The sequence below is a fragment of the Gossypium hirsutum genome, chromosome D08 (genome assembly GCF_007990345.1).
Source record: "Gossypium hirsutum isolate 1008001.06 chromosome D08, Gossypium_hirsutum_v2.1, whole genome shotgun sequence".
In the NCBI taxonomy this organism is placed as follows: domain Eukaryota; kingdom Viridiplantae; phylum Streptophyta; class Magnoliopsida; order Malvales; family Malvaceae; genus Gossypium; species Gossypium hirsutum.
The window spans coordinates 38,299,994-38,372,082 of NC_053444.1; the positions used below are offsets into that span (position 1 = coordinate 38,299,994).

The 72,089-nt window shown below is 31.7% G+C and overlaps 3 protein-coding genes, 1 long non-coding RNA gene and 1 other non-coding gene across 11 annotated transcripts; 3 read left to right on the forward strand and 2 right to left on the reverse strand.

Annotated features, from left to right (window-relative positions):
* The first annotated feature begins 5,270 nt into the window (after positions 1 to 5,270).
* LOC107909393 (protein DOWNY MILDEW RESISTANCE 6) lies at positions 5,271 to 9,231 on the forward strand. Its single transcript, XM_016836887.2, is given in 5 exon segments — positions 5,271 to 5,687; positions 5,807 to 6,054; positions 8,297 to 8,586; positions 8,589 to 8,620; positions 8,693 to 9,231. Coding segments are annotated over 5 exon segments (1,011 nt in total). The 5' UTR covers positions 5,271 to 5,489; the 3' UTR covers positions 8,936 to 9,231.
* A 16,529-nt stretch (positions 9,232 to 25,760) lies between these two features.
* LOC121220481 (small nucleolar RNA R71) lies at positions 25,761 to 25,867 on the forward strand. The gene has a single exon (XR_005917682.1). It is a non-coding gene; the product is annotated as a small nucleolar RNA R71 (small nucleolar RNA).
* Positions 25,868 to 55,242: 29,375 nt separating this feature from the next.
* Positions 55,243 to 59,294, reverse strand: LOC107909361 (L10-interacting MYB domain-containing protein). Of its 3 annotated transcripts, XM_041099112.1 has the most exons (4): positions 58,527 to 59,294; positions 56,060 to 56,428; positions 55,848 to 55,968; positions 55,243 to 55,743 (listed from the first exon to the last, which is right to left on the reverse strand). In XM_041099112.1, the coding sequence occupies exons 2-4, from the start codon at positions 56,396 to 56,398 to the stop codon at positions 55,733 to 55,735; spliced, it is 471 nt and encodes a 156-aa protein (XP_040955046.1). In that variant the 5' UTR covers positions 56,399 to 56,428; positions 58,527 to 59,294; the 3' UTR covers positions 55,243 to 55,732. The 3 variants fall into 3 exon arrangements, with proteins under 3 accessions (XP_040955046.1, XP_016692348.1, XP_016692341.1); XM_016836859.2 differs by having other exon boundaries at positions 55,243 to 55,968; positions 56,060 to 56,398; XM_016836852.2 differs by having other exon boundaries at positions 55,243 to 55,968.
* LOC107909377 (uncharacterized) lies at positions 56,917 to 59,232 on the forward strand. 5 transcript variants are annotated; one of them, XR_001687231.2, is made up of 4 exons: positions 56,917 to 57,348; positions 57,490 to 57,653; positions 58,167 to 58,282; positions 58,453 to 59,232. It is a non-coding gene; the product is annotated as an uncharacterized lncRNA (long non-coding RNA). The 5 variants fall into 5 exon arrangements; XR_005917126.1 differs by having other exon boundaries at positions 56,953 to 57,348; positions 57,490 to 57,591; XR_001687235.2 differs by having other exon boundaries at positions 57,031 to 57,348; positions 57,523 to 57,653.
* A 6,042-nt stretch (positions 59,295 to 65,336) lies between the features above and the next one.
* LOC107909353 (caffeic acid 3-O-methyltransferase) lies at positions 65,337 to 68,057 on the reverse strand. Its single transcript, NM_001327014.1, has 4 exons — positions 67,639 to 68,057; positions 65,954 to 66,264; positions 65,769 to 65,833; positions 65,337 to 65,639 (listed from the first exon to the last, which is right to left on the reverse strand). Exons 1-4 carry the CDS (start codon positions 68,055 to 68,057, stop codon positions 65,337 to 65,339), a joined length of 1,098 nt encoding a protein of 365 aa, NP_001313943.1.
* Positions 68,058 to 72,089: the final 4,032 nt, after the last annotated feature.

The window sequence follows — 72,089 nt, forward strand, 5'->3', positions numbered from 1 at the left end:
GATTGTGTCTAAAACTCTAAAAAATACTTAAAAATTAAGATATGGTCTTTCTATAATCCAAAATCAATTAAAATCTTGAGAATTTTAAAATCTCGAATAGGATAACGGACAAGCTTTTCATAAGGGTGTCATATGGAAACTAGAAAATTTTTAGGGCAATAAAGTCATAGTAAGCCTTGTGTTCTCATGTGATGACATAATGCGATATGGTTGCAGACTTGCAGGATACCATCAGGATGGGTGGCAATGCTCCTGCCGAGCAAGGTACCCTTCTTAGAAAGGTGAGTAGCCTGAAAAGATGTTCGGTAAATAAGTCCCGTTAATTTGTTTAAATCATTATTTATAAGAAACAACTAGGATGATATTAAAAATTAAAATTTTTATACATTAATAAAATTTTATATATATATATATGAAATTATTATTATGCACTCATTCATATATAAATTATTTTATGGACCCTTCTTATCACATTATTTAATTGTTTATTTTTAACTATTTAATGACATTACAATAATTTTTTTCATGTCACACATAATTTTAGTAAATTTTTTACCCTACACCCTGAATCTAAAATCTATAGCCTCAATCTCTAAACTCAAACCCCAAACTCATAATTTAGAACCCTTAAACCCTAAATTTAAATCTTAAACCTTAAACTCAAAACTCAAAATCGAACCTTGAATCTTAAATTTTGAATCTAAACCCTAAACCTCAAGGTTCGGGAGTTCAAGGTTTAAGGTTTAAGGTTCAAGTTCAGTGTTCGGGGTTCAAGGTAAAATATGTGTCAATGACATAGAAAAAATGCACAAAATTACTATTTTTTTAAAATTGGTTGCACAAAAATAAAATAAAAATATTAACTTATAGAAAAAACTATTAAAACTTGTAAAAGAAGAAAATATGTTTGTTTATAATTTAAAAAATTAATTATTTTAAGTAATTTAATTTATTTTTTGAAAGGTAAATTCATTAATTCATTCAATGAATAAAACTATACAATTCAGAAAAAAAATAGCAAACACTCGTCGTAAATGGTGAAGGACAAGCTTCATCAACACAATAAAAGATTTAACCTCATCATCAATAAAACATTATGACACGTTGACAATTGTCACAACTCAAGCACGACATGTCTAGAGTGCTTGCAAGCACTTAATATGATAAGAAAATCAGCCCCAGATGATCCAAAGTGGCGAGCAAAAATTGACAAAAGAATTGAGCATTTACCAAACTAGAGAGGACGACAACAAAATCATCTCTAAAATCACTTGTAAAACTAAGATTACATGCATAAGCAAAACTAAAAACCGTGCTACAAGAGAATACAAAAACTTCTAAAACTAAATACTTATTAAATAATGAAAAAACAAACAAAAAGGGCATAAAACTTAAGATAACATGGGTCTAAATCGACACATGAAATCATTTATTATTCTAAAATACTCTCAAAATAGAAACAAATTAAGAAGTTGACAAAGAGTCACCCACTTTTCAAGAAAAACTATTGGTGGCTAGTGAAGTTTTAGCGAACGACAGACACTGTCCTTTGTACGTCACAACTTATGAAGACAACAAACGTACCTATAAAATAGATCTGTAAACTAAAAAAAGAGAAAATATATGTAGTGAATGACAAGAAGAAAGAAAGAAGGGGTTGATGGGAGAGAAAAAAGGCAAACAAGAGTCAGCCTCGCTGAGCAAAACAAAAGATAAGAAGCAAACTTCTTGCTTGAATAAAAAAAGAAAAAAAGTTTTTAGGGTTTTTTTTTGTCTACTTTTAAGTAATTTAATTAAAGTTAAATTAAGTTGGAGAAGATATTAGATATAGATGAGTGTATAATAATACTTTGTTATCTTTAAAATTTAATGACAACATTATTTTATTGATGCCTAAAAACTATACTTTTTAGGATTATCCTAATGTAATTTATTTCTTTCTTTATTTATAAGTCATTCAATAATTATTTATTTTATAATTAATTAATAGTGTATGAGATTTATGTATTAAAAATGTATCAAATATTAACCTTTATTAAAATAAAATACAATTGATTGAAACTAGACCTAGCATGGGCCGGGCCACACGATTTGGCCTGAAGGCCCGCCTGAAAAGTAGAAGGGTTTGGCAAAAAATATAGGCCCAAAAAATGGGCTTGGGCAAAAAAATAAGGTCCGTTTAAAAAATAGGCCGGGCCTCAGGTAAGGTATTTTTTTCTCGGGCCCGCCCCAGCTCTAATTCACAAAAGGACAAAAAAATCTGCTATTTTTTGTTGTTGTTTTCTCCCTATTTTGCTACCATTTCACTATTATATTACTATTATTTTGTTGTTATTGTTTGAATATTGTATAACATTTTTATTGTTAATTTTGTTATTATTTTAGAGGCATTTGCTTGTTAAGTTGCATCTATCTTCATGTTACCTAAGTATACATATTTTTTAAAATTTATTTTCAATTTGTTGGGAAATATTTATTTTAATACTTTAGTATTTTTGATGTATTATATATATTTAAAAATTATATAAAAAATTTATACGAGCGAGTCGGGCAGGGACAGACCAGAATTTTAATATTTTTATCTAGGCCAAGCTTGGACAAAATTTTAGGCTCATTTTCAAGTCGAATTCAAACCTAAATTTTTTATTAAACCCAGCCAAACTCGATCCATGAATACGAACTTTATTTTTGCGATCATATCTAACATGCTAAAAATATGTAACCAAGGTGTTCTAGAAGTTACTGTTGCATCAGTTGTGTTTTCTTTTAATTTTAATTTCCACTTGCAAAAAAACATGTCATTTTATTGTTCACATGCATGAAATATGCCTTAACAAGAGAAAAAGGGCCGAAGTATGAGTCACCAACTTTTTAATCTCTAATCATAAACAAAGGAGCTCCCAATTAACATCACTTACGTGTGTAAGGAGATCAAACAGAATTCGTGTGTGTGTGTGTGTATGACTTCGGTGTTTGAGTTCTTGTGTCCAAAGATCCGAGAACAAAAGTCAATGAAATTAAATTTGATTCAAAATATAGTTTTTTGATTTTCAGTTTTATAAAATTTAGTCCACATAATGAAGAACATATTTGGTGTAGTTGAATTTTAATTTGCAAATATAAAATAATAAAAAAATTTAAATAAGATAAAATTAGTGAAAATACCTCTTTAGTTCCTTTCAATTTCGATATTGAGTAAATTAATTTTTTTAAAAAAATTGGAGCAACTTAATCTTGTTAATTTCAAAAGTGAACAATTAAAGACAATTAATCACGGCGTTAATATTTCCCGTCAATTGCACATAATTTTGATTGTCATGATAACAAAATTAACCCTTGATGATTATATATTTTATGTAAATGTTGACAGAACAAGTGAATGAGGCTAATTTTGTTAAATTATAACTAAATTTACAAAATGTATAAATGTTGTGGACTAAATATGTCATATGAAGACCAAATTAATGAAATGTGTAAACTTTGAGGATTGAATTTGTTATTATGCCAGTAAAATTATGTACAATTGATGAAAAGTTGTGATTAATAGTCCTTAATTAGTTGCTCAATTTCAAAATTGACAGGAATTAAATTATTCTCTTTTTTTAGAGGGACCAATTTGTTCAATATCAAAATTGATTTATTTTTATAATATAAATTAAGCAGTTGTCTTTGATAAATTAACAAAAGATAAAGATATTGTAAAAAATTAAATTTAAAAAATTGATGAACTGAACCAATTAAATTTTGATGCTTAAATTGACTTGATGTATATAGATTCGGCGATACAGTACCCAAACTTTATTTTTGTTTTCTTTGGACTTTATACCTAAATCCGTCACTAAATAAAGGGAATATGATACAAGTAAAACTTAAAATACTTAGTATGGTCGTATTAAAAACTAATCCTATTTTTTTTCTAAAAAAGTTTATTTTCTAGCATTGCGAAAATCACCGTGCTGTAAGTTGGGAATAAAATGAAACTTAAAAAAAAGATAAAATTGGAAAAAGTGAGATGAAAGGTTCTTTTATTACTAGTGAAATTGCAAACGAGTAAATTGGTTTTTATATTTAAATAAAGATTAAATTAATTTTTTATTAAAATTTTTTTTCATTTTTGTTTAGTTTCGACATGATTAATGAAGTAACCAGACAATGTCACATGACATGACATGTCATGTGTACCTCTCATGTTGATATGAAAAACTAATTCAAATAAAATAAATTAAATTTATAATAAAAGAAATAGATGAAAGTTTTAATAAACAACGAATGGGTGGAATTTATGATGCAGAAGGATTAATACAAGCAACCAGATAATAATACGTCATCACTTAACAATAGAAATTTAATAGAATGATCGATTTGTTATTGGATCTAATGCATAATGATTAATTTGTCCTTTTCTTGTAAAGGGGACAAAATACATTCTAACACTTAGTACAAAGGTTTCATTGATACTGTTGTCTAACAAAATTTTATAATAATAATAAAATAAGTAAAAGATCCATCAATGTCAGTGCCTCATTGACATCGTTAATAAAAATTTGTGGTCATGAAAGTTCGAGTTTCACCCATACAATTATTAGTTATTATGTATCAATTTTGTCTAATTATATTCTAATTCTGCTTTAAAATAATTGGAGTCTATTATATAATTATTCGAATATATATATTTATAATTGTATTATTAAAATTGAACTTGTAAAACCTTCCATGTAAAACCATTAAATTATGGGGTTTCCTTCCCGTTGGATCACTATATCTATCTATATGTATTATACGAATTAAAATTAGAATAATTTGTTATAAAAGGAATTAGGATAATTTGGATGCTTTAATTACTATTTAGGTATGAATACTACGATTTTTAAAGAATATAATATTATTTATTTATAAAGAATAAGGGATAGAGGGTTATCCATAAATTGGTCCAACGATTGGTATGTACTAAAAAATATTTTTTATATAAAAATAATTTTACACATAATTTCTCAAATTTTTAAATAAATAAATAAAAGTTTTAAATGCTTTTCAACTCAAATATTTAGTTTGAAAACTTAAATACAAATATTTTATCATTTACATTTAATTGAATTGAAATATATATTTTTTATTTTTAGCATTAAAAATCATAAAACATCAATTCCAAAAAGAATACATTAATATTAAATTGAAATCGCAAAATAAAAGCATAAGATATATGTATCAGTATAAGCTAAGCAAAAAATAAAAAAGTTATATATATCTTCAAAATTTCCATCTAAAATTAACAAAAAAAAAATTCAGAATGAGAGAGAAGTTATCCAATCCACCACTATAAATAAAATTACAAAGATTCAAGTCGGAACATGGGTATTCATCGTTCACCTGGAAGCTAATGAACTTGGTGAACTAAGCGATACTACCCTTTTGCTATCGGACCGTGTGATTAACCCCCGTCTCCCCCATTCCCTCCAACTCTGTGAATTCATTTTTCTTTGGTGGGTGTCATGGATACAAAGGTTCTTTCTTCTGGAATCCGCTACTCTAATTTGCCCGAAAGTTATGTGAGACCTGAATCTGAGCGTCCCCGCTTGTCTGAAGTGTCGCAGTGCGACAACGTCCCAGTCATCGACTTAGGGTGTGACGACAGGAGCCATATTGTACAACAAGTTGCTCTTGCCTGCATCAACTATGGTTTCTTTCAGGTACTAGTCTAGTCCTTCGCCGCCCTGCAAATCATCCTTCCTTCCTGCTACTGAATCTTTGATAAATTTTTGCGTTGGTTTAGTGGGATTAATTAATTTGTAAAATATTATATTATGAGGTTATTAATCATGGAGTGTCGAAAGAAGCGGTGGAAAGAATGTTACAAGTGGCGCATGACTTCTTTGGGTTGCCCGTGGAGGAGAAGATGAAGCTTTACTCAGATGACCCTTCCAAAACAATGAGACTTTCCACCAGTTTTAATGTTAAAAAGGAGAAGGTTCATAACTGGAGAGATTACCTACGATTACACTGCTATCCTCTCCACAAGTATGTTCCTGAGTGGCCTTCCAACCCTCCTTCCTTCAAGTAAGCCTCTTCTCTTTTCTTCTTCCTTTTTCTAATCCCCCCCACCCCAAAGAAAAAAAAAACCCTTACGTTAGAGATGCGTAATTCGCTTAACGTCATTCTTTTTCATTCTCTGTGTCGTGCATGTTCTAAGTATCGATTATTCAGCTATTTGTCGACGACTTGCATTATTTTATTTTTCGCTCAAGTAATATATATTTATTAATCTGACAATTTGATTTACATATTAATAAAACTCTTGAGACAGACGGGACATTTTGCATGGAATCAAAAGTACATTAATAAAGCATATGTAGTGTATGTGCGTGAAATGATCTATTTTATTATCTAAAAGATCTTTTGATGAGTTATGACTATGGAATTCTTCTTTAACGTTTCCTAGAGACTATATTTAGGAAATAAGAAACATCGAAGCATGGGATTTTAGTCTTTCAGCCCCTGCTAAACAATATAAAACTTTTCTTCTTCTTGAACAAAGTCCAGAGTCCTTTGGACTCTTTTACATAATGTCCCCTAGCCATGTGCTGACGTCGTTTTTCTAGGAGATGTACACAGTCGACCGCAAATTAACTTACATGCCGTATTGTTTGGTTATAAAATCTCAAATCCCCTAGTCTCTCTGCCTCTGCTCATTAAAGCAAAGGCCATACTGGTATTCATAAACCTGACAACATAATTAAGCTCCCAACAGTTGCATTAATTACAATTTAGTAATAGGCGGTGATTGGTCAAATTACGATTTGGTTGTAAAGTTGAGCTTACATGAGTGAAGATTAAAATATAATAGTAGAACAAAACTTGTTAAGATAAATTTTAAAAAAATAATAATAAAGAAAGAAAAAGATGTAGGAGGTAAAAAAGAACAGCCGTAATTGGAAAGGAGTCTTGGAATCTTTTAGGGGGTAAATAATTATTTCCGTCCAAAAAAGGTCAAAAGATGTGGCTAAAAATTACAGACAAGGAAGGCGTGCCGATTGGGCCTTTAGGAAGAGCTACCCGTTAATTGTCTAGTAAAGCACGTGCCGCATTTCTGAGTTGTTTACGAAATACGTACAAAATTCAGACAATAGATGTCGGCTTCTGCATGACTGTATCAACATTCAAGCCTTTTTCTTTAAAAAAGGTAAACTTGTTTATAACAAGTTAATGATTAAACATTTTTATGTACCCCCATTCCATTAGTTATCGATTGTACAATCAAGTCACCCATTATATAAAAAAAAAATTCAAGTCTCCCATGTAGCATGTGATTATGTTCCAATTTTATTATAGATGTCAAAACTTGGTAAAAATAATTATATACTAAATTTATTAAAAATTAATATATAAATGGGTTGGCTGTGGGCCAGAGGTTTATGGCCTTTTCTAGGTAGAGGACAGGCAAGGAGCTTTGTCATTTGATTAATGAAGTCTTCTTCCGTCGACGTAGTCAGAAATATTTTATCCCATCCCGCTCTCACTTTATTAGTATAGCGTAATTAGCGGTGATGGCGGCAACCAAAGCTGAGATCAGAACCGTTGATCTAGTAGGTAGGATCGGTTTTTGGTTGAGTCACACCCGCGACTAGTGAGGAAAATGAGTGACATCATGGGCTAAAAGCCGTGTTGACGTAATCATATTAGATAATTTTAATCGAACATTTGGGGCCCAAAGGAGCTCTGATTACATGGAGCCGAATCATCCGCTTCTACAGTATTTGTTTTCCCTATTTTAGACAACTGTCACTACATACGATTATTGAATATTTTTAGATTGGGAGTGACGGTGCTTCAGTTCTCGTATTTTGTTTTTCAATGGTAAACCAATAATTTTGATGTTGGTGGTGAGCTGGGGACGGGACGTTTGACAATGCCATTTAGGGGTTTATTTATTTATATAAGTCCCAATGAACTTTCTCCATTTATTGGCATTACGACTTCAAGATTAAAGATTTGTTTCCCGTCTGTAAAAAGATATTGATTCGCCTGTAACATTTGACCTTACTTTTTGACAAAAGATGTTTTATTTCCGTGATAATCTTGAATGTTTTATTTCCGTGATAATCTTGGTGACTTTCAATTCGAGTTATACAGTAGCTATGGATTTCGGTTCACTCGAAGACGCAAAAAAAAAAAAATTTGACTTATATTTGTCGTATGATAAGAACACTTGGAAAGTCGCACCTCTAATCACTATAATTACTCGCAAACCAGAGATATTTGCATCCATATGTTTTTACATCCATATGTGTTGAATTGATAGGCAAATCGTAAGTGATTACTGTGTACAAGTTCGAGAGCTTGGTTACAGATTACAAGAGCTAATATCAGAGAGCTTAGGCCTGGAAAAAGATTACATAAAGAAGGTTCTAGGGGAGCAAGGGCAGCATATGGCCGTGAACTATTACCCGCCATGCCCGGAACCAGAGCTGACATACGGATTGCCTGGACATACAGACCCCAATGCTCTTACGATTTTACTTCAAGACCTCCAAGTGGCGGGTCTTCAAGTTCTCAAAGATGGCAAGTGGCTTGCTGTTAATCCCCAACCAAATGCTTTGTCATTAACATTGGCGATCAATTACAGGTATGCGTTTCTTTTTCCTTGGGTGGAAGGAAATTGTGCAAGTTATTGAGGATGAAACTCCTAATGTTGCAGGCATTAAGTAATGGGACGTACAAGAGCGTGTGGCATCGGGCAATCGTAAATACCGATAAGCCAAGGATGTCTGTTGCTTCCTTCCTCTGCCCTTACGACCATGCCCTGATCAGCCCTGCAAAACCTCTCACCCAACATGGATGTGGAGCCGTATACAGGGATTTTACTTATGCTGAGTATTACAGTAAGTTCTGGGGCAGGAACCTGGACCAAGAACATTGTTTGGAACTTTTCAAGAACTAATCGCTTGGTCCTTGCCTACTTCTCAAGAACTTGCCAGTTATTTCCTCTTAGCTGCCCCTTTACTTGTCCTGGTGCAGAAAGATGGTTTTTTCTTTACCAAAAATGCAAAAACCGAAATTTCACCAAACACCCCTTAATAATAAGGTAATGATGCATATTGCTATATTGCTGGCTGGCGATGGCTACCCACTGTAACTTATCCTTTTGTAGAAACTTCCCTACTACTGCTGCTTGTGGTTTGATTCTTGGCCCACATGTCATTATTGTGTAATGAAAATAATATTGCACTTCCTTTATTATTGCATTCTACATGGAGGAAAAATGATAGATTATATGTTATAAAATTGTTCTACGCATTACAATGCTATCTGTCGATGAAACGATTTAAACTTTTACACAAAACAGCGACAGTTATTGCCAACTGTCTTTTGCAAACATATTGGGCCTCATGGGTTAGATAGTTATTGCATTTGGTCTTTTAGTCTGATGGTAAAGTATCTTGGCGAGCACCGGGAGATTATTTGAATGAAAAGTGTTAATAAATTTTTAACTAAATTGAATTAATTATTTTTAAAAAAAAGCTTATTTAAAATCAACCCTAAAATCTCATGGTGGATTTCTTGTCTGGTCCCATGACCACAATCCCACCATCAATTGCTTTTCGACCATTTAAGTAGATTTTTGTTTACTAGTTCTCATGTTTAAAACGTTGCCCGTCTCTCTCTACCTCTCTCTGTATTCTTGTATCACCGCAATTCTTGCTTTATGTTGTTATCTTAGCTTTAATTCCTTTGTCTTCGAAATTTGAGAGCCATCAAAAGTAATGCATTCAGAACTCAGAATCCGCCCAAGGAAATGAGTAGAATCTTACTACTTAAATATCAACTATGAATTACTAATTGAAAAAAAAAAGAAAATAAAAGAGAAACAATTATCAAAATATGAACTAATAATTAGCAAATTTAATATCTAAGAGGACTTAAATTATGGATAAATAAAGTAATTGTAAATACCAGAATTTTTGTCACAAGTGAAAAATGTGTATTTAAAGAATGTATAAAAATACATTAATAGCAAACTTTGGTTGAGTGACAAATTTAATATTTTTTTAATGCATTTGGGTTCAAATTTCACCATAAAGATGTTTTTATTGTTTGCTTTAAAACAAAAAAAGTATTGTTGAATTTAAATACAAAAGAATATTTTAGTAATTTCTTTAATCGAGTTGGTGCCCAATTAACTTATGACACTAATTTAATGAGGGATTTAAATAATAGTAAGTAAAGATATACAATTGATGGATGTAATAAAATATATAAAAAATTAAAACGAGAAAAAAAATTTCAACTTGGGTTGTGGGTTATTTCGATACCATGGGTGTTTGAATTTTATTTTTTTATTTTTGGCCTACTAAGGAGTGTCATGTTTGACAAAATAGCAGTTGGTTTTTGGTTAGGACTCTTTATCTCTTTAATTAGTCATATTGAGGAGTTTAAAATGAAGACAATGTATATCCTTATCTTTATCTCTTGAGAGAGTTTTGGAATAGTTGGAAGATTGATTTATAAATCCTTTTATTTGATAAATACTCAGGATAATTAATGGGATAATTTTAGTTTTTAAATAAGAGTTTAAAGCTTATCAAAACTCTGTTGGATGGACTATTATATCAGCCTATAAATAGGTTGCTTGTAGCGTTACTTGGAGTACTATTTTTAAGTGTCTTTATCGACAGCTTTGTTGTGTTCTTGTGGTTATTTTATGACACTCTTTTAGATATTATTTGGGGAGATTTATTGATTGTATTGAGGTATTTGAGTGAGTAATTTGTGACAATTAGGGTCGGTATTAGGGATGCAATTACTTCTTCGTGTAAGGGTATATTGGGTTTAAACCAATATGTGATCTGTACCATTGTTGAATAAAACCATTTACTGGGAGAGATTTTGCGGACGTAGGACCATTGTGTCTGAACTAATTCAACAAATATCGTGTGTTAATGCTCTCCTTAGTTTGCTCCTTGTGTTATTTTGCATTTAACTTTTCTGTTCATTTCTATTCTAACGACAATTGAAATGAAACTACTTTTAAGTGTAAGCCAAGGGTTTTTTCAATTTCACTAATATAGTTGGCATGTGTTCGAATTGCATTATATGCATATATTTATTGTTTTTTAAATAAAAAGGCTAAAGTACCATCAATTAAAATAAGTCATTTTAAATACAAAAGGACATTTTAGTAAATTTTCTAATTGAATTAGTGTCGGTTAACTCGTGACACAAAATTAGTTAAGAGCTTAAACAATAGTATAGGTATAAAAGCCTATAAATTCCTAAAAGAGTAGAATATTGAAGCTAAGAAAAAGTGTTGCTATGAAATAACCTAATCTTTTAAAATTGGCTAAAGGATTTTTTGTAGCTTCTGAACTTTTTTAAATAAACCAATTAAGTTCGTATATATTTTTGCACTCACTTGATACTTTGAACGTCAAAAATTTAATTAATTAAGTCTTTTGACGGTCAACCATTAAAGAGCAACGATAACTATTATGGAAGGTTGTTTTCACCATATGGTACATCAAGATTTTATCATGTGACAAAATCTTGTATTTATATTTAAAAATTATAAAAAATTTCATAAAAACTATAGAAAATCGTAAAAGCATAGAAAAATATTTAAAAAATGATAAAAACATATAAAAGTGAAATTATAAAATTATATATATAATATAAAAGAAGGTATGATAGCATAAGGAAACTTTGAGTTTTAAGTTAGTTCTTTGAGTTCCAAAATAATTCATTTTCAATTATATTTGTCATTAATAACAACAACAATAATAATAATAATAAAACAACCTTAAACCTTAAACATCATGCATTAAATCATAATTAAATTTTAAAACTAAAATCTCTAACATAAATAATAATATAATTGCATGCACCAATAAGATATAATAACATTTTTTTTAAAAAAAATTCTTATAAAACATCTTTTAAATATAAAATAGTTTTTATACTATTTAAATTTTAATATCTTTCCTTTCAAAATTATGCATGTAATATATTTAAAATATATTATATTCTAAATAACTTATATAAATTGTAAGCTTCACATCGATGAAAAAACTAGTTTATTATAAATGTCACAAAAATATATAAATTATAAAATTTATTTTAAATAATTAAAAATTATTAAAATATTTTTTAAAAATTTATATAAATTATGAAAAACAATTTTTTTAAAAATACGAAAAATTATTTAAAAATATGAAAAATTATTAAAAATATTTTAGAAATATAGATATGTAAAAAAATATAAAATTATATGAATTAAAAAATTATTAAAAAATATTCAAAACTAATAAAAATTTGCAAAAATATAAAATTTATACAGAATTACAAAAAAAATATATAAAAAATTATCTACAATTTTATATACAATTTCGGTTGACACTTGCCATCTCAACCTATTTCTCCACATTAGTCTGCATCTCAAAACACTTATCTATCATCGACGATGGACAAAAAGGTACATGCTTTGGGGAGTTTTGTGATGGATGAGCATAATTGATAGTTTTAGGGATCAAACGATGGTTAGTATGCAAATGAAAAAAAAATGATTTTATATTTTTTTCATATATTTTTAGTTTGTTTTATATTTTTTATTCTTTTTATATTTTATAATATTTTTAAATTTTATTAAATTTTTAATATTTTTAAAAGTTCTCTATATTTTATTTTTTCATAAATTTTATAGCTTTTTATTTTTCGTAATTCATATAATTTGTCATTTTTACTTTTTTATAATTTTTTGCACTTTTCTATATTTTTGTAATATTTTAAAATATTTTTCATAAATTTTAAAATTATTTATTTATCTATAATTTTTTTTATTTTTTTTAATTTTTTTATTTAAATAATTCTGAATGCTTTTTTTTTCAATTTCTAATAGTGTTTACAATTTATTTATTTTTTCATATAAAATAAATTTTATAATTTTGTTCACGTTTTTTTAATTTCTATATATTGTTATGATTTTCTATCATTTTTATGGTTTTTTAATATGTAACAGCCCGATTTTGGGTCTAGATGGAACAGTGGTTTTTGGACGACAAATTCGACGAGAAAAAAAAATGTAATGGCCTGAATTTTCAGAGGTGTCGGAACGGTGATTCAAGATCACTAAATTCGAAAAATGAGTAGAAAATATTATTAATTTAGTGAGTATAAGTTAAATGTGAAGTTAGGAAAATTTTTGAAATAGTGAATAGTGCACTAGAAATAAATATTAAAATAATTAGAATAAAAAAATAGGGTATCGAGACCTCAGAGATTTTAAATTGAGCCATAAATATTTTTATAAATATTTATGGAGTGTTAAAAAGTTAGTATTAAAGTTTCTTTAAGAAATTTTAAAGTTCTGATAATTAATTGAACAAAAAGGACTAAATTGTAACAAATGTAAAATAATGGGAAATGATTAAATAGCTTAAATGATAAAAGGAAGAGGGCTTCAAAGGCAAATAGACCCAAAGTCTATTTGGGCTGGACGGCAAAGGCATGAAATCAGCAACAAAGTAAGGAGAATTAAGGGCAAAATTGAAATATTGCAAAATTTACTTAATAAAGTTAGGACCAAAGTGAAATTATCTAGATTTCTCTTTATTTTTCTGCATTCTCATCAGCAAAAACACCATAGAAGGGTTTCCTTAAGCTGGTTCTTCCTATTTCTACTGCAGGTAAGTTCAATTCTTAATTATTTCTTGAAATTTTGGTGTTTTTGTGACTTTTACAACTAGGCCCACTTGTTGAATTCATTAGTTTTTGATTCTATGAAAGAAGTTGAAAGTTGCTATGAATATGTGCTGGAAGTATATGATGATTTAGCATGGAATTAGAGCTTTAAATTGTTCATATGCTGATTTTATTGAAAGAATTGAATAGAAAGTGAATGTTTGGGACCTAATAGTAAAAGAGTTTGAAGATAGAGTTATATGTGAAAATTATAAATTTCAATAGTTGTGAAACAACTTATAATGTCTAGGTAAAGTATTAATTGAGAAAATTAGATTAATTGAGGGTTTATTTGAGAAAGGACTGAATTGTATAAACTGTGAAACTTGGGGCAAAATGGAAATCAACATTTTGCACTAAAGCAGTTTTGGACAGCAGCAGTAGTATAACTTTGAAAAATCACCAAAAATTTTTGGAATTGAATTAGAGGGTGAATAAAATATGAAATTAAAGCTTATTAAGTCTAGTTTCTCATAGAAGAAACGGTGTAAGCAATAGAATTGTAAATCATGAGATATAGTAAATTTTGTGAGACAATGTCAGAATGATTTGGGGTTCCCCTGTTCTGACTTTGGAAAATCATCAAAAATTGAAGAAAAATAATTATGAGTTATAATTTATATTCTTAGAATCATTAATGAGTCTATTTTCAAAGAAAATAAACGTAAACATCATCCAAATTCTTTACAATTATATAATTCATTTTTAGTGAAGAGTGGTTGGAACTATCAGACAGCGAAATAGGGGAAACTTTAAAGAATAAATTGTACTATTTGGCTGAACCGAAAAGTCTAAAAATTTTATGGTAAGAAGGTATATGAGTATAGTTTCAGGAAAAATTAATGGATCTTAATTTGGAGCTCTGTAGCTCCGGATAAAAATAATTTAGTGACTCTAACTCGGATAAATAGCTTTGAATATACATGTGAGTGAATAGTGAAATTATAGCTAATGTTGTTTAAGTGTGTTATACACATTAAGGATGTGGAATGTAGAGGAGGAGGAGGAAAGTTGGGAAATATATGAATGATTTGTGTATAATTGGTCATATGCTTGATTATAATTGATAAACGATGAAATAGAAATAGAAATGATGCTTATATTTGTGCATTATTGGTCATGGTTTAAGCTCATGTATGAAAATAAAGTTTCATAGTATGTGTGTATGGTATATTCGGTATATGATTTGGCATGAAATAATGTCATGAATGGTTTATGAATTAACACATGTTGGTAAGCCTGATTCATGAATAAATGTTGTGCTCATCCATGCTTATAATGCTTATGCTATATGTGTATTTGGCTAACATATTTGGTGTATATGCTTAGGCTTTGGCCAAGTAGTGGCTAGATTATGCCACGTTAAATTTATAAGTTATGCATTGAAATGGTTTATCGTGTGGTTAGTTCCAAAAAGAGTTATGTTTAAATACACTAACTTGCAACTATGGTTGAATGATATGCTTATATCTTGTGTGATGTGCATAGAAACAAGTGTGGAAAGATAATGAAATAGTAAGTTCATATGGCTGAAATTTAATGGTTAAATGTTAATTTCATGAATTATATAATGTATGATGAAATGTATTTAGTGTTGAAATGAGTGTAAAATAAAAATACGAAAATCGAACAAATGATCAAATTAAGCGGAACGCCAGATTTGAGTACTGCTGATCAAGAGATAAAGTGATAAGTGGTAGCTTTAGCTACACTTATCTGATCAAGTGACAAAGTGATAAGTGCTACACTTATTTGATTAAGAGACAAAGTGATAAGTGGTAGCTTTAGCTACACTTATCTGATCAAGTGACAAAGTGATAAGTGTTAGCTTTAGCTACACTTATCTGATCAAGTGACAAAGTGATAAGTGATAGCCTTAGCTACACTTATCTGATCAAGTGACAAAGTGATAAGTGGTAGCCTTAGCTACACTTATCTGATCAAGTGACAAAGTGATAAGTGGTAGCCTTAGCTACACTTATCTGATCAGGGACAAGTGATAAGTGATCATACGTAAGACCATAGTTATACTATGGCAAAGTCAAAGTGAAGTACTCAATTTTTCGTAACCGTTCCCTAATTTGATTACGGATGTTAAGTGACAAATGGGCCCAAATGAATTAAAGTAAATGGATAAGTGGTAGTGTATTTATACCAGGATGATGTTGTTATTTAAGCTAAAGTGATATTTTCATTGCAAAATTGAGAATTTCATAAATGTGTTATTGAATGGTATAATCGATAAACGTTGAGTTAAATGGTAAATACGCATTAGTGTTGAACTTAATGTCATTGGATTGTACGTGAATTAAATGAAAATTGCTAGTAAATTGATTTAAATTGTGAGCATGAGAAGTTGCGAATTGAATGAAATAGAAATGAAACATTGAATTGCATGAGTATGTATCGGGTCTCGTAGGCCCTAATTATTATGATTATAATATTTTGATGATATATTGTGAAAAGTTATAGAAGCATGTTAATTATTTTAAAAGTTTTAATTTAGATGAAATTTTATAACTCGGTTAAATACGTTTACAAGTGTATGTGTTTTGGTAATGCCTCGTACCCTATTCCGGTGTTGGATACGGGTAAGGGGTGTTCATAATAAGTTTTATTATTTATTTAATGATTTTAGATATAAAACATCATATTTCACCACGTGGCACATCAGATGGTAAAAACAACCCCCAACATAATTGTCGTTGCTCTTTAACGGCCGAAGGACTTAATTAACTGAAATTTTAACATCAAGGGCTCAATTGAGTGCAAAACATAACACCCCACATCTAACCCGATCGTTAGATCCGAATATGTGACGCCACATTATGTTGCCTAAGCAATTGATATCAATTAATTTCATTTTTCGAATTTAGCTTAATATTTGCATTCATATCAAATCAATCATCATTCATCACCACATACAAGCATCCCAGATATTGAAAATATTAAATTATCGAGTCTTGAGATTACATAGATCCAAAATTAGAGTTAGGATTTGAATCCAACTCAAAATACTAAGGTTCAACAATGTGTCTCGAGACAATAGGAGTTGGTCTCGAGACCAGCTCCTTGATTTTTATTTTTGCTTCGAAGTTGATAAGTCTCGAGACAATGGGTCACATATCTCGAGACTAGGAGTCTCGAGACTAGTTTTGAGACATACTTCTCTTATTTTCTTAATTTAGCTTTGATGTTTAGTTGTCTCGAGACAAGGGTTTATTGTCTCGAGACAATGCATTATGTGTCAAGCATGTCTTAAGACCCAAACTGGAAAAAATACGAAATGTTCATTCTTGCTCTTGATGTCTCAAGACCTATTCTACATGTCTCAAGACTTAATGATCAATTTACCTAAAATGAACAACTTATGCCAACGAAATGAGTTTAAAAACAATTCTAACATATACCATCAAAACATCATGTAACACCTAATTTTGGTAGATCTAAAGTTTTAGGCGTATAGAAGTAGACATTCTGCTTGGCATGGTGTTATTTGCCCAAATGACCATTTTGGAGTATACGGGTGGGCGTATAGTAACCACTACTTGAGTTGGTAAGAATTTGATTTCATGATATTCTGCTATATGAAGGAGACGTTCGTGTTAAGGGATAAAAATGAAATACGAGATGAGTATTTGCCAAAGATATAGTACTTCTAGTTTGTATGGAATATTGTAGTATTTAGACTTTAAGTAATCTAGTTAGAAACTAATTGTATAATTCAACTTGATAAGTTTGATGAAGGGACCTTATTTATACTTTTCTCGAAAATTGTAGGCCAATAAGAAGGAAAGTTCTAGTATGTATGACACTTGTTAAATTTCACTAAGTAAGATGAGTCATATTTATATGTGAGAATGTGTTCTGAAAAGGATTCTTCTTTCTTCTTCTTTCTCCCCCCTAAGTTGTATATATTGAAACATTCATTAAATCTGAATGCATCCTACCTCGGTGATCTAGAGGTTAAGGTTCTTTTATGATCATTAATTACTTCGCATCAGGGTAAGTATTTCAGCTCTGCATGTTAAGTTCTAAATGAGTAAATCTGCATTTGGTAATTGAATAGTGAGACTGTAAGTATAAGGTTTCTGCATGGGACTGGTAGTGATTGAAATGATAAGCAATTTGCATGTATAAGAGTAGTAATGGTGTTCCTATGTTTTGTAAGTAGTGGTTGCTGCAGTTTCATGATGGAAGTTTGAATTTGGAGTTCAAGCTACTGTACGTGGGTGTCAAGTGAGTTCTATAATGACTCCTACATGTATATTATTTATATTGTGAGTCATCTATAGAAAATTGATTGAACTATGGATCTAAAGTCTTGAAGAGTATAGTATGTGATGATTGGTGTACGAGTATTGAAACATTGAAGTATGGCCGAGTATGTATATGTTTGAAATGTATGCTATGAGATGTGTGTTCTACTTAGGTGTATGCTAGTGAAGAAAAAAGGTTGAAATTAGATTGTGTCAATGTACGAAGAGTTTGTCAAGAGAGTTTGTGTTTGTTCACTGCGGTGGTGTCTAATAGAGTCTGTCGGGATTAAAAATACGAACTCTAATATGAACTCTGAAGGAAAGCCCATGGTTATGGCACCCTCTGAAAAGAACTAAGGAATGGTGATTACCCAATAGGGTTCTTTGCATGTCCAAGGATGATGATGGGAAAACCTCACTTAATGTGAGCTTAGGCAAATCCATATCACAAACATGATAGAAAGGAATAGTCTTTGTGGCAAACTCTGAAAAGATTAGCCTTTGTAGTGAACTCTGAAAAGAATAACCTTTGTGGAAAATTCTACGTGGATCGCCCTTAGTGGTGTGTTGTATCTGATTGTCTATATGGTGTATTCTGCTAAGTCTATGTGGCGTGATTTATCAGGAATATCTGGTAAGCTATGAATCTGAATGTTTGTCTATATGGTAAGATGTGAGTAAGTTCTAGTAGATTTGTAATAAGTGTAACCAAGATAAGGTATTGATATACTCTAGAATAAGAGTTGAAATAAGTCTTAAGGGTTTTCCACGAAAAAGAGATGTGTATCTGTAAGTCAAGAAGGGTATATGTTATGATGTAAGTATGAAAAGAAATGGGTATCTTGTCTTCTTCTAACTTTATTCTGAATTTGAGTCACTGTTATTTGAATTATGAGATTCTGTTATAGCATGATACGGAGTTCATCTGGATGTTATACAAAACTAATTATCAGTATGGATATGTGAACAGAATTGGATCAGGGTATGTCTCAGTGTGAACTAATAATACAAAATTTTGTGTAAGTATCCGTGATATGTATGTATCCTCTCAAGACAATGTCAGTGAGTAATTGATTGAGGGAAGAGCATGGGTTTAAGGAATAGATTGTTGGAAGTGGTTTCTAAAGGTATATTTTGTTAAGAAAGTATTATGGAACAAGAGAATTATGAAACGATGGGGAATATTCTCCAATTATTGAGATATGAAAGAGTAAGTATAACAATGGTATGATAATTGGTGTATAAAAGAGTGATAAGGTCATATGGCGTCAGTTAAAGTAAATGACTCAGAGTAACAGTTCACTCATAGAAACTTCTACAAAATTGCATAGCCTCCATCAAGGTATGCTTAATGAGCTCATTAAGTAATCATGTACTTACATGATTTGTTGTTTCTTTTCAGGAATTAGGAAGGGACTTCACCTGGAGGGACAATGCCAGGAGTACACCAATTTTGAGGCAGAGTAGGATGTTATGCATACAGTGGATAATTGGCGTAGTCTTGGATACGCCTTTAAGTCTATCTTGAAATAGTTTCTAACTTGTAAAGATTTGTATCAAATTTGATGTAGTGAGTTATTTATCATATATTCTACTTTAACTTTACAAATGTTAAGTTTTTCTTTTGGAATTTCTAATAACAAGTTTTAAGTTAAATAAAGAAATGTAATTTGTTTTCATTAAATATTTTGTATTTTTTAGTAACATCCGATATCCAGACCTAGTGATTTTGGTCAGGTTGAAGGCGTTACACGTCAAATCATCATGTAGAAATTTAACCACTCTAGATGCAACATTTGGATTCACATCATTTCATACATTAAATACTAAAGACAAATAAACAAGCTATCATTCATGTAAAACTAACCATATTAACTTCAATATTAACTAATCAAACTTAGCTTCAAAATGCCTAAAAGTCCATTAAGTACCAAAACATACCAAATCATACTAAACAAACCAAAATGACTCTCAACATAAGACTTGAGGTACATGTCAATAACCATTTACAACTAAAAGAAACATAAGCTTGGTATGAGCTGAGCCATTGAGTTTTGGATTCCTTTTGAGATTCTTGATCTTATGAAACCTATTTAAACATGCGCACGGAAAGAAACAAATCCATATATTGAGTATTGTATACTCAGTGGTGCTAATACAATTCGAATTCAATACACAATTAATTTAAACTAATAACAAATGCACATATGTATAATATTAATTATTACTACTTTATTATTCTCTTTTTCATCTTAGAACCCACATTTATAAATACAAAGTAAGATAGAGTCATACAACTATCATGTGATTTCATACCAATATATTAAAGATCCATATCACCCTTAGGGTATTATGGTGAACATTTTCCATAATTTTCACATGTATACAATTTATATTTACATTTAAATAATTCATATAGTTCCTAATTTCTCAATCTCTATAATTCATCATTTAGTATCCATTTCAACAATTCATAATTTCATAATATAATGTATTCAATACTCAACATGTCAATTCGTTATCACTTTTTGTTACTTATTTTAGCCCTTATTAATTGATAGTAAACACTAGAACGGATACTCAAATATATGTAATGAGTAAGTCCACGACCCTTTGGGAATTTAGACTACTCAATCTTAATGCCAATATATGTCCACGAACCTATGGGAATTAGGACTGCCCATGACCCTCTAGGAATTGGGTCTGCTTACAATCCTTTGGGAATTGGAGCTAATAAATCACTGATATCGATGACCCTATGGCATGCCAACTATACTCGAATTATGTCTAACATCATTTAATAAAGAAGTATCATTGTTAAATATCATTATAAAACATTTCAATATCTATCATCATAATATCATTACTATATCATAGATTGTAACTCAAATATGTAAAACACATTACCAAGGGATTATGCTTTTAATCATAATCATATATGAGTCCAAATCATACAAGTCATCCATAACATATATTGGCAATTACCATCACAATACCATCAGTTATATGAAATCTTATATAAGCAAAACATTTGTAAAACCCTACACTTGACCCGATTGCCAGGTCCAGTTACCGAATGTCACACCCTCTTCGAAAAACTTGACATGACTTCTAGTTTGACTTTTTATGAATATTTTGGCTCTATTAAATTTCAAGATTTAGCTTCAGCTAAAATCCTCATCATTCTATCACTACAATTTTAGTAGATTAGTAGATTTGGCAGTCTTTATAATTCTGACTTAAGTCTATAACATGAATACATCTGATCAAATCCCCAAGGCTTAGCCTCTAGGAAATTTCCTCTCTATAAACGTGAACGACATCTACGTCTAGCCCTCAAACTGGCGGTGTCTAGCTTGGTCCCTCCCCTCGATTCTTGAGTTAAACCTTTATCCTGCAAATAAGCAGCATTTTCATAAGTTCACTTGAACTTAGTGAGATTCTATGAAAATAATGTACAACACTTTTTTTGTAAACTTTTAGGAAATAAAAATTTTAAAATAAGAGTTTCTAACTCTTTGTCTATTTTTAACCTTCTAAAGATCTCACCAGCATGGTCGACGCCTCGCATCTTACAAGTGTATACAGTCGTTATCAAGTAATAAGTAAGTAAAAGTGTTATCGTCTTCATAGGGATTGTGTTTAAATCAATAATTGCAAAATTACTATTCACAAGTTCTTAAAGAAACACAACAATTTGGAGTGATAGATGTTAAATTAAATTAATTAACAAAATGAAAATGATATGAAAAATGCAATGAAATGGTTTAACAACAATTTCACAAGTTTAACAACAATAACATGACTAAGCTAGAATAATTACAACACTTGACTCAATTCACTCTTCATCATGTTTAATAATGTTCCGAAAAATATTCCATTGCAACTCGATCTTTCATTAACTTGGAATATAATATAAGTTCTTTCAAAGTCTTATACTTAGAAAAACATGTATATTTCTATGTCGTTTAGCATTGATCGCAATTCTTCACATATGCAAAATGCATATTTAAACACCATATGCTAGAAAAATTTGACTTGTAAGATCTTTGCTATAGTGCAAAAACCATCAAAATGTCCCCCACTTGGAGACAAATGACAGTGGTATAAGATCTCATCAATCTCACTCCCAGCTACACACTTGTTGATTATATTATCTGCACATTGTTTAAACAAAAACAACTCCTCCCAGAAATAATACCTACTATCATAAAGGAATTTCTTCCTTTGTTGGTATGTCATTCCAAGAGGCATTACTCCACATGCTAAATAATTTGAAAAATCAGCAAACCAAAGAGTTTCATGGATTTGGTTTACCTTGAAGATATGCTCATCTGAGAAATTTTCATTGATAGGAACAAGTGAATGAGTTACTTCGTTTTGTTCCAACCTCGACAGATGATCAACTACTTGATTTTGAACTCCCTTTATGTCTTGGATCTCAAAATTGAATTCTTGGAGTAAAAATATCCATCAAATCAACCTCTATTTAGCATCTTTTTTAGTAAGTATTTGATGGTTGCATGATCAGTAAAGACTGTGACTTTTGTACCTATAAGATATGAACAGAACTTGTCAAAAGCAAAAATTATAACAAAGGGTTCTTTTTTAGTTATCGTATAGTTAAGTTGGGATCTTGTCAAAGTTCTACCTGCATGGTAGATCGGATGGAACACTTTGTTCCTTCTTTGACCCATCATAGCTCTCACAACAAAATCGCTTGCGTCATACATCAACTAAAAAAGAGAGTTCCAATTTGGTGTAAGGATTATTGGGGCTGAGATTAACTGACTTTTCAATTCTTCAGATGCTTTCAAGCATGCTTTGTTAAACTCAAAAGTTGTGTCTTTTTCTAATAAAATACACAAAAGCTTGGAAATTTTAGAAAAACCTTTGATAAACCTTCGGTAAAAATTGGCATGGCCTAAGAAACTTCTCACTCCTTTCACATTGACTGGAGGTGGTAACTTTTAAATTGCATCCTCTTGCTTTATCGACTTTGATCTCTCTTCTGGAAATTGTGTCCTAAGGCAATCCCTTCCTTAACCATAAAGTGACATTTCTCACAGTTAAGGATAAGATTTGTCTCCTCACATATCATTAGTACCTTACCCAAATTACTTAAACAAACATCATATGAATTACCAAAAATAGAAAAATCATCCATGAATACCTCAACAAAATTTTCAACCATATCAGTAAATATTGCCATCCTGACTTGTTGAAATGTTGTGGCTGCATTATATAAATCGAAAGGTATTCGCTTAAAAGAAAAGATACCGTACGAGTAAGTAAAAGTTGTTTTGTGTTGGTCTTTCAGGGCTACAACTATTTGGTTATATCCTGAATATCCATATAAGAAACAATAATATTCATTACTTGCTAGTCGGTTCAACATCTGATCTATAAAAGGTAGCGAAAAATGATCCTTTCAAGTGACCTTGTTCAATTTTCAGTAGTCTATACAGATTCTCCAACTCGTGACTGTCTTCGTCAAGATTAACTCGTTACGTTCATTCTCCACAAATGTGATTCCACCTTTCTTCAGTACACACTGTACCGAACTTACCTATGAACTATTTGATAACTTACTTTTGAACTACCTCTTTCATTATTGGACTGAGTCTCCTTTGCCCATCATTCTAGCTTACTTGCCCTCCTTTAAGATAATCTTGTGCATACAAAAGGATGGACTTATTCCTCGAATATCAGCTATGGTCCAGCCAGTCGCATTTTAAATTTCTTTAAGTCTTCGGTTAACTGCTCCTCTTGGCGATATGTTAGTTCTGCTGAAATAATCACAGGTAAAGTAGAATAGTTACCAAATAAATGTATTTCAAATGAGAAGGAAGTACCTTAAGTTCAAGTTTGGGCGGTTCCTCGATTGACAACTTAGGTTGTGTGTATTCTCGAGCTTCTAACTTTAATGGTTCAAATTGTGTTGGTTAAACATAGTCCCTTGAATTGGCTTCCATTAAAGCCATATTGTCCTTACCTTGTTCATCTTCTAATAGCTTAGACCCTAAGGTGTTTTCCAATGAGTCTTCTACAGGATTGCTTTCCCATTTAGTAGAAACTAAGGTTTCTAGCTCCTTCATTACTGAACATTCTTCCGCTAGATCAGGGAATTTCATGGATTTAAGAACATTAAATGTTACCCGATCATCTTGAAATCTCATTGTGAGTTCACCTTTCTACATGTCTATTGATGTTCTTCCCGTTGCTAGGAAATGTCTACCCAAGATGATTGACACTTCCTTATCTGCTTCAAAATCTAAGACAATAAAATTAGCAGGTAAAATAAACTTATCTACACGTACCAAAACATCCTCGATCTTTCCTTCTGGGTATGCCAAAGATCGATATGCTAGTTGGAGTGCCACAATTGTGGGTATTACTTTACCTATGCCCAACATCTGAAAAATAAACTTTGGCATCAAGTTGATGCTTACTTGTAGATGGCTTAAAGTTTTACCACAGTAAGATTCTCCAATATTATAAGGTATAGTAAAGCTTCCAGGGTCCCTTTTCAGAGGTAGCTTTAACTGTAGGAACACACTGCACTCCTCCGTTAATACTACAGTCTAGAACTCACTAAGCCTCTTCTTCTTAGACAGAATGTTCTTCATGAACTTGACATAGTTAGACATTTGTTCTAAGGCTTATACCAATGAGATATTGATGTTAAGTTGCTTTAGAACTTCCAAAAAACTTCTTGAATTGCACCTCTTACTTCTGTTGCTTGAGTTTTTATGGATACGGAGGTGATGGAACTTTGGCTTGGACTAGACAACTTTTTTGAGGAATTGTATTTGCATATGAAAAAGGTGTTAGCTTATCAGAATTCACTAGTTTAGATTTTACCTCTTTAGAGTTTGCAACATCTGGCTTTTCTGGTGTAGGAATTTCAACTATTGGTTGATTTTTCTTTTCCTTGACAGGTTCCTTTTTAACCTCAACTATCTTAGGTTCCAAAGTCTTCCCACTTCGTAAAGCAACTACTTTACAACGTTCCTTACCCAAATTCCTTGGATTTTTTTGTGTCACTTGGTAAGGCTCCTTATAGTCTATTACGAAGCTTTGTAGCTAACTGACCCATTTGGTTCTCCAAATTTTTCAATGTTGCTGCTTGGCTTTAGATTAATGTGTCATTCTTATTCATGTATGCCTTCAACAAATTCTCCAAACTGTTAGACGGTTCAGCTTGTGGTGGTTTTTGAACTTGTTGATTGAACCCTTACGGTTGATTTGATCTATACTGCATGTACGTGTTGTTCAGTCCACTTCATTGGTTACTCCAAGAAAAGTTTGGATTGTTTCACCATTAAGGGTTATAGAAGTTGGATTGTGGTCCTTGTCCACTTCTGTTATGATGTTGATTTCCTACATAATAAACAGACTTGGGATTTGATGGACAATTCTCAAACAAATGTCTGTCCTTATAATATACATAGGAAATATTATCGAATTGACTCGGTGTTTGAGCTACAACATCATTAAAACAACCATTAGTAGTAAACTGTTTCAACATTGAAGAGATAAAAATACATGAGCTGAGAGTGAAGTGAGGGCATCTACTTCATACATTCCTACTACTCATCTTCTTGAAGCTGCTCGATTTGTTAGCCATTGATAGTTATTATTGGCTATTCTCTTGATGATTTCATACGCCTCATTATAAGACTTAGAAAGGAGAGCACCATTCGTAGAAGCATCTACTACCAACCTTGTATAGAGACCATTATAAAATGTCTCTAACTGGATGCAATATGGAATCCTGTGGTGAGAGCACTTGTGAAATAACTCTTTGAATCTTTCTCATGCCTCATATAAGGATTCGTCATCCATTTGCTGGAAAGTGGTGATCTTATTCCGTAACTTAGCATTTTTGCTAGGTGGGGAATTCTTTACCAAAAAGCGTTTGGCTAGCTCTTGCGATGTAGAAATTGAGCTAGGTAGCAATGAATTAAGCCATGCTTGTGCTCTATCTTACAATGAGTATGGAAAAAACTTCAACCTCAATGCGTATTCAGTTACACCAACTATCTTGATAGAATCACTCACCTCCATGAACAATAAAAGGTGAAAATGTGGATTTTCTATGGGCATTCCATTAAATCGACCCACTATTTAAAGTATCTGGAACATAACAGGCTTCCATTCAAATTGTGGCTCCACGATCTTTGGTCTCCCAATCCCCGAATTTAAATCATTAAAAAGTGGCTTAGTGTATTGCCTTATGGTTCGATCCCTATCATCAACAATAAGGATTGGATTACAAGCACTAGCATCTCCATTCCCTTGAACTTTTTTTTGATTTTCAAGGTTCATTTCTAGGGCTTGTTGCTGGGCTAGTCTTTCTCATCTCATTTGTCTAAATGTCCGCTCGATTTTAGGGTCTACAGGGAGTAAATCGATAATTTGATCTATGCTTAGAAGCACCTAAAAAGAAAATCACAAAAAATAAGAAAAAATAATTAAATAAGAAAAAATAATACAAATTGCAAGAAATAATTTCTTAAATAGTGATTAAATTAACAGTCCCCGACAATGGTGCCAAAAACTTGGTTCACGACGAAATGTGAAAGTGTATACAATCATTATCAAGTAATAAGTAAGTAAAAAAGTTATCATCTCCACTTTGACTGTATTTGTTAATCAATAATTGTAATATTTAGAATTTACAAATTGGTTAAGGAAACGCAAGATTTTGAAGTGATGGATAAAATTAAATTAATTAATTAAATGCAAATGAATTAACCTAAATGCAATGAAATGATTTTAGCAGCAATATCTCAAGTTTTAACAACAATAAAATGAATAAGCTATAACAATTACAATAATTGACTCAATTCATTCTTCATCATGTTTAACAATGTTCCGGAAAAATTTCATGGCAATTTGATCTTTCATTAACTTGAAATCTAATATAAGTTCTTTTGAAATATTATACTTAGAAAAACATGTATATTTCTATGTCCATATTTTTACTAAGGATTCGTTAGAATTTATGTGAAGTAACAGGGATGGATTAGGTTTAAAACAATTTAATCACATAAACCTAAAGTTATGCAAGGTAATAGTGCTCTCTCGAGTTATTACGAACCTTTTATTTAATCGGATTGGGATCTAAATTAAGAATGCACATTCCAATTATCATTTCCATTAATCACCATCTGATTAGGATTGATCAACTAATTCTAATACACCCAAACATATTTTAATGTATGAATAACATAAATGATTTTAATTGAAAACATGAATAAATGAGGCACAAAACATAAAAAACATAAATAGAATGAATTTAAGTCAAATCATTACAATTATTCTAGCTAAAACAAATTTAAGTCATCATTAATGGAAAAAAATTTAAACAATTTGCAAACATGTTTGAATAACTAAGAACAAATTAAAGAATAAGGAAGAAGAAACACATGATGAATTCGATATTCCCGAAGACTAATCGCAGTGGCTTCCTCTAATTCTCATGATTGCTCCTTTACAAATTACTCTTCAGGGTGGCTGACTAAGAGAGGTTTTTCCCAAGAAAAATGCTAGCTAGAGAAATGGAGAGCTTAGGGAGAAAAGAAATATGAGAGAATGTGAGAGATGTGATAGATGAGGAATTGTTGGATGAGATGCTTGAAATGGGACATAAGGGGTGGTATTTATACTAGAGGAATGACTTGGGAGTTTGCTAAAAATAGCATTGAGATCCCTTGGATTTCTCCCTTGCTTGGCTGGCCATAAATTGTGCAGAGAGGGATGAGTGGTTGCTTGATTCACGCTTGATTTTATGCATGAATCATGCAAATGGTTGGACGGTTTTAAAATGTTTAGTTGGGGGTTAATTTCTGATTTTTTCACACATGTAAGGACCTTTAATTCAAATATTCCAAAGTTAATTTGGGTTGCTCTTCATACCTTACTCGAATTGGGATCTTCTCCCCATTGTTGGACGATTTTGACAACCCAACTAGCTAGCAAACTAGCCCTTCTCAGCAACCAAATTTCAAATGCATTTAATCAATCTTTTCTAGGTCAAAATTGTTGTCTTTTCTGCCCACATGAAGTGGATTTTAGCTCATGTTCTTTTGTGTTTTTATTGGCTACCACATTTATCAACTCAATGGTCCAACTGCAGCAAGTTGAGCGAAAATCAACATGTAACACAAAATTATGTAAAATTAATACTTAATTTCATAAAATTACACGCTTTACTAAAATTATAGCCTATATCTTAATATGAACTAAAATGACGCAATTAGCTGTCCATATACTTGAATTTTGAATAGATTATAAGTAAAAAGGTGCTAAAAAAACTTATATAATTTAGATGTATCACCTCTTTCTGTAGTTCGTCGCTAATGAATTTATTCTCTATCTTAGATGTATATGCCTCCTTTTTTATACGAGATCTCTATGAACTTGGCCTGATTCTACCTCATCCTAGATTTCTTTGTACCTTAATTAGCTTTCCTCACAAAATTGGTTACAGGTTTATTACCTACCACTAGGTGGCTTCCACTAATATTCACCTTAATTTCGGATCCTTACTCTTATAGACTAGTCCTAGGCTTTTGGTTTACCTCATTCCAATCTTCTGAATAACAAAAATCAACATCTAATTTTTAACGAATTGTAACCTGCCACTTCTCGACAGATTATCTGTCCAATGTAGCCCTTGGCGGACTCCTTTCTGTTAGCCCGTGTCACACCCCAAAATATAGGGGATAATTGAAATAAAGAAATGACCTAGACTTGATAGTTAAGTAGTTAGTGCACTCCTTAGAGGTCCTAGGTTTATCCACTCCTCTCCCAATTCTCTTCTTTAATTTTTAGCAAACTAAAGTAGAATATATACCAAAATAAATACTATTTGAACTGAAAATTTAGCAAGAAATGGGTAGCAACCTAAATGGTTAACAAACCTTATCCCCCCTTGTTGGCCTAAGTTTGAACCACCACATCTCCACCACTGGTCCCTTTATTTTTCTTTATTAATTTCAGGCAAAATAATGAGTTTATTTCCCAAACCACCCTAGGATTTCAATCCCTAGCTATTTAATCAATTCTCTTCCAATTAAACTAGGTTTTCTTTCCATTCCAATTCTAAATAGAATTTTGGTTCTCTCTCATTGTTTTTTCTCTTTTTCTTTTCCTTCCTCTCTTTTAAACTAAATTTTACATCTTTGTTGTTGATAATTATTTTGTTTCCCAAATCAAATCATCTCCCATTACCTGGTGTTTCTATCGATTTAGCGAATCACCGTCAATTGCATCTCTAACTTTGCCAAGAAATGGTAAGTGCCTTTGTTTAGACGATCAAATTTTGTATTTCACAATATCGTTGTCCCAACCTTTTGTGATTTCTTCCTAAATTCTTGTAAATCTTGAAAAATCTTGATTCAATTGTTAATCAGAGCATATTTTCTGTTGAAGGACCAAATTTAGATGAATTAGACCAAGATCGAGGATGAGAAACATCTATCAGACTCCGATAAAAGGTGTGTGCTCTTTACAAGCGATTTGGGGCAAACCAAGCCTCAAAATAGGGTCACACAGCCAGCCACATGGGTATGTGGAGCACACGTGTGGACCATACGACCCCTCACACGATCATGTTCCCCTGAAACCCTAGGATATTCGATTCTCACATGGCCTAGAACCTTCAACAATGTCTACCACACGATCGTGCCTCTCTTGTAGCTTGATTTTGCATGTTCCACACAGCCACATCCTCGCCACATGGCCATGTAACCCCTCCACACGACTTAAGGCATTGCACATGGTCATGTGCCCTTATTTTATAGTTTTCCTCTGAATTTTTTGGAAACTGTCAATTTAGTCCCTGTATGATCCTATAACTATTTTTTAGAATTTCATCTCTTTCAATTAAGTCCATGATATTAGGAATAATGTGGAATCCATGATTTGATTGATTAAATTATTACTATATGTTCATGATACGTGATTAAGTACATGCCTTCTATGACTAAATTGTTGATAAACTGTTACTATTTCTTGTATTACTGAAATACTAATTGCATGAACAACACGTTTATTATTACTGATAAACCGAATACATGACAAATATGTCTACTGCTACTGTTGATTTAAATACATGTTAAACATGTCTACATGTTAAACATGTCTACTATTATTGTATTGATCTGCATTGCATGGGGTGGGACACTTTGAAATGAGGAAATACTGGTAGTTTTATCTGCAAACACTGGTGGTTTACTGAAAGCTTTTATCTGCAAAACAATTGTCTAGTCACAAACACTGGCAGTGTATTAACCTACAATTATTAATGGTTTATCCATAATTTTTACCAGCAGCTTTTATCTGCAAACCCGTTTTGTATCCACAACTACTAACAATGTATTAACCTGCAACATTGATGGTTCATCCACAAACTGGAGTATCTGTGATATAAGTGTTTTAAGGAACTCTTACTGTGGAGTGTAGTAGTGGGGTAGGACCTATCTTTACTGATAAACTGAACTTGTATTGCATTGCATCGACACGCATAAGCATAATCGTTTGAACTACCAAAAATATTGTTATATCATATGATTATTACTATACTAAAAACTGTTATTATGTATGCTTAGTTTATTAAATTGCACTAATTTTCTTGTGATGGAACTCACATTGGGCGTCATAGCTCACCCCCCTTTTAATTTTCAGCCTTAGAGATAACCCACCGGGTTAAAACGTGGACACAACATTCGAAGGGTCTCAGCTCAATTTTTATTTATAAAAATTATTTTAAGCTCATTAATTAATTTATTATATTATTCAAAGACTGCATTATTTTATTTTGAATAGTGGGAAGGGATTTAGGATTTGAGTTTTATTTTATATAGCTTGCATGACATTTAAATTGATTTCAGGACATTGATTTATTAATAATTAAGTTATGCATGAACCCTAATTTTTATTAAAAACATACGTAATTGTCATTTTATCGCTGCTAAACTATAATTAAGATTTCGAGTAATAAATAATTAACCTAGTTTTTCCTATAAGTAAATAAATGTTTTAAAATGACTGTTTCAAAACTCTGATAATTTACTAAGCCATTTCGTTGGCTATTGTAATCTTCTAAATTCGGGTTTAACGTATAGGCCGGGTTGGGGAGGTTACATTTGGTGGTATCAGAGCTCGGTATTCTAAACTCAGACCGTAAAAATTTGGGTGAGTTTGCATACATGCAATAAAGGGGTATTTTAGGAAAAACCAAACCACAAGATTTTTGATAAAATTGATTTTCTGTAGAAAATTAAATTTGAGACTTCGATGTCGATCCTACTTTAGTTATTTTTACTTTTGGAACCTTAGATAAAATGTAAACTTTAGACTGTGAACATTTAGGAAGATAACTAATGCTTGAACTTTTGTCTGAAAATTGTAGATATATTAAGACTCTAAATTTTCATGAGATTGCTATGAACACTCAAGGTAGATGTGGTAGGGATTGGCTACGTAGGGTTGCACCTGTAGAGCCACCCATTGTTTAGGGCAAGAAGTCAATCATTGAAAAGGAGTACGTTGAGAACTCTACCATCAATGGTGGTGGAAGCTATGAGAACAATGGCAACGTAGTGGCTCATGCGATGTTGTGGGTTTTAGAAAAGGTAGTTGGAGCCCAAACTAGATCAGAGAGCTATGGATTTGTTTCAAAGAGGCTCCGATTAATGAGGTTGAAATGTTCAAAGGCATTACTGGAACAACTCCTACTACGGCTGAATACTGGATGGAGTCGGTAAAAAGGATTCTAAAGGACTTAGATTGTACTCTGGAGCAAAAGTTGAAGGACATTGTGTCTTTGCTTAGGTAAGAGGGTTATGGTGTGCCACTACTCAAAAGCTTTATATAATTCTTACAAATTTATAAATATAAAATATATGTTAGTTGTTACTAACTAAGGTTTGAATGAAAACATCAACAGTTTAAAAAAATATATACAAGTCATATGGGGTATAAGTTCAAATATAATAACCTAATTTAACATAACATATTAATTTAAAAACCAAACATCAATACTTCATAGAAATCCCATAAAAACATAGTCTTATCAAAATAGAAATTCTTTGTACAAATAATTTATAAATACACTTTTGCTCCACCCCCACAAGTTATGCATGATACAAAACAAAGCGGCCAGCTCACAATAATAGTAGCACTCTAGCGTAGTCCTTCTAACAAAACCTTCCTTAGGTCACTGAGCCGAAGAGGGAAAATGTAACAAAATAAGTTCATATGAACTTAATGAGTTCCAAAGAGAAATCATACATAATGTTACTGATAGTAAATTTGAACCTATCTGAAGGATTTATGCACATTCATATAGTACGCCTAATGATGTATACAGAACACAGATAGACTCAGTATGGCAACTTACTTATCACTTGGGCGTATATTATACACTAGCTTGACACAACTCAGACAAATTTATTCTCATGCCAACCATGTACCCAAAATTCAAAATCAAATGCATATAATTTAGTCTTATTCACATACATTCTCTCCCTTAACTCCTCATATCATTTTCCTTTTAAAAAAACATGTTTTATCATGATCTACCAATCCAATTTGCAATATAGCTGCCCTATCAGAGGCTACACCAACATATCTCCTCGTCTCCATCACCTTATATCATTTCATACGTGTCAAAAGGAAATGGTAGTGATTTAAGCATGAAGAATGATGCTTACTTTATATCACAAATAGACTGCACTTAAACTGAAGACTTTGGATAACCATTACCCACGCAACATCTTTCATCCATTACAGAGGAGGATTACTTACCTTACATGAATTATAAAATAAAGAAAATTACAACACATGGAAGTAGGAAGGAACTCACTAGAAACCCTAGCACAAGTCTACAAAGCAGGTCATTTTCCTTTATCACTAAGAGTTTTGTTAACTTCTTGAGCTAAAATAAAGATAATTTAACATATCAGATCATCAATCGATCAAATTTGATCATGCATGCAAGAATCAACAACACTTAATCTAGAAATAAGAAGTTTCCTTCCTCACATACTATTCTAACATCTATGTATGCAGAACGAGAAACAGGTAAATGACTTAGAGGGTAACCTAGGGTTCATTAGTAATTACCAGTGAATTGGTACTAACGTAGAAGTTAGTTGAATATTGCAAACCTTACTTCGAAGTGGTTTTTTGAACATAAGTTTTAAAAGAATTTTTCAGAGAAAATTAATAAAGAAGAAGAAAACATAAAAGTGTTAAAAAATACCACCGCTATCCTTATATACTTAAGCTCGGATACAAAGATTAGTAGAAAAATCATATAATTCCACTAACACTCTCAATTTCTGTGATTAAGTGCATTTAATAAAATTTAAGTCATATCATCTATAGTAGTCTAGTTCTGTTCTAACTAAATTTCAACTTAACTAACCAAATTACATTACTTCAATAATAATCCAAACAATTGTAAACTTAACGAGTTTGCCCAAAACATCTGGGTTAGGCGGATACTTAACAAAAGAGTCCACCAAATCACAAAACTCGCCAAAATTAAGAGTTCGTCAAATGGCGCAATACCCATAATTCTATACTTAGTCAAGACAAACAATTTATTTACTCATATTTATTCTTATTTTACCAACTATACGCCAAACAATAATTAGATACAGAGAGTTCGCCGAGCGGGTTGTTACAAGAGTTCTACCGTTGGTGGCAGTCTATGGTAAGGGGTATGTAGGCTGAACGTATAACCTGGAAATACTTCCAAAAAGCTTTTTAAAATAAATATGTGGGCATTAGGTATGTGGAGGCCTGCAAAATCGAGTTCATTGAGTTAAAACAATGTGATAAGATTGTGACAAAATACGAAACTGAATTTCTAAGGCTCAACCATGATGTGTAAGGAATGGTCGCCACGGTACAGGATAAATTTGTGAGGTTCGGGAATAGACTATGATTTGACCTCAAGATATAGGTTGCTCTACACTAGGAACAAGTGTTTAAGACACTAGTGGAAAAGGCCAAGATCATGGAGGAAATTAAGTTGGTGGAACGTGAGAAATAATAGAAAAGTATGGTCTAAGTTAAAAGAGACTCAGGTTCCACTGGTTCGAACTCTGGTCCTGTAACACCAGCTAGAGAGAGTAGATCGTAGCAAGGGGTTGTTATGTTTAATTTTGGAAATAGGACTCCCAACTGTTCATACTGTAATAAGCACCGTACGAGCTAGTGTTGGAGAAAATTGGGTGCTTTCCTGGGTGTGGGTCAACCGAACATTTGGTGAAAGATTTTTCCTTGTCGAGGTGGGCAAGAACAAACTCTTTGAGATTTAAGGCGTAGAGCTGTGAGGTTATTTATTTAGCGTAGTGTAATCCACTATGTTATAGTCTTCTAGCGAATTGAAATGTGGCATATACTAACCACCTTAGAGGTGAATAAAGGTTTTAGGTTATTCTTATCCTGTTATCCAAGGGTATATCAAGTGAAGTATAAGCCGGGTGAGTTACCGTCATATGCATAGTATGCCTAGTTGCTTGAGTACTGTGTTGGTTAAGTTTTGTAGTAAGATCTGGTTAGGAGTCAACTAGGTTGACTTGTCAAATATCAATTATATAGTATCCTCATTTATGTTTTTCTCAAAATCCATTAAAAATGAAAAATTCTAGATACTGTCAACACCTGTCAATTTCCAAAAAGAGAAGTTGGTTATATATATGTGGGCGAGAAGGGTTTGTGGGGAAGTTCCCGCTACTCTTTGTAGTGCACCGGTAATTACTCGTAATATATCAGAATCATCTCTATCATTTCTTCTATCAACTCTAGGGGGTGGATTTCTTACAGGGTTTATACTAGGTGTTACCGACTCAGTTTCATCTAATCTATACGACTCTTCATCACCAGTATACATTTCCTTATCAGTATCATTTATTCTTTCATCAGACATTTTTAATCTATAAAACAGAAACAAACAAATAGATCAGCATCCAAATCCCGACTCAGTTTCGACTCGACAGTGGCATGTACATCTAGACTCAATTTCTAAGCTCGATTTAGTCCGAGAATCGGCTAAACCTAATAGGTCTAATACCAACAAAATGTAACACCTCTTAACCCTAAACTATCACCGAAATAGGGTTACGAGGCATTACCTGACATATCAGACAATTTACAAATAATTCTTAAATAAATAACAAACATATTATAATATAATCATAAATTCATATAAATATTTGTTTTACTAATTGACTTCATTTTTATTATTTTCAACCAAAACTTACAAGACTCTTTAATAAGACCGAAGTACATGCCACATTTACCAAAGGAAAAATACATCACTGAAGTTATGCTATAGTCGAAATTGATCTAGATGCTAAACCGGGACCTTTGACTTCTATCGACCTGTGCACAGAAACAACCGTACGCTGAGTATGAAATACTCAGCGTATAACATCTTGAAATAGGGCCTAAATGAAAGAGTGGTTGCGAAACTACAAATCCGAAATAGAAAAGTTTATTACGATGAATTATCATGATTTACCGATTGATTGGATGCATGTGTTAGACTAACGATAAGAATTTTATAGATTGTATGTTTAATTTGTCTATTAAGGCTTATTTGCAAAAGTTGCAAAATATGTGTTGTAATTCATAAAGTACTTAACTGAAATGGGGGTTTAAAGTAGAGGTCCTTAAATAGAAATTAGATCATTAAATTTTGATGGAGAAAACTAGACATGGTTAGTAAGTAAGGTATTTTAGGGCATTTTGGTAAAATGCCTTAATTAATGAATAAAGACAAAATAACATGAAATAAGCTATCATCTCCTTCATTTCTTTTCTCCATGGCCAAATGTATTAAGGGAACACCATGGCTAGGGTTTGTTCATCTTCCAAGCTTCATAATCCCGGAAAACGAGATTTGGACCTAGAACGGGAGAAAAACTGAAAATCGGGAAAATTAATCAAATGGCCGTTTTGGTATCGAGGTAAGTTCATGTGTTTAATATGCATTTAATTAAGCATGTTTGAATGCTACATTGATATATTAGTTATAAATGCTTTAGTATTGATTTTTGAATATAATGATAATAATTAAGAAATTTTCAATAGTGATTCGACATTAAAAATGAGAATTCGAATAAGTTTACATATAAAACCATAGTTGTAATGTGGCTTTGTATAAGATCAAGAAAGTATTGAATAGCATAATTTGAGGAGAGTAAGAGAAATTGAGGATATGGTGAGATTGAGAATGTAAGTATGTAAGTTGAGTAGCATTTTATTATTATGCAATTGTTGCTATTATTATTATTAAGTTATGTGACTGACCTTGAGAATTTGAGTAAGTATGTTTCAACTATGATTTGTCAAGGCATTGATATCTCAAGGTCCATGTTTATAACATGGCAATTAAGGAAGAATTGACGGAAAAGTCCATGTCTATAACATGGCAATTAAGAAAGAATTGATGGAAAAGATCATGGTTGGACCATGGCAGTAAGTGTGCCAGTGTAAGACCATGTCTGGGACATGGCATCGGCACAGACCGAGTGCCAATGTAAGACCATGTCTGGGACATGGCATCAGCACAGACCGAGGAATGCTAGTGTAAGACCATGTCTGGGACATGGCATCAGCACGGACAGAGAAGAGTCAGTGTAAGACCATGTCTAGGACATGGCATCGGCTGGAGATGAGTGCCAGTGTAAGACCATGTCTGGGACATGGCATCGGCACCGATATGTGATCCCATGTAAGACCATATCTGGGATATGGCATTGGCGTCCTACCAAGTGTACGAAATATCCCGAACATCCCTAATATTACAAGTAGTTCAACGGGAAATTCAAGGAGTATGATCAAGATAAGTAAGAGTAGGATATGTGAGTATTATGACTAGGCACAGGTATGTGCATAAGGCTTAATAATATTGAGGTTATAAGTTGATGATATTAAAAGTATTTTAATGAGTATATTCAAGTATTAAGTAAGTGATAAGTTTTTAGTTATACTTATGACGCTTTGTGACATGATTGGCAATATGCCTATATTATGAAAGAGTATTAATGTGTTAAATGAGACGTTGCAGAGTCTTATCAAACAAGCTCGGGTTGGAGGTTGTGGAAGATCACTTCACACTATCAACTATCAAGTTACCAATTAGGTATTTTCATTGACAAATGTTTTAAGTTATGGCATGTATAGGGACTTAGTCATTTTGTGTGTGTGTTTTTATGAAATGGCTAATTAGGAGTATGTTTGATGTTATGTATGCCTAAATGATAGTTAATACAAAGAAATAATAAAAGAGTAAAAATTTGCAATGGTACAGTTTTTGGACAACAACAGTGACGTGAATTTGAAAAATCACCAAAATTAGTAAAAATGAAATTAGAGAGTGAATGAGATATAGAAATAAATCTTATTGAGTCTAATTTCATATGAAAGAAACAATGCAGGCAAAGAAATTTTATATTATGAGATATTTGAATTTTAGTGTGACAGGGCCAGAATGGTTTCTGAAGTCCCCTATTCTGAATTTAGAAAATCATTAAAATTTGTAAAAAAAAATTATGAGTTATAATTTATATGCTTAAAATATTTAATGAGTCTATTTTCAAAGGAAACAAATAGAAATATACATCTGAATTCTGTACAATGAGATAATTCATTTTTAGTGAAGAGTGGTCGGAACTGTCAGACAGCGAAACAGAGGAGAATTTAACTAAAAAATTGTACTAATTGGCCAACCCAAAAATTCTGAAAATTTTATGATAATAAGATATATGAGTCTAGTTTTAGAGAAAATTTACGGATTTAAATTTTGAGTTTTTTAACTCGAGTTATAATTAATTTAACAACGGTTACGCAGTTGGACAGTTTTATTGTGAATAGTGAAATAAATAATTTTAATTTGTTTAAGTATTTGGAAAGTTTTTCATGTTCCCGGTTTGGAACTGAACCGTTTTCATTGCATGTTTTAGGGTCTCGAAGATCCTTTTTAGGGACATATTGATTGAACGCGAGTGAATTAATTTTAAAAGTAAATTTTTATGCTCTGAATTAGTAAGTTAAATTAGGTAACGCTTCGTGCTCGATTCCGGCAACGGTCTCGGGTAAGGGGTGTTACACAGTGGTATTACCATAATTCAAATTAAAACAATAATAAACATGTAATGCATATATCATACAAACAAATTTAAACTCAAATTTGATATTTCAACAATAACAATTCTTCAATTGGTATCATATATCCACAATTAGAACTTGGACACATCATGAACCTTAGGTTCATTCCTCAATCTCATATAACATTTCAATTCACAATTCAACATTTTCATCTCATTTCAGTAGCTCGGTTTATCAACTCTTTCGGTTTATCGTTTCATTATTTACCCCTATTAAAAAACTCAGACTTTGACGGATACACGGATCCAGCCAAACACTCCAGTCTGGCACCCAGTGCCTTATCGGATAGTTCCAAGCAATAGTTGACACCCAGTGTCTCATCGGCAAAGCTGAAGAAAGTTGGTACGTAGTACTTTATCGAACCTATCCGAAGAAATATAATGACACACAGTGTCTCATCGACTCGAGGTCAAAGTATCCCTGAACTCTTCCTATCCTATGGCATGCCAACTATATCCGACTCAGCCCTATTAGTTAATAGGGTCTCCAAATTCACATTTCAATTTCACTTTTTCACTTTCAATCACAATTCAATTCAAAATTCACTTTTTCATTTTCAAGTCAATATTCATTTCAATTCCTCACATATATTCATCATTCAATTGAATTTCTTTCAATTCAAATATTAATACTTACCTTATGCTCATTTATTAAATATAAAGGTTATATAAAACATTTAATAAAAAGTAATTTGAATTATAGTAATACAAACCATAAATCTTCCGTTTTAGTCCTCGATAGCTTTCTCCTTTCCTTTCGATGTCGATGCCTCAAGTTCTTTATTAGCTACAAAAATAATAATAATTTTCACTATTAATTACAAAATTAAATTATAATAAATAATTGAATTTTATTCAATTCCTACCTATTCCCAATTTAATCCTAACTAAGTTTACTTACTTTTCTACCTTAATTCATACTTCTTTTCTATTTAATTTCTTGCCATATTTAACTCAACTATTCAATATTCATAATAAAACCCTAATTTAAAACTTCTTACAATTTAATCCCTACTATGTAAAACTTATAACCTAGTTTACAATTTAATCCTTTTATCAATTCTAACTAGAAATTCTATCAACCAAACCTCTAATTTAACAATTTGTTCAATATGAATCATGTTCAAAAATCTAAGAACTTATAAAATTTTATCTTAAATTCAACAAAACTTTGTTCTAAGACTTCTAAAACATCTAAATTAAAAGAAAAAGACTTGATTGACTTACCTTTTAAACCTTTAAAACCTTAAACCCTAGTTTTTCCTTTCTTTCTTTCTCTTTTTCTTTTTCTTTCTTTCCCCTACTCTACTTTCGTTTCTATTCTCTGTTTCTCTTTTTCAATTCCTTTTATTTTTATGCTTTATTTGTTTAATAATAATATAATAACTTAATAAATATTTATTTAATAATCAATATATTTATTACAAGTGTAATATTACTTATATTTACACATGTACTACATCATCATCATACATTTGTCAGGTTTTAATTTATTTATCACATGAAAATCTTATAATATAATTATTTAATTATTAAATATCTTTTACTTAATAATAAATAATAAATATCTATTTACTTAAAAAAAGTTTTTAAATAAATATATTACAATTGTACAAATATAATTATTACACATGTATATTTTTATTACCATACATTAATTGGCTTTAATTTATATATATGTCATTAATTTAATAAGATAATATCAATTACATAATACTTTAAACTATTATATTCTAATATTAATTAATAATAACTTAAATCATTAAAAATCTTTAGATTTTTTTCTCATTGTTTTGCCACCTCAACTATTACTTAATGGCATATTTGCCATTTTGGTCCTTTATATTTTCTTTTAATTTATAATTAAACTTTTACCCCTTATTCAATCTAGTCATTCTTCCTATTGTCTCTTAATTAGGCTAAATTCACTTAATTAAAACATAATTAAACACACTACTAGACTCATAAATATTTCTAATAATTATTTACAAACCCATTTCGTTAAGACGGAGGCCCGATAATGTACTTTTCTGATGCCCATGAATTTTGGGTCATTACATTTCTCCTCCACTTAATAAATTTCGTCCTCGAAATTTACCTGAAAAGAGATGAGGATATTGTGCTCTCATTGTCTCTTCTGGTTCCCAAGTCGTTTCTTCCACACTATGACTTCTCCATAAAACTTTTACTAAGGGAACTTGTTTATTTCTTAATTCTTTTGCTTCTCAAGCTAATATTTGAATCGACTCTTCTTTATAAGTCAAATCAGATCGAATTTCAATGTCTTCAGTGGGAATAATATGAGAAGGATCCGATCTATATCTTTGAAGCATTGAAACATGAAAAACATCGTGAATCTTTTGTAATTCCGGAGGTAGAGCTAACCGATAAGCGACCGACCCAATTCTTTCTATAACCTCGTACGGTCCAATGTAACAAGGACTCAACTTTTCTTTTCGACCAAATCTTAATACTTTCTTCCAAGGAGAGACTTTAAGAAATACTTTGTCCCCAACTAAATACTCAATGTCTCGACGCTTTAAATCGGCATAAGACTTCTATCTATCGAAAGCTGCTTTTAATCTTTCCTGAATCTTCCTAACTATTTCCTCAGTTTCTTGAATTAATTTCGGTCCAATCACTTTTCTTTCATTCAATTCTGTCCAACACACTGGCAATCTACATTTTCGACCATATAATGCTTCATACGGGGCCATCTCAATACTTGATTGGAAACTATTATTATAAAGAAATTCAACTAATGGCAAATAACGTTCCCAACCTGATTCAAAATCGACGATACAATCCCGAAGCATATCTTTTAGTATTTGAATTACCCGCTCTGACTGCCGGTCGGTTTGTGAATGAAATGCAGTACTGAAACTAAGCTGTGTACCCAACGACTCATGTAATTGCCTCTAAAATCTCAATGTAAACTGAGGATCCCGATCTAAGATTATCGATATCAAAATACCATGCAATCTCACAATCTCTTGGATATATACTTCAGCTAGTTTCTGCAATGACCAATCGGTTCTGACCGCTATGAAGTGTGCTGACTTGGTAAGTCTATCAACTATCACCCAAACGACATTCTTCTTACTTGCTGACACCGGTAATCCTGTAACAAAATCCATTGTGATATGATCCTATTTCCGCTCCGAAATACTAATAAGTTGAAGTAGACCTGTCGGTATCTGATGTTCCACTTTTACCCGCTGACATGTCAAACATTTACCAACATACTTGACTATATCCATTTTCATTCCTGGCCACTAGTATAGTTCTCGTAAATTTCGATACATTTTTGTTCCACCAAGGTGCAATGCGAAAGGGCTATCATATGCTTCTCGAAGAATCAACTCTTTTACCTCAGAAGTAGTTGGAATACAAATCCGATTTTAGAATCTCAAACAATCATAATCATCAACACTAAAATTTTCTATTGGGCCCTTCTGTACCATCTCTCTCTTTTTCAACAACCTATCATCTTCGAACTGTGCTGATCTGATCTAATCAAACATTACCAGCTTTACCCTCAACTCGGCCAAAAGGCTCCCTCATCACTGATACTAAGTCATGCAAACATTGCTCTTAATTTTATTGCAACTTTTCTACTTAGTGCATCCGCTACCTTGTTTGCCTTTCCCGGATGATAATCTATGACACAATCATAATCTTTCAGAAGCTCGATCCACCGTCTCTGTCTCAAATTCAAGTCCTTTTGCGACAGAAGGTATTTGAGACTTTTATGACCGGTATATATATAACATTTTCACCATAAGGATAATGCCTCCAAATATTTAATACAAAAATTACAGCTGCTACATCCAAATCATGAGTCAAATAGTTACGCTCATGTGGTTTCAATTGTCGAGATGCATAGGATATTACCTTCCCGTCCTGCATCAAGACACAACCTAGACGATTTAAAGAAGCATTACTATATACTACAAAATCCTTACCCGATTATGGTAATATCAGAACTGGTGCCTCGGTTAACATTTGCTTCAATGTTTCAAAACTTCTCTGGCACTGATCACCCAGATAAAAGGAACATTCGTCTGTAGTAACATGGTCATCGGTAAAGCTATCTTCGAAAATCCATTCACAAATATTTTGTAATACCCAGCTAAAATAAGAAAACTACGTACCTCAAATACATTCTTCAGTGCTTTCCACTGAACAATTACCTCAATCTTCTTCGAATCAACTCTAATTCGATCTGCCGATACCACATGTCCTAAAAATACAACTTCTAATAACTAGAACTTGCATTTGCTGAGCTTTCCATATAGCTGTTTTTCCCATAATATTTGTAGTACAATCTTGAGATGCTGATCATGTTCTGACTCTGACTTCGAATAAACTAGTATATCATCAATGAAGACTACCACAAACTGATCCAAATATGGTTGGAAAATACGGTTCATTAAGTCCATAAAAGCAGCTGGGGCGTTAGTTAACCTGTACGGCATCACCAAAAATTCATAATGACCATACCGAGTACGAAATACAGTCTTTGGCACATCACTTTCTTTTACCTTCAACTGATAATATCCGGATCTCAAGTCAATTTTCGAAAATACTGAGGCTCCTTTCAATTGATCAAACAAATCGTTGATGCGAGGTAATGGATACTTATTTTTAATTGTTTCATTGTTCAACTGCCGATAATCAATACATAATTGCATTGATCCATCTTTCTTCTTAACGAATAATACCGAAGCTCCCCACGGTGATATGCTCAGTCGAATAAAGCCACGGTCTAACAAATCTTGCAACTGTATTTTCAGCTCCTTTAACTCTGTAGGTGACATTCGATACGGAGATATAGATATATGAGTAGTGCCTGGATAAACCTCTATAGCAAACTCAACCTCCCTATCTGGTGGCAAACTCGGTAATTCTTCGGGAAATACGTCAGGAAACTCACATGCTGTCTGAATTTTACTACACTGGCTTTCAATTGAATCTAAATTAATAACATATGCCAAATATGCTGAACAACCTTGCTGCAGTAATTTATTAGCCTTTATTGCTGAAATAATACATGCCGGTCCACTAGTACAGATACCATTTACTTCAATATGCTCTCATCCTTTTGTCTAAATACTGAATTTCTTTTTCTAGCAATCCAAAATCACCCCATATTAGGATAATCAATCCATCCCCAATATGATATCGAAATCTCCAAATGGCATGATTAACAAATCAACAGGAAGGGTTTTATTTTGTATGGCCAATGGGCATCTCAAACATATTTGATTCACTAACATTGTTTGCCTTAACAGACTGGACACCTCTATAGACACTCTAGACATCTCAATTTTAAAATTTCCCAATTCAACTGATTTTCAATTTATATAAGAGAGTGAAGATCTGGGATCAATCAAAGTATAAACAGGCTCAGAATACCATAAAAATATACATGTTACTACATCGTGCGCATCGCCTTCTTCCCGAGTTCTGACCACATAAGCTCTAACGGGTACTTTAGCTTCAGACTGTTGGGTAACATCACTGCTCTTCCTAACACCTCCTTCTCTGGAAACCGAACTACCTCTACCTGACCCTCTGCCTCTAGCAGTATATATTGATCTCTGTGATGTCACGGGTGCAGCACTATCAGTTTTCGGGAAATCTCTGATGAAATGGTCTGTAGAACCACATCGAAAACAACCTCTAATTAATCTCCAGCATTCCCCTCTGTGTTTCTTTCTGCAGTGCTGATAGTCTGGAATTTCTATTTCCCAATAGGGACCTCTCACATTGTCAGTAGATACTGTCGTTTGTTTCCCCCTGCTTCTACCACCTCTGTCTGATCTAAAACTGGATCTCCAACCACCTAGAGATTCCTTTGATCTTTTTGGCTGTGGATTTGAGCTGGTAGTTCCCGTATGTTTCCCGGTTCATCTGACACTTTCAGTCTTTTTGTCGAGGCCTAACACTTGCTCTACCATTTTGGCTCACTCAATCAAATCTACGAACTCAATAATCCGGTGAGATACTAACTGTACCTTAATTTCGTCTCTCAGACCTGGTAAAAATCTCTTACAACTATCAACTTTTGTTGGAATAAACTCGGAGGCATATCTGCTGAGTCTCGAGAATTCCCTCTCATAATCTATTACTGACATATCACCCTGTTGTAACATTGAAAACTATTGTTTTTTATCTTCGATATACATCTCCCCGACATATTTCTTTTGAAATTCCTTCTGAAATAGATCTCACGTTATCTGATCTTCTGGTAGATGTTGAACCACTGATTCCCACCATAGATAGGCTTCCCCTTGTAGAAACCATAAGCACAAATTAAACACTTCTAGCGGGTACATTCCAATTGCTGTAAAATTCTTTTGGTCGACTCCATCCAATTTTTAGCTGTTGATGGATCGACTCCTTTTAGACCCATAAATTCAGTAGCACCATCTTTCCTCAATTCTTTTATCAAGGCCCGTCTTTGAGTAGGTGCTGAGGTCGTAGCAGGAGCAATTCCTGCTACTCTTTGTAGTGCATCGACAATTACTCGTAATATATCAGAATCATCTCTATCATTTCTTCTATCAACTCTAGGGGCTGGATTTCTTATAGGGTTTATACTAGGTGTTACCGACTCAGTTTCATCTAATCCATATGACTCCTCATCACCAGTATACATTTCCTCATCAGTATCATTTATTCTTTCATCAGACATCTTTAATCTATAAAACAGAAACAAACAAATAGATCAGCATCCAAATCCCGACTCAGTTTTGACTCGACAGTGGCATGTACATCTAGACTCAATTTCTGAGCTCGATTTAGTCCGAGAATCGGCTAAACCTAATAGGTCTAATACCAACAAAATGTAACACCCCTTAACCCTAAACTATCACCGGAACAGGGTTACGAGGCATTACCTGACATATCAGACAATTTACAAATAATTCTTAAATAAATAACAAACATATTATAATATAATCATAAATTCATATAAATATTTGTTTCACTAATTGACTTCATTTTTATTATTTTCAACCAAAACTTACAAGACTCTTTAATAAGACCGAAGTACATGCCACATTTACCAAAGGAAAAATCCATCACTGAAGTTATGCTGTAGTCGGAATTGATCTGGATGCTGAACCGAGACCTTTGACTTTTATCGACCTGCGCACGGAAACAACCGTACACTGAGTATTTCATACTCAGTGGTACTACCATAGTTCAAATTATAACAATAATAAACATGTAATGCATAAATCATACATACAAATTTAAACTCAAATTTGATATTTCAACAATAACAATTCTTCAATTGGTATCATATATCCACAATTTGAACTTGGACACATCGTGAACCTTAGGTTCATTCCTCAATCTCATATAACATTTCAATTTACAATTCAACATTTTCATCTCATTTCAGTAGCTCGATTTATCAAACACTTAGACTTTGATGGATACACGAATCTATCCAAACACTCCAGTATGGCACCTAGTGCCTCATCGGATAGTTCCAAGCAATAGTTGATACCCAGTGTCTCATCGGCAAAGCCGAAGAAGGTTGGTACCCAATACCTCATCGAATCTATCCAAAGAAATATAGTGACACCCAGTGTCTCATCGACTCAAGGTTGAAGTATCCCTGAACTCTTCCAATCTTATGGCATGCCAACTATATTTGACTCAGCCCGATTAGTTAATAGGGTCTCCAAATTCACATTTCAATTCAATTTCACTTTTTTACTTTCAATCACAATTCAATTCAAAATTCACTTTTCCATTTTCAAGTCAATATTTATTTCAATTCCACACATATATTCATTATTCAATTGAATTTCTTTCAATTTAAATATTAATACTTACCTTATACTCATTTCTTAAATATAAAATTTATATAAAACATTTAATAAAAAGTAATTTGAATTATAATAATACAAACCGTAAATCTCTCATTTTAGTCCTCGATTGCTTTCTCCTTTCCTTTCGATGCCGATGCCTCGAGTTCTTTGTTAGCTACGAAAATAATAATAATTTTCACTATTAATTACAAAATTAAATTATAATAAATAATTGAATTTTATTCAATCCCTACTTATTCCCAATTTAATCCTAACTAAGTTTACTTACTTTTCTACCTTAATTCATACTTCTTTTCTATTTAATTTCTTGCCATATTTAACTCAACTATTCAATATTCATAATAAAACCCTAATTTAAAACTTCTTACAATTTAATCCCTACTATGTAAAACTTATAACCTAGTTTACAATTTAATCCTTTTTATCAATTCTAACTAGAAATTCTATCAACCAAACCTCTAATTTAATAATTTGTTCAATATGAATCATGTTCAAAAATCTAAGAACTTATAAAATTTTAGCTTAAATTCAACAAAACTTTGTTCTAAGACTTCTAAAACATTAAAATTAAAAGAAAAGGACTTGATTGACTTACCTTTTAAACCTTTAAAACCTTAAACCCTAGTTTTTCCTTTCTTTCTTTGTCTTTCTCTTTCTCTCTCTTTCCCCTGCTCTATTTTCGTTTCTATTCTCTGTTTCTCTTTTTCAATTCCTTTTATTTTTATGCTTTATTTGTTTAATAATAATATAATAACTTAATAAATATTTATTTAATAATCAATATTTATTCTGTACAATGAGATAATTCTTTTTTAGTGAAGAGTGGTCAGAACTGTTAGACAGCGAAACAGAGGAGAATTTAACTAAAAAACTCTACTAATTGGCCAACCCAAAAATCCTGAAATTTTTATGATAATAAGATATATGAGTCTAGTTTTAGGGAAAATTTACGGATTTAAATTTTGAGTTTTTTAACTCGAGTTATAATTAATTTAACAACTGCTGCGCAGTTGGACAGTTTTATTGTGAACTGTGAAATAAATTATTTTAATTTGTTTAAGTATTTGGAAAGTTTTTCATGTTCCCGGTTTGGAATTGAACCGTTTTCATTGCATGTTTTAGGGTCTCGAAGATCCTTTTTAGGGACATATTGATTGAACGCGAGCGAATTAATTTTAAAAGCAAATTTTTATGCTCCGAATTAGTAAGTTAAATTAGGTAACACTTCGTGCTCGATTCCGGCAATGGTCTCGGGTAAGGGGTGTTACACAGTGGTATTACCATAATTCAAATTAAAACAATAATAAACATGTAATGCATATATCATACAAACAAATTTAAACTCAAATTTGATATTTCAACAATAACAATTCTTCAATTGGTATCATATATCCACAATTTGAACTTGGACACATCATGAACCTTAGGTTCATTCCTCAATCTCATATAACATTTCAATTCACAATTCAACATTTTCATCTCATTTCAGTAGCTCGATTTATCAACTCTTTCGGTTTATCGTTTCATTATTTACCCCTATTAAAAAAACTCAGACTTTGACGGATACACGGATCCAGCCAAACACTCCAGTCTGGCACCCAGTGCCTTATCGGATAGTTCCAAGCAATAGTTGACACCCAGTGTCTCATCGGCAAAGCTGAAGAAAGTTGGTACGTAGTACTTTATCGAATCTATCCGAAGAAATATAGTGACACACAGTGTCTCATCGACTCGAGGTCAAAGTATCCCTGAACTCTTCCTATCCTATGGCATGCCAACTATATTCGACTCAGCCCGATTAGTTAATAGGGTCTCCAAATTCACATTTCAATTTCACTTTTTCACTTTCAATCACAATTCAATTCAAAATTCACTTTTCCATTTTCAAGTCAATATTCATTTCAATTCCACACATATATTCATCATTCAATTGAATTTCTTTCAATTCAAATATTAATACTTACCTTATACTCATTTATTAAATATAAAGGTTATATAAAACATTTAATAAAAAGTAATTTGAATTATAGTAATACAAACCGTAAATCTTCCGTTTTAGTCCTCGATAGCTTTCTCCTTTCCTTTCGATGTCGATGCCTCGAGTTCTTTATTAGCTACGAAAATAATAGTAAGTTTCACTATTAATTACAAAATTAAATTATAATAAATAATTGAATTTTATTCAATTCCTACTTATTCCCAATTTAATCCTAACTAAGTTTACTTACTTTTCTACCTTAATTCATACTTCTTTTCAACTTAATTTCTTGCCATATTTAACTCAACTATTCAATATTCATAATAAAATCATAATTTAAAACTTCTTACAATTTAATCCCTACTATGCAAAACTTATAACCTAGTTTACAATTTAATCCTTTTATCAATTCTAACTAGAAATTCTATCAACCAAACCTCTAATTTAACAATTTGTTCAATATGAATCATGTTCAAAAATCTAAGAACTTATAAAATTTTAGCTTATATTCAACAAAACTTTGTTCTAAGACTTCTAAAACATTAAAATTAAAAGAAAAGGACTTGATTGACTTACCTTTTAAAGCTTTAAAACCTTAAACCCTAGTTTTTCCTTTCTTTCTTTCTCTTTCTCTTTCTCTCTCTTTCCCCTGCTCTATTTTCGTTTCTATTCTCTGTTTCTCTTTTTCAATTCCTTTTATTTTTATGCTTTATTTGTTTAATAATAATATAATAACTTAATAAATATTTATTTAATAATCAATATTTATTCTGTACAATGAGATAATTCTTTTTTAGTGAAGAGTGGTCAGAACTGTTAGACAGCGAAACAGAGGAGAATTTAACTAAAAAACTCTACTAATTGACCAACCCAAAAATCCTGAAAATTTTATGATAATAAGATATATGAGTCTAGTTTTAGGGAAAATTTACGGATTTAAATTTTGAGTTTTTTAACTCGAGTTATAATTAATTTAACAACTGCTGCGCAGTTGGACAGTTTTATTGTGAACTGTGAAATAAATTATTTTAATTTGTTTAAGTATTTGGAAAGTTTTTCATGTTCCCGGTTTGGAACTGAACCGTTTTCATTGCATGTTTTAGGGTCTCGAAGATCCTTTTTAGGGACATATTGATTGAACGCGAGCGAATTAATTTTAAAAGCAAATTTTTATGCTCCGAATTAGTAAGTTAAATTAAGTAACACTTCGTGCTCGATTCCGGCAACGGTCTCGGGTAAGGGGTGTTACACAGTGGTATTACCATAATTCAAATTAAAACAATAATAAACATGTAATGCATATATCATACAAACAAATTTAAACTCAAATTTGATATTTCAACAATAACAATTCTTCAATTGGTATCATATATCCACAATTTGAACTTGGACACATCATGAACCTTAGGTTCATTCCTCAATCTCATATAACATTTCAATTCACAATTCAACATTTTCATCTCATTTCAGTAGCTCGATTTATCAACTCTTTCGGTTTATCGTTTCATTATTTACCCCTATTAGAAAAACTCAGACTTTGACGGATACACGGATCCAGCTAAACACTCCAGTCTGGCACCCAGTGCCTTATCGGATAGTTCCAAGCAATAGTTGACACCCAGTGTCTCATCGGCAAAGCTGAAGAAAGTTGGTACGTAGTACTTTATCGAATCTATCCGAAGAAATATAGTGACATACAGTGTCTCATCGACTCGAGGTCAAAGTATCCCTGAACTCTTCCTATCCTATGGCATGCCAACTATATTTGACTCAGCCCGATTAGTTAATAGGGTCTCCAAATTCACATTTCAATTTCACTTTTTCACTTTCAATCACAATTCAATTCAAAATTCACTTTTTCATTTTCAAGTCAATATTCATTTCAATTCCACACATATATTCATCATTCAATTGAATTTCTTTCAATTCAAATATTAATACTTACCTTATACTCATTTATTAAATATAAAGGTTATATAAAACATTTAATAAAAAGTAATTTGAATTATAGTAATACAAACCGTAAATCTTCCGTTTTAGTCCTCGATAGCTTTCTCCTTTCCTTTCGATGTCGATGCCTCGAGTTCTTTATTAGCTACGAAAATAATAGTAAGTTTCACTATTAATTACAAAATTAAATTATAATAAATAATTGAATTTTATTCAATTCCTACTTATTCCCAATTTAATCCTAACTAAGTTTACTTACTTTTCTACCTTAATTCATACTTCTTTTCAACTTAATTTCTTGCCATATTTAACTCAACTATTCAATATTCATAATAAAACCATAATTTAAAACTTCTTACAATTTAATCCCTACTATGCAAAACTTATAACCTAGTTTACAATTTAATCCTTTTATCAATTCTAACTAGAAATTCTATCAACCAAACCTCTAATTTAACAATTTGTTCAATATGAATCATGTTCAAAAATCTAAGAACTTATAAAATTTTAGCTTAAATTCAACAAAACTTTGTTCTAAGACTTCTAAAACATCAAAATTAAAAGAAAAGGACTTGATTGACTTACCTTTTAAACCTTTAAAACCTTAAACCCTAGTTTTTCCTTTCTTTCTTTCTCTTTTTCTTTCTTTCCCCTGCTCTATTTTCGTTTCTGTTCTCTGTTTCTCTTTTTCAATTCCTTTTATTTTTATGCTTTATTTGTTTAATAATAATATAATAACTTAATAAATATCTATTTAAACTATTATATTCTATAATTATTTGAACTATTATTTTCATTCTATAATTATTACACATGTATATTTTTATTACCATACATTTGGCTTTAATTTATATATATTTCATTAATTTAATAAGATAATATCAATTAAATAATAATTTAAAATATTATATTCTAATATTAATTAATAATAACTTAAGTCATTAAAAATCTTGAGATTTTTTTCTCATTGTTTTGCCGCTCCAACTTTTATTTAATGGCATATTTTCCATTTTGGTCCTTTATATTTTCTTTTAATCTATAATTCAACTTTTACCCCTTATTCAATGTAGTTTTTTGTAACAGTCCAATTTTGACCCTAATCGGACAGAGTGGTTTCGGGACCATGAATCCGAGTCAAAAAAATATTTTTATAATGTTTTTAATGTCTATTGTAGTTTAAGTTATATGTGTGAAAATTTGGTGTGAAAATTTGATAGTTTGAAGGCTCAATTTGATAAAAAGGGCTTAATCGCGTAAAATAAAAGTTTAGACGTTAAAATTTTAAAAGTGCTCAAATGAGGTTGTCTTTTAAAGTGGAAGGAGTTGAATAGTAATTAGTCCATAAACTAGTTAGTGGGTGGAATATTACATTACTAACCTTAGTATATATGTTTTATAAATTAATAATAATAAGGTTAATTTGGTCAATTAACAAATTAAGGTTTATAATTAAAATAAAGTTAAAATTTGTGTCATTCATCTTCTCCAAAGCTGAAACTAAGCTAAGAAGAACTCAACCATGGCCTTTCGGGTTTCGGTAATGGCTTGGTTTAATTGAGGTATATTTTGGTCCCGGGTTTTGATGATTTTTATGTTTTTGTGATCGTTGTTTCGTGTATTATTTAGCCCATGTTTTAATTTTAGAATTTGATAGTGATTTTGAGTTTTACCATTGATGAATGCTTGAGATTTTGTTAGTTGTTGATGAAATATGAAAGATAGGTGAAAGATTAATATGTTTTGTATTTGAATTTTTGGTGAAATCGAATATTTAGAGTTAAATTGTGAAATTAAATTTTTGAGGGACTAAAATGTGAAATAAATGAAATGTGAGGACTTGTATGAACAATAGGTACATTCGACCCTTGTATGGTGTGAACAAATTTTGTGTATATTGTGTTTTATCCAATAGGGACTAAATTGTAAAATGTGTAAATATTAGGGGTAAAATGCTAATTTACCCATTTATGTGTTTTTGGATTAAATTGAATGTAATTATATTTAAACTAGCTTATTTTGAATATAATTAGATCAAGAACCGAAGAAATCGGAGTTGGACCGTGGAAAAACTAAAGTTGTCGATTAATCGTCTGGTTTCAACTTTTCACCGTCCGAGGTAAGTCTACTAGCTACTAAATGGAACTAAATTAGTATATATATGTGTGTATGAATCTATATTGAATTATTGTTGATTTATAATCAAGTATATACACACTATATTGAATTATTGTTGATTTATAATCAAGTATACTTTGGTTGAATAGACTTGAAATATTGATAGTATTTGTGTGTAAGCTATATTCGACTATAAGGATATATGTTTATATAAGTTTTGATAATAAATATAATGAAGAATAGTACATAGATATATGTACATACATTGTTTAAATATTTCAATATATATATTAATATGTTTATGACTTATTTGAAAATAGTTGGTGATATGGGGATTATAAATGCAAAATAAGTTTCAAAAATAAATATATGTACAATTATGTATAATTTTTAAGTTTGATTAAAGGTATGTATTTGTATATGCATAAGAAATTTCGAATGGGTGTTTCTATATGAATTGATGCATATATGTTTACATTCGAATAGGTATTTAATATAATTCAATGTTAAGTGTTAAGTATATATTTAAATATATACATATATGGATAGCCTCAAACGTATACTTATATATATGTTTAGTTAGGTTCGAATAAGTGTATTTAGGTATGTAAAGTTTTGTATTAAATTTAGTTAAGTAGTAATGTATATGAATATATGTGTGCGCATACAATTTACAAATGCTTGAATTGAATTGAAGATAGGATTTTATAAACTCTCTTATGTTTGAATATGATCTTTTACAATTATGTGATTACTTTAAAGAATTACTTGAGGAGTATTTCGTATATGTGAAATTGAAATTTTCAAGTTTAAAACCTAGTAGGCTTAAAGCCGGCGAAGTTATTCGGACTTTATGTCTAGCAGGCTTTGTGCCGGTGAAATAATTCGGACTTTAAGGGCCAGTTCTTCATTGCTTTTGAAAAGTGCTTTTGAGAAGTGCTGTGGAAAAGTGCTTTTCAGAAGTGCTTTTGAGAAGTGCTTTTGAAATTTTTGAGTGTTTGGCATTGCTGTTAAAAAGTGCTTTTGAAGAATAAAATGTCCATTTTAGACATGATATTATAAAGTAACAAATATGTATTTAAATAATATTCAAATTAGTTAATATTATGATATTTTAGCAAAAATATCAAAAAATTTTATTATAACTTATTATTAATATTTTAATATATAATATTAATTTTAAATATTTCTAAGTACTTAAAATTATTTATTTATTAAATTTAATTAGAATATATAAACTATATTTAAATATTTAAATATAATAATTAAATATTTGTAATTAGATATTGACACAATTGTATTATTATAAAAAAAATTTATTTTTAATTAATGCTTTTAACACATTTGTATTATTTTATTTTAAAATGTATTTGAATATATAACTCATATTATATGTAAACATAACATAGAAAACATAAAACTAACAAATTAAAATATTACATATATTTGGATTGAAGTTTTAAAAAAGGATAATATTTATATATCAAATATAAATACTAAAAATTTTACAATAGCATTTACAATTTAAAGTGAATTCATTAAACTGGAAGCTATAGCATCTCTTGTTAATTCCATTTCAAAACCACTAAAATTGTTTGATTCACCGTCATCATCACTATCATCGTCGTCGTCGTCATCATCATCACTTTCTCGACCATGCGCATTTTCTGAATCAATATTATTCTCATATGCCGAGTTAATATCTTCGTATTCCATAAAATCTGCATCATTTCGACCGACATGTTTTCGAATAAAATTGTGTATCGTCATTGTAGCAACAACGATCATCGTTTGCTTTTCAAAACTATAACTTGGCATATCCCTTAAAATGACCCATTTTTTTTCAAAACACCAAAAGTTCGTTCAATCACACTACGTAATGATGAATGTGAATGATTGAATACCTCTTCTTTACTAGATACCGGTCTACCTCTATGGAAGTCAGGTAAATGATATCGCTGACCTCTATATGGTCCAAGATAACCTTTCATTTGAGGATACCCAGAATCAACAAGATAATATTTTCCTACAAGTCATAATATAACAAACAATTAATTCAAGATTTTTTTCAAATAAAAATTATCAATTAAAGAACTTATACTTTATTATTTAAAAAATCACATATAAGTAAAATATCTAACCATTTGAAGGGTGCGGAAATTTGTATTTTGGATCTCGAATTGTATCAAGAAATATTCTACTGTCATGTGCCGATCCTTCCCATCCAGCCATGACAAATGTGAAACACATATTAAAATCACATACTGCCATAACATTTTGAGTCGGGATACCTTTTCTTCCAATATAGGGAATTTGTTCATTTGGTGGAAGAATAGACGCAATGTGTGTACCATCAATTGCACCTATGCAATCCTGAACAAATAATAATATTAATCTCGTGCATATTTTTAGTCGAACAAATATATTAAAATATAATAATATAAAATTAAATTTTAACCTTAAAATGCGGCATATATCTAGAATCATTACGTATTTGTTCGGGTATTGAGCTAAAAAAAGGATCTTCGGGTGCAATTAGATCAGTGGCCATCCTTGAAACTTTCTCAAGCACAACTGCAAAGTGTCGACTTATTGTTGATCCAGACCTTTGAAATCTTTCTCGACATTGGGAAACTTTTGCACCGGTGCCCAAGATGTATAAAAAAATTCCCAACATTTTGGTAAAAGATATGTTTCTTGAAATTTGTAAGTTGTATCTTGTCTCCAAAACTCTCAGCAAACTTGTGAATACCATTTGAGACATCCTAAAATTAATCATACAACGTGATTCGTGACCGTCAAGGATCTCTCGAATCCATGTCTCACCTGATTATTTTGAATCCATGCACGGTTGCCTCAATATATACTTCTCATAATATAATTGCACGGAAGAAGATGCAACAACAAATAATCGGTTAAAACATTCCATGCGTTGTAAAATCTCTTTCCTTTCCCTTTCACCGTCACTTTCATCACCACTATAATCTTGGGCTATACTCATCACCTGTGAATAAATTTTATATCAAAAATCACATATAAACAACTATCGATAAAACTAATTTAGTAAAAAATAAGTAGAATATAAATTCAATATCTAAAGACCAAACATAAACAACTTTTAATAAAACTAGATTACACATAAATAAGTAGAACATAATTCAATATCCAAAAACCAAACATAAATAACTGTTAATAAAACTAGTTTAGCATTGTTGTTTAGTCACATAATAGATATCTTTGAACCCTAAAAGATCAGAAAATTTTCAACTATCCTCCATTTCCGTCTTAAGCCACAAAGCTCTAATCTTGGGATTAATTGATAAAAACATAATCCGCTTGTCCTTATTGAGCAATAATCTAAGTGCGAAAAAGTATAGCAGACTAGCTTCTGGAACTTCTTCTGACATGCTGTCAAGCATTTTGACTGCTTGTGGAATACCAAATGGATCCATAATAGGAGTCAAACTAGATGTGGCTTGACTCATACTGTCAGCTGCATTGCATAATTTTTCTATTTGACTGGACAATCTTGCAGCCCCTCCAATTTGCTTTGAGGATTTCTTTCCTCCAGTTTTAAAATGTGAACTTGACATCTCAGGGTTTTTTCTTTTTTGACTGGTTCCATCAATTTGAACGTCATTTGAAATGTGAACATCACTTGAAATCTGAACATCATTTGAAATATGAACATCATTTCTCATATTTTCTTCTTCATTCTCTTTAGGTATTTCATTGTTAACATCCTCGAAAAAATCAGTAGGGAGTGTACCAGAAGAAGGTGCCCATGCTTTATCACCTGTTGCAACTATCCCCATGAACATTTGGTCCAACTTCCTTTCGAATTCAGGATCAATACCCGATGTTCTAAATTTTTTAGCTTCAGGCACAACCTACATATAAAATGATAGTTTAATAACAGTAATTATCAATAACATCATAAATAAGAAAAAAAATAAAAAAATTTTAGAATTATTAATGTACCTGGAGCCTACTCTCCCACCATTCATCCGATGCATCAACAGTTCTTTTTATAGGATTCCACCCTAAACCAGTATCTTCGCCTTTAAGTTTCTTCCAAGCTTTCCATTCTTTTTTTAGGGCATCCCACCTATTTTTAAGTTGTCTTTGTGAAAAACCCTTGCCCGTTTCTTTCTCAAAGTTTGTCATTATTTTCAACCATCCATCTCTTGTGAAATGAGTACCAGGCCTATTGCCTTTCAATATCTCTTTAATACAAATATCACAAAATATTTCTGTCAATCTCTTATCCCACATTTCTTTTACTTTTTCATCACTAACTTCAACAGCCGAAGTACTCATCTATTGCGTATACGAACAAATTCGTTTCAGCTAGTAAAACAATCAAGAAAATCAAATGTCACATAAGTATATATGTTTACATGTGTATCAAAATTTTAACTATATACATGAACAAATAACAATAATAATGATAATAATGAAGTAATAGGCAAAATTGATTAATAAAATGATATAACTTTATCATTACCATCATTAAAAAATGAAAAAAAATCACAAGAATTAAGGGCTAAAATTACTCTTGATGAACATTTATAGGCACAAGTTTTTAATTAATATTTATGTAATTAAAAATAGTTCCTTTAAGATGATTATTATAGCCATGCCTAGTCGCTCATCAAGAACATTTGTGCGAGGTTGCTATATAGTAAAATGGGGAGCTACACAGTTTCAAATTCACTAGTGCCCAATTCCAGGTGCATGGGCATTACTATGGAATGATGTAGGTGGGATTGTAGTCCCGAGCAATGTAATTCATAGTATCCTTTTTATTCCTAAAAAAAAGGGACTTCTATTGATAAGGAAGCAAAATAGAGGGCAATTTATACTAATTAATTTTTTAAAATTCAATTTGAAGTGAACTTCTCTTTTTCACTAGAATTAAGAAAAGAAAAACGTAAAACAACTAATAGATACTAAAATAATTATTCAGTCAAAAGACGTTTTAGATTCTTTTATTCTCTCACGCCTCCTCCTTTTATCAATTGCTATCTTCTTCTTTTTCATTTTTTCCCCTTCTTTTACCTAATTGCTATCTTCTTCTTTTTCTTTTTGTCCCCTTCTTTTACCTAATTGCTATCTTCTTCTTTTTCTTATTTCCCCCCTTCTTTTACCTAAATCAGATGGCTTGGGACTTAGCTTGAACAAACAAACATCCCAATTTTGAGATTTTTCTCCATTGAAACCACATCACATCAACAAAATCCCAAATCTGAATCGCTTCAATTTCACAGGTGAGTTTAAACTCCTCGTGTATATATAGACACGTATATATATGTGTACTACATACGTATGTAAACTGTAAAGTCTTTCAATACTGTATGTTCTTCTTTTATGATCTGAAATTTGTTAAATTTTGTTTGTTTTTCTTGTAGAATTGATGGTCTGCTTTTAGATTTTTGTTACAGAATGAGTTTCAACTATTATTAAGGATCTTTCCACTTTGCTGCTGAAGGTAACAACGGCGTAGAGATGAGGTTTGCCATTTCCCTTCATCTTCTCCACTGCTAACTAGCAAAAATTCTAATACTTGATAATGGTAATTTTCAGTTTTGATTATTCAATTATTATTTTTCTTATTTTTTATTTATATCTAATTTGTTTCATTATATTTCTAAATCTCTATCGATGAGTATTTTATTAGGGATTTGATTTCCTGTTAGTGGATCTGATCTGTTCTTTCTGTACGAGGCAACCATATTAGAATATCTTTTTTTTTTGTCTTAATTCAAGATTTTATTTCTGAATCGTAATTTAGAAGTTGCTGAAAGTTTTATTTGGTTGTTGAGAAAATGCTTGGGGAGCTAATGTAAGTATTAGATTATACGAATGCAATAACTTGTTGCTGAAAACAAAATCTGTTAGATATAGCTATTATGCTTTTTAAGTGTTTTTTGTGTCACATTGATTTGGACTTTGGTATATTAGAATGACTGAAGTCTAGGCTCTAATTAATTTATTGACTGGTTTTTGCCTTTTTTGCTTGAACTTGAAACTGTTTCCTTTGTGAAGGTTTGTGCTTTACCACCTTGATTGGTCTGTTGTTATATAGGAACTCAAAGATTGTATTAAGGGATTGCTGTATTTGGTGGGAGTGGTAGAATATCGAATCCGGGTTTTCAGAACTGATTGATACGGATAGAGAGAGACACAGAGCCAGAGAAACAGGTTTTCTATTTCAACTCAATGTTTTTAGTTTTTGTTAGGATGAATGCATGGATTATAACCCTCCAAATAAATAAAGCATGCCAAAACAAAGAAAGGGTTAAATTTCAGTTTGGGTTTTGATTCCAGAAACCCTATGCTAACATCATTTGTTTTGTTAATTATCTAAGCAGCCAATATCATCTATTTCATCATGCATAAAAGTTCAGGCAACAAAACTCATCCTATGAAAAAAAGATAAACTCACCGGTGGTGGAGAAGAGGAACAAAGCACCAGCAGAGGAACAAAGAACTAGCACCAGTAGAGGAACAAATAACCGGTAGGGGAACAAATAACCAGCACCAGCAGTAGCAAAAGAACAGAGAACCAGCACCAGCAAAGGATCAAAGAAGCAGCAGAGGATCAAAGAAGCAGCGATGAGAGAAGAGATGAGAGCAGTTTGTGGGTGTGGCTAAAAAAGTAAATGAGCCGCTTAGAAGCACTTTTTTGCCGGAAAAGTAGAAATTTTCTGCTTTTTCATCTTTTGGAAAGTGCTTTAAAAAAGTTACTCCACTGCTCATTGATTTTCACCCAAAAAGCACTTTTGGGTGTAAAAGTGCTTTGAAAGCACTTTTGGGTGTAAAAGTGCTTTTCAACTGGGGCAAAGAACTGGCCCTAAGTCTAAAAGTGCTTTTCAACCGGGGCAAAGAACTGGCCCTAAGTCTAGCAGGCTAATTGCTGGTGAATTGAATCAGGTTTTAAAAAAAACCTAGCAGGCTAGTTGCCGGTGAATATGTCTAAAATGTGTGAGTTGTACAGACTCAAGTATTTGAAGGAGTTTGCACTTTTATTTAACCTAAGTAGTTGACAAATTTATGTATATCTATGCACTTGTTAAATGTAATTGAAAGGTATATACATGTTAATACATGTGTTTTTGGCATAAGAAATTGAAGAAATATACTTATCCGCATATGGGAACATAAATATGTTTGGTTATTTATTTGCAAGTAATTGTTAATCAATAAAGCATTCGGTTATTTATGTTTAAGTATGAGTTAGGTTAAAATCTATGATTAATATACAAATATGCGTGATGGGTTATGAAATGTGATTAATATATTCATATTTATATTTGAGTATATATACAGGGTAAGTACACATATACCTTTAGTTATATGTTTATGATAAATACCTATTCAATCTTTATATTTGTTAAGCATATGAATATATATATGCATTTCGTATATATATAATTATTAGTTTCTATGAGTCCAGTGATTTGTAATTTGACAAGTAAAGATGTGTTCTGTTATATTAGATTGATATTTAAATGTATATGTATAAATACATATGTATATTCGATTTTAATAGTTATTGAATATTTACGTATATAAATAAGCATTCGGTTATACACAGTTGATGTGTATGTATATTTGATTCTAAGTATTACATAATAGGATATGTGAAGGTTGCAATGTATATTTATGGAATCAGGAAATTATTTAATATTGATGTAATATTTAATTATTATATTTTTGGGTATGCTATAGACTTAATTACTAAGCTATAAACGCTTACTTTATTTGTTTATGTATTTCTATTTTATAATTTTAAAAAATCAAGCTTCAAGCTCGGGGACCGTCAGCAAGTTCATCACCCTATCTGTTGTTTCGGTATTTAAAATGTTTAAATTCTAACTATGGCATGTACAGACTAGATAAATGAGTTGCGGGTCGTATTTTGTAATAGAGTAAGTGATTATAATATATATATATATGAAAATGGTTTATTTCCTTATGGATTTGCTAGTTTGTAATGTCTTTACTAGTTGGATTATAATGTCTTTGTTTATTAAAAATGGTTAGAAGAGAAGTTTAACATTTTACATATTTAATATTAGACTAAGTTTATTATATTTAAATAATATATAGAATGTATATGTATTGATTTTGAGATGGTTGTGTTTTGTTCAGTAATGCCTCATAACCCTAATTCAGCGACGGATACGGGTTAGGGGTGTTACATTTTTCTTCATGTTTTCTCTTAATTAGGCCAAATTCACTTAATTAAAACATAATTAAACACACTACTAGACTCATAAATATTTCTAATAATTATTTACAAACTCATTTCGTTAAGATGGAGGTCCGATAATGTACTTTTTCGATGCCCGTGAAGTTTGGGTCATTACATTATGAAAGATTGAAATATGAATTATTTGATATTTGTCACATTTAAGTTGTACATGTCTTATCTGGGATAGTTGGAATCTAAGATTTTCTGTAAATTTGGTATTCTTATAGTATGAATTATAGATGTTTGGATTTCTTCTTAATGACCTAAAGTGTCCCTTATCAGTGAGTATATATATCTTGGGTCGAAACAGGGTATGATCTAGTTGATAATTTGTTTTAGCAAACTCAGTATGGAAATTTTCCAAAAGTAATACCAGTAAGTAATATCTACCAAAAAAATAGTACATGTGATTAACTATTCTAGAATAACCAAAGATAGTTGTCTAAAGAAAAGAGAAAAGGTTGTATCGTCTAGTAAGATCTAGAGTCCAACATTTAGTGAGATGAAATATGACATGTAAAGAGAGTATGTGGTGTATAAACATGTGTTTATCCGACGATGTGAAGGTATCTATCAAAGACAGAAGTGGGAAATCTAAATAATTAGAATGAAGATTTTAGCAAGAAAGGTTGAAAGGTATTTTGTATTTAAACTCACTAAGTTAATGTAACTTACAAATGTTATGTTTATGTTTCAGGTATTGTTGTAAAAATAATTACGCTAGGAGGGACAACACCAAGAATACACCAAGGAATGGGCGAATTGGGTTATTATGCATATAGTGGCCAATTTGGAAAAGTGGTGTATAGTAGGATTACATCTTCTAGAGTCAGTCTTTAGTAAAATTTTGTGTTGTAATTAAATTATGATAAGTCTGATGTATTGTTTTATTTTAAATACTTTTCCTTAATAATGAAGCCTTTTATATAAAAAAAAATAAGAAATATGCTTTAAATCAAGAGTAGACGATCTCTATTTTGATCATTTGTTAAGTGTCGTGATGCCCACTACTATTCCTTCTTCAGTTATGACACTTGTTTTTTTCTTATTAACCTTGTTGCTTTGTTAATTATGGTTATAACACATGGTTTCCAATTAACCCGAGATTTAGAATGAATGTGAGATTAAATTGAAAGAACAGCAAGTTTGCAGCCTATATTTGGAGAAATGGGAAAGCTAAAAAATAGATTGAACATGGTTGAGATCCAATTCTAGTTCGATTAGAATGGAACCAACCGGTTCCTTTGTGGGAGACATAATAATTAGCAACAGACGGTTCTCATAGGATTGTAATTAGCGCGGGAAGGACTATAAATAGTTGGGAGATGGCTCCTAGGGATGATTTTCTTCCCAACCTTGTCTAATTTCTCCCATTTTTCATCTTTTTCGGTAGCTCAAAGAATGAGTAACCGTGGAATGTTTTGCATGGGTCAAACTTCATAAGGATGGAGCTAAAAATGTAGGGAAAGTAATAAACGAGTAAGGTCCTTAACCCTTCTGTGTATATAAAGGTTGAGAAATGAAGTTATGAACTTTAGAACTATTTTAAGGGTTTTGCATGTTTTCTGAAAAATGGGTTTAAGCTAAGAACGTTGAGTATAACCCATGATTTTTTGTTGTAAGCTGTTGTTTGGAGAATGAAAGCTTTGGTATTCCAGAGAAGGAATAAGCTATGGAGACGATAAAATTTAAGGTTAGTTCCAGACTCTAAACCTGTTGTTAGATTTTATGTTGTTTAAGTACACCATGTTTGCATAAAAATGATATATGATGACATAAGCATGCATTCCATGATTGTGGGTAAACCTCAAAGGGTTAGATGAAGTTAGATGGGGGATGGGGGGAGAACCTATTAGATACCGCCTTAGGCGAAGCTCCAAACCTTGCGGAGGGAACATTGTGGTGTTCGAGCATCAATGATAGGTAGTGTAAAGGAGGTAATAAGAGGAGGATTCGGGAAAAGAAATAATGGAATGGTATTTACCACAATGATGGTATCGACTGGTCTTTCAAAGTGAAACCGTGATGACGGTATATGGCATAAAATCATAGATGAAAGAGGCTATGATAGTCTAGTATAAGGTATATGGTGTAAGACAATAGATGAAAGAAGCTATAACAGTCTGGTATAAGGTATATGGCGTAAAACCATAAATGAAAGAGGCTATAATAGTCTGGTATAAAATACGTAGCGTAAGAGCATAGATGAAAGATACTGTGAGGACATGGTAAAAGGTATAAGGTATACGATGTAAAACCATAGATGAAAGATGTTATTGGGCCAGAGTGGAACGCCCTCAACCTGACCCGAATCACCGGGTCCAAATCATAGATATGAGATAGGTCACTTTATAACCTACCTCTTGACCTAGAGGGCGATTATTATACCCTTACCCTAGCTTAGACATGTGGCAACACAAGAAGCATTTTAGAAAGCACCCATGGGTGACTCTCCGTCTTATACAATCAATAGTGACCCACCCACATGCCTCACACTACCCATAAGGGGCCACCTGCTATTGGTTGTCCATGGGAACTACTAAAGGACTACTAATACATAATAACCTCATAATACCTTAGCAAAGGGAATGTTTAAAGTAAGACCGCAAAGTATTATGCTTGATGACAACTTACATGTAAAGGACCTACCAACTACCCAGCCACACAAGCAGTCAACCATCCGTATTGTTAGTGACATGTCACTTCCAGAAAAGGGGACCTTCCCTTATATATACCCCAACACATGATGTATGAAGTATCTCTCTTTCCCCACTTAAGCCATTCACCTGCTTGCTTAGCCTTCTCTTTCCTTCTCCTCTCCTATGTCCTCCTCCATTTCCTTCACCTCCTTTAGTTTTTCCGACACTCTACTTATCATAGGTGAACCAACCCCATAGTCAGAACCATTATCTCCTCTTTATTTTCTCATTGTTGAACACCAGTATCAACAAAAATGTTTTATAACTTCATGATAAGTTTCTAGAATGTTTGGGGATGTCAAGTATTGATACCTTGCCTTCGTGTATTGATACATGCAAAGTTAATAACTAAAAAGCTATAATATTAGGACCATGAATCGACACATAGAGAACCATGTACAGATACATGTCCACCTGTACTTATAAAACTATGTTTCGAAGCCCTCGAAACAACTCTGAATGAGGTATAATTGTTATAGCTTTGTAAAAGAACCTTAGGAATGATTTAAAAAGTGTTTTAAGACCAGGAAATTATTGATAAAGATTTAAACGGCAAAAATTATTTGGTTTTGGCAAAACCCTTACTATTTTATATCTAATAGCTTATGTTACAAACCTAATGAGCAACCAAATCCCCTTTTATGTTTTTAACATGCCGAAACACTTATAAAATGAATTTAATTTTGTGATGTGTCTTAAGGCTTTAAAATGTGGGATAATGTTGATTTTCAATTATTTAAATTGGTTATTTCCATGATGAACTTTATTTGAAATTTTTTTTTTGTAAATGCAAATATTATGTCAATGTGACACCATTCTTCCGTGTCAATTGTCAGTGTAGACACTTAAATTTGTTCGGGCGGTTCGATAATAAGTTTTTCGGACTTTGATTTTATTGAATAGAGGCTTATATTTGAACCCTATCGAAAAGGGAAATAAAAAGGGATATTCTTTTAAATAAGTTCAAAAAGAATTTCAACATTTTGAGCTTTTGATCGGATTTATTTAGATTCTTGAGGTTAAATCCACAATTTAATGAATTTCTAAATACTTCAATTTAGTTTTAGAATTTTGGTTAAATATGTGGATTTAAATTGAAAATAATTTGAACTTCATTTGAATTTGTGGGATTCGAATAAAATTGTAAATCTTGGACCAAATTGAGTTCCGATGGATGTATTGAAATTGTTTAAAATTTTGTTGCTTTAATTGATGAAATTTTTGTATAAAATTTTATTTTTGATTAATTTTGGTTCCATGATGGTTCTCAGTTTTCAAGCCCAAATTAATTCATTTTTCGAACCCACTTTTTAAGACCCATTGGAAGCCCATCATTTTTAGCTAACCTTTTATCCAAGCCCAAATTCACTTGAAAATTCGGCCGCCCGAATTGGTTTCCAATCAAAATCCAAGGTCGTTAGAAAGGAAAAGGGTTTGGGGCCGCACATAGGCGAGAATAAAGGAGCCTTGTTTTTCAATACAAACAGCAGTACAAGGTAAATTAGTAAAAGAGAAAATCACATTTTGGAGTACATTTGAAACCAAAAACAGATCAACAACGGATTAGATAAAACATTACTAAACAGAATAAGATGAGATCAACGGAACTGTATAAAACCTGCACGAAGGTAAATTAGAAAAACTCAGTAACTATAATCAATTTATTAAAATTTATCTTGAATCAAAATTAAGATTTCACTAATGGACTAAAGATTTCTCAATTTTTATTAAGCAAGTTTGCTTTTGGCATTTTTAATTTTAATTTTTAATTTCAAAATCTTTATTTTGTTTTGGTGAAAATTTGTTTTCCAGACTTGCGTATGCAGCTCTCCAAATTAATTAATAATATATTTACCAAATTAATTTATATTATTGTGTGGTGCTTTTGTTAATTTTTTGTTTGTTAGGTTGTGATGAGGAGTGCATTCAAACTTGAGCAGCCTTTTAAGGGTGAAGATCTTCATTGAGGAGTGCATTTAAACCCGGTTTACGATCCAGTAAGATGATTTGACAACCATTTCCCAAGTTTTGGTAAAAGAAAATGGCAGCAAACAAGAACATTTATACAATCAGCTTCTTCATGATTTTTTTTGCTCAAACTCGAGGTTTTATGACATTAATCAACATTTGCGTATTACTTTACATTGAGGCCGGGATAGAATTATGAGCATACGTATAAAACAACAGTATTTATCATACATAAGCAGCACAAAATCTCGTCCTTATTTGCAAGCCACCTTTGAGACAATCGCCCAAGTAACAGTGTGAAGCATGTAACCAAGACACGTAGATTCAAAGTTCAAACCCTTTTGACAAACTCCATGATGTATGTGCCGAACGCGCAGCATTTTACTTGGAAACCTTGAAACCCAGCACTCCTTGCCAAGGCCTCGAATTCTTTCTCAGTCCTCTCTTTCCCACCAGGATTGTGAGCCAACATGATGCAATCAATATGGACAACTAACTTTGTGGCAAGGCTAGGATCTGGGTAATCTGGGAGAATACATTCTGCAACAATTACTTTTCCGCTGTCCGGCAAAGCTTCGTAGCACTTCTTCAAAAACTTGGAGCAGTGCTCATCACTCCAATCGTGGCATATCCACTGCATCAGCGCAAATCATGGTTGATGAGGCTAGTAAAATTTTGGACACGTGTTTTCACCATGGTTAATGTACCAGCCAATTCCAAAAGTGAAGTTGTTAGTGTTTTCAGTTGATTAATTCAAACTCACCTTCATGAAGATGGCGTCTCCTTTTGGAACACTTTCAAACATGTCTCCACCAACATGCTCCACACCTACAACCAAAAACACAGTCCATTCTCATTTCAAAAAAGGAACAATGCAGTTTTGTCCATTCATGGAGGAAATCAGAAAGTACTTAAAAAAGACTTAAGGAAACATGGATAACGTCATACCAGGATAAGCAGGAGCATCCTCAATGACATGAGGCAAATCAAAGTTGATGCCCTTTATAGAAGGGTGCTTGGTGACAATCATGTTAAGCGTAGCTCCAGTACCGCCGCCAACATCGACCAGTGTTTTGAGTCCCTCAAAGCCATCATAGGTCTCAAGAATCTTCTTCATGGTAATGGTAGAGTGATCAGACATTCCCCTGTTGAAAACCTTGTTGAATCTAGGATCCGTGCCATGGTACTCGAATGCGGTCATACCATAGACTTTGTTGAAGGGAATTCCACCTTCCAGCACGGCATCTTTCAAGTAGTACCTGCAAATGGTCCAACATACACACTTCTCAATCCAATCTAAATTTGGACAACATCTCTGCACTTAACTAATGAACTTCACCACTTTGCTTGAAATGTTGAAACTTTGATCCTTCATATCAGCTCAGTTGTGTTATATCATTTCAAATATCCATTCACATACAAAATAGCTTAAACTTTCAGCACTACTTTCAAGAATTCTAAATGAAGAAGGATCAAAGAGTAATATGAAATTGTTAGCCAGAAAATTTTGATAACCTGTCCCTACCATACTGAAGGGTAATCGATAATCATATTTCTGGTTTGAATTGAAATTAAAACCGTCCCTGACTGCCAACTCATTGCCACATTAGGGTATCTCAATTTAGTGATGTTGGCATGTTAACCTGTGTGGCAGCCGACATGTATTTTTATGTTTGTATGACCAATAATTTAAAAATTATAAAAATAAAAAATTCAAAATTTAAAATTTAAATAAAGTTTATGTGGATTGTCATGCCTGCTCTACTTAAAAATTTAACATTTTAATAAATGTTTTCATTAAAAAACAACAATTCAATTTTTTTTTAAATATTGATTGTTAAATTCGATTTTTTAAAAAAAGTTAAGCTTCAAATTTAGTTAAAAAAACCAAATTAACAAAAGATATAAACATTGAAAATTAAAATTGACATTATGTAAAAAATTTTCATGTTTAAATTTAAATATTGAACTATTAAATATATATATATTTAAAAATCATATGCATTAATTAAATCAACTTTATGTCTCTTTAAAAAAATTAGATTTATCTTCATTATTTTATTTTTTATATATAAATATGAAAAATAAACGGTTTTTAGGTAATCTATGCCAAATGCCAAGAGACATTTACGTAACTTATGCTGTAGCAGTATAACATACATCCTATGTAGGATCCTGGCTTCTCTCTTTTCTTCCCAATCTTGAAAGTTGAGGATCATGTTATCAGGAAGGATCATAGTTGTATATATTCCAGTAAAACTGGGAGCCACACTTTGTTTTAAGTTCAACAACATGCTTGAAACTCACCACATATAAAGTAATACCATGATCGTTTCTTCTTCATGTAACTGATCACGTTCAATTTCAATGTCTCCTTTCGTTATTAATTTATTTAGTATGTGTATCTTGAAAGTACAATGCGATAAGCTTAAAGTCACAAACAGCAGGAGTTTAAAGAAATTTAATTGATTCATGCAATTATATTAAAAGATCTCTTCTCTCTTTCTAACAGTGGCATCTTTTATACCAAAAGCCATCCGGGTTTAAAAGTAATGAGAGATCCTTAAAGATTGTAAGGACGTAAAAAATTGAAGATAAAGGAAAGAAGTAAAATAAGTAGAGGAGGTACTGACCAGCTCTCCATAAGGACCTTGTCTTGATTCATGAGACTGAGGGCGGAAAGAGTGACGCCATCTTCATTCTTGGTCAAGAATTTGCAGACAGGGCCAAGACCATAGAGTCTCTCCACTTTGCCATCAGGAAGAGTGCGCAAGGAGCAAGTGAGGATGGAGTAGGTAGCCAGGAGGCGCAAGATGCGGTCTAGCATGACAGGTGCATCGGGGTTGCTGGTGGGGAGCTGGGAAGCCAATTCTTTTGGGGAGAGGAAAGCACCTGGGCCAGCTTTGGCCATGATCTCCAGCAGGTCAAGTTCTATGGCCGACTTGAGGACCATGGGAAGGACTGAGGCACTGGTGAGTTGCATGGCGAATAAGTTGGCTTCCTCATCCGAGACTTGGGTGGGAGTCATTTGGGTTTCACCGGTTGAACCCATTGTTTTGGGATATTGGAGTTTTAGAAAGTGTGAAACGCTGACAAAGAGTTTAAATGATAGTGGTAATGGCTGATAGGCACGAAGAGGGGTTATTTATGGTGTTTTGTCTCAACAACCACTTCGTTCATGGTCCCCATTTCCCCTGTACAGCTACTCAGTGCCCACCAGCTAAAATGATAACCCCACACCCCCACCTTTTTTTTTTTTTTTTATTACTCCACTGAGTTCACTTCCCCTCCCCGCTAGAAACGGTGGGCTTATTTAATTGTTGGGTTATATCCGTGCAACTTGATACGTTGGATTTGTTTAGACCTTCGATGTGGTCTAATGTAATTTGGATTAGCTTTTGCTCTAAATTATTATATAATAATAAATATTTTTATATAAATATAATTTTATTAGTTAATATATTAATATCATAAAATAAAAAATGAAGAAAATTAATTACAAGAGAAAAAAGACGAAAAGTAATTATTTTATTGATCATGATATTTACAATGCTTCTTTAAAATTTATATTTATAGATATAAGAAGTATAAATAAAATAAAACTTAACTCCTAATGGATAGTAGAGTTGTAAAGTATATCAAACTTCTTATCCTAATAGACATCCACTTTATAATAATAAAACATTTATAACACTCCCCTTGGATGTCCATCTTTAGATAATGTATGCCTTTAAAACCTTACTAAGACAAAAACTAAAAAAAATTCTTGAAAAAAAAGAGAGTACACAAACGATGTACTTTTTTATTTCACAATCAACCATAAAAAAATGTCATCTCTCTCTCTCTTAATACACTTGTCAACCTCCTAAACCTATTTGTGAAGTCTAAAACACCAATAGCAATGTACTAAATATTTTCTATTTAAAATATGCATAACATGTTACCTCATTAAAATCCCTACTAGGAAAACCTAGTTGGACAAAACCTCAATTAAGAGAAAAAGAGTGCAGTATGCATTTACTCCCCTCAAGACAACATCACATAATAGATTATATTCTACGTATTCAATCTTGAATACTATATTTTCAAATGACTACTTGAACTAATTTAATAAATGTTTATATCATCATTTTCTAGAAGTCATGAGCAAGGAAAAATTTTAGGAAAATATATTTTGATCTCTTCAGAAGTCCTAATAATAATCATAACAAACTTTGATCATGATCCTTCTATAATAATACATATATACAATCAATTCAATAAATAAAAACCTACTAACTTGTGACATAACTCGCTCTACTAACCCATTACAATGGTTGGCTATCTGAAAGGTCTCGACAAGCCACTTTATAACTTACCTCTCGACTGGAAGGCAATTGTTATACCTCCACCTCAGCAGGACACGTGGCAAGTTGTACAATCAGCAAATAACCCTCCATTGGGAGCAATTCGCGTACAACCCTCCATAAGGAATCATTTATATTAACCATTCGTGTAGGATGGTTCATAGATGGCCCTTTATGAATCTTATCCAAACCAGCATGGAGACAACCCGCTATGCACCCTCTGCAGGGACCACCAAAGTATAACCACCTCATACGACCCTGAGGACAAGAATATTAGAGTAGGAACACAAAATACACTCCATGGAGACAAATTGAAATGTAATGGCTCTACCATCTAGCCGACCTACACAATCATGCAGGACATTATACTGTCAGCTATGTGACACTACAAGAAAAAAGACGACCCCCTATATAAACTTGGGTGCATGAGGGACCAATGATCGACTTCTTTCCCTCAGAAAACCCTACACAACAATCCTAGCGATCCCTCTCATTCTCCTCCCTCTCTTCATTCTATCTCTCCGCCTGTCATAGGTGAACCAACCCTTTTCTCCACTACCTTTTCCTTTTTGTTGGTGACTTGTATCAACAAAATTTTTAGAATTTAATGACTTAATTGTATGTTTAACATAATATGTTTTAATTAAATAATAAATTTTAGTTTTTATACATTTAATTTTGTTAAATTTAAAATTACATTTTTAAAATTTATTAATTTTAATGTAGATTACTATAATATGAACTCTATTTTTACATATTTATTAATTTAAATTCAAGTAAAAATAATAAAATTACCTATTTAAACAGAACAATTTTGTTAGTTTTAAATTTTAAGTCATATTTTATTTTATTTTAATAATTTTAAAAAAATCAAACTTAAATAGATATACAAGTAGGGTAACATTTTCAATAACAAATTACACTTTTTTATTGATAAATCTCACATTCATGAATTTTGATTTAATGTGTAATTATATACGTAAATTTTGATTTTGTGCAATTTTATTCATGAAATTTTGATTTGATCTAATTCTCACAAATTATTAATACAATTTTTTATGTAGCAACATTTTATGTTTATATATTGCGTACAAAAATAATTATATTTATCCAATTTATGTATTTATTTTTTAAAATGTGTATGAATGAATCAAAATTAAAATTTTATGTATCCATTTGAACCACAATCAAAATTTTATGTGTATAATTTCTCCAAATTAAAAATTATATATTAAAGTAGACATATATAATTTTGAGATTTATCTTAACAATGATAATTAATGTCATCCATAAACTAATAAAAAAATGAAATTACTCCTTCAAAAAGAAAAATAAAATGAAATGAAACTATATTTACATATGTGATCTATATTGTTGACATTGACTACCGCCCATACCTTGAATAAGAACAGAGTTTGCGTTTAGATTACGGTAATTAAATAATCAAATAGGTCCCAGAGTTCCCAATAATGTTTGAAATGAATTAGAAATTAGGTATTGATTTTTTGATACGTCAACAATCAACATCAGCATATTGAAATTATTTTGACTTTTCATTTTCAAAAACAATAAATTCGAAGATTGTAAAATAGATGTTGAAATAAAATTGGTACAGAGATGTAATTAATGTTAATTATAACAAATACATTTGAAGCTACTCCGTTGGATGTTATGATTAAATTGGTGATTTAATTTGCAATAGTTGGGAAAGTTGGGAAAGGTCGTTGCATTCTTTAAAGAATGGCCACCTCACTGTGAAGGAATATTTGGCCAAAATCAAGGCCACTTGTGATTTTTTTAGTGCTTCTAGTCATGTTGTTCCTGATGAAGAACAAGTGAGCGTCATCTTTGTTGGTTTTTCGGCGAAATTTGAATTAGTCTTGACATTTGCCTAATATGCGTCCGAGTCTCTTCCGTTGGATCTTCTCACCAGCATACTTCTTGAGTGTGAGAGTCGGCAGAAACAATTTGTAGTTGAGGTTTTGATCCAGGCAAATTTGGTTCAACATCTGTTCCATTTGGGTCTTCTCCGGTAGAATAGAGTTCCTCGATCGAGTCTCGTTCGTCAGATTTTCCACACCATGGTCAAGCTTTTTATCGTGGTTGAGGCTGAGGTGGTTGTGGTTGTCCACAATGTCAACTGTGTGACTGGCTAGGACATGTTTCTCAAAAATGCTATTACCGGTTTGATCGGTCGTTTGGTGACACTCTGTCAACAGAAAAAGGGTTTGGTTTCTGATATAACCCTCATTATGCAATATGTTACTCACATGGCCCACCACTGATGCCTATGTCACATGGCTCATTGGTTCAAACCAATCCTATGATACAGGCCAATCATGTCTTTGTAGTCGCTCCTGCCACATGAGCAACAACTCCTCACATGAGCTCGTATGGATTTTCAAATTCCACTTGGGTCTTCAATTAATTCTTGTTAAGTATGACTCCTATTTCAGTCAAATTTGAGAAATAATCTTTTAGTTAAACTCTGTTTATTTGTTTTAATCAAACACTGATTAGTTTAGATTATATTATTATTATTTGACATATGAGTTTAGCCTATAAATAGGCTCTTTTACAATATTAAAAAATACACACATTAGATATTAAAACTCATAACACATCTAGAGAATTTTGTGTTTACGTTTTGAGGGTTCTTTTTTTTCGGGGTTTATTTTTTATCTCCATCTTTTTGTACTCTTCATTTCTTTTGCCATTATATTAAAATTATCTTTGCC

Excerpts from the sequence above, each read along its gene's own strand:
- LOC107909361 (XM_016836859.2), bottom strand. The coding sequence starts at position 56,398 with ATGAGTACTTCGGCTGTTGAAGTTAGTGATGAAAAAGTAAAAGAAATG. Across the intron at positions 55,969-56,059 it reads GGTGGGAGAGTAGGCTCCAG|GTTGTGCCTGAAGCTAAAAA; the intron begins GTACATTAATAA and ends TTTTATATGTAG.
- LOC107909353 (NM_001327014.1), bottom strand. The coding sequence starts at position 68,057 with ATGGGTTCAACCGGTGAAACCCAAATGACTCCCACCCAAGTCTCGGAT. Across the intron at positions 66,265-67,638 it reads AAGGTCCTTATGGAGAGCTG|GTACTACTTGAAAGATGCCG; the intron begins GTCAGTACCTCC and ends GACCATTTGCAG. Across the intron at positions 65,834-65,953 it reads GGATGCTCCTGCTTATCCTG|GTGTGGAGCATGTTGGTGGA; the intron begins GTATGACGTTAT and ends TTTTGGTTGTAG.